This window comes from Lolium perenne, chromosome 3 (genome assembly GCF_019359855.2).
Source record: "Lolium perenne isolate Kyuss_39 chromosome 3, Kyuss_2.0, whole genome shotgun sequence".
NCBI classification, from domain to species: Eukaryota; Viridiplantae; Streptophyta; class Magnoliopsida; order Poales; family Poaceae; genus Lolium; species Lolium perenne.
In genome coordinates, this window is record NC_067246.2 from 242,623,985 (window position 1) to 242,696,073 (window position 72,089).

The 72,089-nt window shown below is 45.4% G+C and overlaps 2 protein-coding genes and 1 long non-coding RNA gene across 4 annotated transcripts; 2 read left to right on the forward strand and 1 right to left on the reverse strand.

Moving 5' to 3' along the window:
• The first annotated feature begins 30,467 nt into the window (after window positions 1-30,467).
• On the forward strand, window positions 30,468-32,645 carry LOC127343797 (uncharacterized). Its single transcript, XM_051369985.2, has one exon. The coding sequence runs from the start codon at window positions 30,598-30,600 to the stop codon at window positions 32,602-32,604; it is 2,007 nt and encodes a 668-aa protein (XP_051225945.1). The 5' UTR covers window positions 30,468-30,597; the 3' UTR covers window positions 32,605-32,645.
• Window positions 32,646-33,221: 576 nt separating this feature from the next.
• Window positions 33,222-42,067, forward strand: LOC139838558 (uncharacterized). Its single transcript, XR_011755864.1, has 4 exons — window positions 33,222-33,906; window positions 34,018-34,083; window positions 34,789-41,254; window positions 41,795-42,067. It is a non-coding gene; the product is annotated as an uncharacterized lncRNA (long non-coding RNA).
• Window positions 42,068-42,592: 525 nt separating this feature from the next.
• On the reverse strand, window positions 42,593-45,739 carry LOC127343799 (auxin-responsive protein IAA6). 2 transcript variants are annotated; one of them, XM_051369995.1, is made up of 7 exons: window positions 45,511-45,739; window positions 44,635-44,998; window positions 44,353-44,533; window positions 43,590-43,852; window positions 43,306-43,453; window positions 43,149-43,212; window positions 42,593-42,952 (listed from the first exon to the last, which is right to left on the reverse strand). In XM_051369995.1, the coding sequence occupies exons 2-7, from the start codon at window positions 44,945-44,947 to the stop codon at window positions 42,917-42,919; spliced, it is 1,005 nt and encodes a 334-aa protein (XP_051225955.1). In that variant the 5' UTR covers window positions 44,948-44,998; window positions 45,511-45,739; the 3' UTR covers window positions 42,593-42,916. The 2 variants fall into 2 exon arrangements, with proteins under 2 accessions (XP_051225955.1, XP_051225956.1); XM_051369996.2 differs by having other exon boundaries at window positions 44,635-45,007; window positions 45,511-45,728.
• Between the last annotated feature and the right edge of the window lie 26,350 nt (window positions 45,740-72,089).

Consider the following 72,089-nt stretch of genomic DNA (forward strand, 5'->3'; position numbering starts at 1 on the left):
CTCTACGCCGCCATGGTCGCCTCCGGTGTGATGTGTGAGTAGTCTACCCCTGGACTATGGGTCCATAGCAGTAGCTAGATGGTTGTCTTCTCCCCATTGTGCTATCATTGTCGGATCTTGTGAGCTGCCTAACATGATCAAGATCATCTATCTGTAATTCTATATGTTGCGTTTGTTGGGATCCGATGAATAGAGAATACTTGTTATGTTGATTATCAAAGTTATATCTACGTGTTATTTATGATCTTGCATGCTTTCCGTTACTAGTAGATGCTCTGGCCAAGTAGATGCTTGTAACTCCAAGAGGGAGTACTTATGCTCGATAGTGGGTTCATGCCTGCATTGACACCGGGACAAAGGATGTAAAGTTCTAAGGTTGTGTTGTGCTGTTGCCACTAGGGATAAAACATTGATGCTATGTCTAAGGATGTAGTTGTTGATTACATTACGCACCATACTTAATGCAATTGTCTGTTGCTTTGCAACTTAATACTGGAGGGGGTTCGGATGATAACCTGAAGGTGGACTTTTTAGGCATAGATGCAGTTGGATGGCGGTCTATGTACTTTGTCGTAATGCCCAATTAAATCTCACTATACTCATCATGATATATATGTGCATGGTCATGCTCTCTTTATTTGTCAATTGCCCAACTGTAATTTGTTCACCCAACATACTGTTTGTCTTATGGGAGAGACACCTCTAGTGAACTGTGGACCCCGGTCCAATTCTCTTTACTGAAATACAATCCCATTGCAATACTTGTTCTACTGTTTTCTGCAAACAATCATCTTCCACACAATACGGTTAATCCTTTGTTACAGCAAGCCGGTGAGATTGACAACCTCACTGTTTCGTTGGGGCAAAGTACTTTGGTTGTGTTGTGCAGGTTCCACGTTGGCGCCGGAATCCCTGGTGTTGCGCCGCACTACATCCCGCCGCCATCAACCTTCAACGTGCTTCTTGGCTCCTCCTGGTTCGATAAACCTTGGTTTCTTTCTGAGGGAAAACTTGCTGCTGTGCGCATCATACCTTCCTCTTGGGGTTCCCAACGAACGTGTGAGTTACACGCCATCAAGCATATTTTCCGGCGCCGTTGTCGGGAGATCAAGACACGCTGCAAGGGGAGTCTCCACTTCTCAATCTCTTTACTTTGTTTTTGTCTTGCTTAGTTTTATTTACTACTTTGTTTGCTGCACTAAATCAAAATACAAAAAAATTAGCTGCTAGTTTTACTTTACTTGCTATCTTGTTTGCTATATCAAAAACACAAAAAAAAAAAATTAGTTACTTGCATTTATTTTATCTAGTTTGCTTTATTTACTGTTGCTAAAATGGCCAACCCTGAAAATACTAAGTTGTGTGACTTCACAACCACAAATAATAATGATTTCTTATGCACACCTATTGCTCCACCTGCTACTACAGCAGAATTCTTTGAAATTAAACCTGCTTTCTTGAATCTTGTTATGCGAGAGCAATTTTCTGGTGTTAGTTCTGATGATGCTGCTGCCCATCTTAATAATTTTGTTGAACTATGTGAAATGCAAAAATATAAAGATGTAGATGGTGATATTATTAAACTAAAATTGTTCCCTTTCTCATTAAGAGGAAGAGCTAAAGATTGGTTGCTATCTCTGCCTAAGAATAGTATTGATTCATGGACTAAATGCAAGGATGCTTTTATTGGTAGATATTATCCCCCTGCTAAAATTATATCTTTGAGGAGTAGCATAATGAATTTTAAACAATTAGATACTGAACATGTTGCTCAAGCTTGGGAAAGAATGAAATCTTTGGTTAAAAATTGCCCAACCCATGGACTGACTACTTGGATGATCATCCAAACCTTCTATGCAGGACTAAATTTTTCTTCACGGAATTTATTGGATTCAGCTGCTGGAGGTACCTTTATGTCCATCACTCTTGGTGAAGCAACAAAGCTTCTTGATAATATGATGATCAACTACTCTGACTGGCACACAGAAAGAGCTCCACAAGGTAAGAAGGTAAATTCTCGTCAAGAAACCTCTTCCTTGAGTGATAAGATTGATGCTATTATGTCTATGCTTGTGAATGATAGGACTAATATTGATCCTAATAATGTTCCATTAGCTTCATTGGTTGCACAAGAAGAACATGTTGATGTAAACTTCATTAAAAATAATAATTTCAACAACAATGCTTACGGAACAATTCTAGTAACAACTATAGGCCATATCCTTATAATAATGGCAACGGCTATGGTAATTCTTATGGGAATTCTTACAACAATAATAGGAGTTCACCCTGGACTTGAAGCCATGCTTAAAGAATTTATTAGTACACAAACTGCTTTTAACAAATCTGTTGAAGAAAAGCTTGGGAAAATTGATATACTTGCTTATAAAGTCGATAGTCTTGTCACTGATGTTGATCTTTTGAAATCGAAAGTTTTGCCTAATGAAAATCATCATAATAAAATTGTTACTACAGCAAATGCCATCCAAGTTAGAATTAATGAGAATATAAGATTAATGGCTGAACTGCGTGCTAGGTGGGATAGAGAAGAAAATGAAAAACTAGCTAAAGAGAAGAATGTAGCTAAAGTTTGGACTATTACCACCACTAGTAATGCTAATGCTACACATGTTGCTGCACCTCCTACTAATAATAATAAAATAATTGGTGTTAGCAATGTTTCCACTTCTAATGCAAAGCGCGAGAAACTGCCTGAAAGCTGCTAAAATCATTAAATCGTCATGTGATAAAGCTGCTGAAATTTTTTCCAACATTGGGGATGATGATCCCATTGCTTTAGATTATAATGGTTTGAATTTTGATGATTGCCACATCTCTGAAGTTATAAAGTTCTTGCAAAAACTTGCTAAAAGTCCTAATGCTAGTGCTATAAATTTGGCTTTCACGCATCATATTACAAATGCTCTCATAAAAGCTAGAGAAGAGAAACTAGAGCTGAAGCCTCTATTCCTAAAAAGCTAGAGGATGGTTGGGAGCCCATCATTAAGATGAAGGTTAAAGATTTTGATTGTAATGCTTTATGTGATCTTGGTGCAAGTATTTCTGTTATGCCTAAGAAAATTTATAATATGCTTGACTTGCCACCGCTGAAAAATTGTTATTTGGATGTTAATCTTGCTGATCATTCTACAAAGAAACCTTTGGGTAAAGTTGATAATGTTCGTATTACCGTTAACAATAACCTTGTCCCCGTTGATTTTGTTGTCTTGGATATTGAATGCAATGCATCTTGTCCCATTATATTGGGAAGACCTTTTCTTCGAACTGTTGGTGCTATCATTGATATGAAGGAAGGTAATATAAAATATCAATTTCCTCTCAAGAAAGGTATGGAACACTTCCCTAGAAAGATAATGAAGTTACCTTTTGATTCTATTATGAGAACAAATTATGATGTTGACACTTCGTCTCTTGATAATACTTGATACACACTTTCTGCGCCTAGCTGAAAGGCGTTAAAGAAAAGCGCTTATGGGAGACAACCCATGTTTTTACCTACAGTACTTTGTTTTTATTTTGTGTCTTGGAAGTTGTTTACTACTGTAGCAACCTCTCCTTATCTTAGTTTTGTGTTTTGTTGTGCCAAGTTAAGCCGTTGATAGAAAAGTAAGTACTAGATTTGGATTACTGCACAGTTCCAGATTTCTTTGCTGTCACGAATCTGGGTCCACCTCCCTGTAGGTATCTCAGAAAATTAAGCCAATTTACATGCATGATCCTCAGATATGTACGCAACTTTCATTCAATTTGAGCATTTTCATCTGAGCAAGTCTGGTGCCATTTTAAAATTCGTCAATACGAACTGTTCTGTTTTGACAGATTCTGTCTTTTATTTCGCATTGCCTCTTTTGCTATGTTGGATGAATTTCTTTGATCCACTAATGTCCAGTAGCATTATGCAATGTCCAGAAGTGTTAAGAATGATTGTGTCACCTCTGAATATGTCAATTTATATTGTGCACTAACCCTCTAATGAGTTGTTTCGAGTTTGGTGTGGAGGAAGTTTTCAAGGATCAAGAGAGGAGTATGATGCAACATGATCAAGGAGAGTGAAAGCTCTAAGCTTGGGGATGCCCCGGTGGTTCACCCCTGCATATATTAAGAAGACTCAAGCGTCTAAGCTTGGGGATGCCCAAGGCATCCCCTTCTTCATCGACAACATTATCAGGTTCCTCCCCTGAAACTATATTTTTATTCCATCACATCTTATGTGCTTTTTCTTGGAGCGTCGGTTTGTTTTTGTTTTTTGTTTTGTTTGAATAAAATGGATCCTAGCATTCACTTTATGGGAGAGAGACACGCTCCGCTGTAGCATATGGACAAGTATGTCCTTGGTTTCTACTCATAGTATTCATGGCGAAGTTTCTCCTTCGTTAAATTGTTATATGGTTGGAATTGGAAAATGATACATGTAGTAATTGCTATAAATGTCTTGGGTAATGTGATACTTGGCAATTGTTGTGCTCATGATTAAACTCTTGCATCATATGCTTTGCACTCATTAATGAAGAAATACATAGAGCATGCTAAAATTTGGTTTGCATATTTGGTTTCTCTAAGGTCTAGATAATTTCTAGTATTGAGTTTGAACAACAAGGAAGACGGTGTAGAGTCTTATAATGTTTTCAATATGTCTTTTATGTGAGTTTTGCTGCACCGGTTCATCCTTGTGTTTGTTTCAAATAAGCCTTGCTAGCCTGAACCTTGTATCGAGAGGGAATACTTCTCATGCATCCAAAATACTTGAGCCAACCACTATGCCATTTGTGTCCACCATACCTACCTACTACATGGTATTTTCCGCCATTCCAAAGTAAATTGCTTGAGTGCTACCTTTAAAATTCCATCATTCACCTTTGCAATATATAGCTCATGGGACAAATAGCTTAAAAACTATTGTGGTATTGAATATGTAATTATGCACTTTATCTCTTATTAAGTTGCTTGTTGTGCGATAACCATGTTCACTGGGAACGCCATCAATTATTCATTGTTGAATTTCATGTGAGTTGCTATGCATGTCCGTCTTGTCTGAAGTAAGAGAGATCTACCACCTTATGGTTAAGCATGCATATGTTAGAGAAGAACATTGGGCCGCTAACTAAAGCCATGATCCATGGTGGAAGTTTCAGTTTTGGACATATATCCTCAATCTCAAATGAGAAAATTATTAATTGTTGTTACATGCTTATGCATAAAAGAGGAGTCCATTATCTGTTGTCTATGTTGTCCCGGTATGGATGTCTAAGTTGAAGAATAATCAATAGCGAGAAATCCAATGCGAGCTTTCTCCTTAGACCTTTGTACAGGCGGCATAGAGGTACCCCTTTGTGACACTTGGTTAAAACAGTGCATTGTGATGATCCGGTAGTCCAAGCTAATTAGGACAAGGTGCGGGCACTATTAGTACACTATGCATGAGGCTTGCAACTTATAAGATATAATTTACATGATGCATATGCTTTATTACTACCGTTGACAAAATTGTTTCATATTTTCAAAATCAAAGCTCTAGCACAAATATAGCAATCGATGCTTTTCCTCTATGGAGGACCATTCTTTTACTTTCAATGTTGATTCAGTTCACCTATTTCTCTCCACCTCAAGAAGCAAACACTTGTGTGAACTGTGCATTGATTCCTACATACTTGCTTATTGCACTTATTATATTACTCTATGTTGACAATATCCATGAGATATACATGTTACAAGTTGAAAGCAACCGCTGAAACTTAATCTTCTTTTGTGTTGCTTCAATACCTTTACTTTGAATTATTGCTTTATGAGTTAACTCTTATGCAAGACTTATTGATGCTTGTCTTGAAGTGCTATTCATGAAAAGTCTTTGCTTTATGATTCACTTGTTTACTCATGTCATATACATTGTTTTGATCGCTGCATTCACTACATATGCTTTACAAATAGTATGATCAAGATTATGATGGCATGTCACTCCAGAAATTATCTGTGTTATCGTTTTACCTGCTCGGGACGAGCAGAACTAAGCTTGGGGATGCTGATACGTCTCCGACGTATCGATAATTTCTTATGTTCCATGCCACATTATTGATGTTATCTACATGTTTTATGCACACTTTATGTCATATTCGTGCATTTTCTGGAACTAACCTATTAACAAGATGCCGAAGTGCCAGTTGCTGTTTTCTGCTGTTTTTGGTTTTAGAAATCCTAGTAAGGAAATATTCTCGGAATTGGACGAAATCAAAGCCCAGGGGCCTATTTTTCCACGAAGCTTCCAGAAGTCCGAAGACGAAACGAAGAGGGGCCACGAGGCAGCCAGAGCATAGGGCGGCGCGGCCCCTGCCCTGGCCGCGCGGCCCTATGGTCTGGGCCCCTCGCGCCGCCTCTTGACCTACCCTTCCGCCTACTTAAAGCCTCCGTGACGAAACCCCCAGTACCGAGAGCCACGATACGGCAAACCTTCCAGAGACGCCGCCAACGCCGATCCCATCTCGGGGGATCCAGGAGATCGCCTCCGGCACCCTGCCGGAGAGGGGAATCATCTCCCGGAGGACTCTACGCCGCCATGGTCGCCTCCGGTGTGATGTGTGAGTAGTCTACCCCTGGACTATGGGTCCATAGCAGTAGCTAGATGGTTGTCTTCTCCCCATTGTGCTATCATTGTCGGATCTTGTGAGCTGCCTAACATGATCAAGATCATCTATCTGTAATTCTATATGTTGCGTTTGTTGGGATCCGATGAATAGAGAATACTTGTTATGTTGATTATCAAAGTTATATCTACGTGTTATTTATGATCTTGCATGCTTTCCGTTACTAGTAGATGCTCTGGCCAAGTAGATGCTTGTAACTCCAAGAGGGAGTACTTATGCTCGATAGTGGGTTCATGCCTCGCATTGACACCTGGACAGTGTGAGAAAGTTCTAAGGTTGTGTTGTGCTGTTGCCACTAGGGATAAAACATTGATGCTATGTCTAAGGATGTAGTTGTTGATTACATTACGCACCATACTTAATGCAATTGTCTGTTGCTTTGCAACTTAATACTGGAGGGGGTTCGGATGATAACCTGAAGGTGGACTTTTTAGGCATAGATGCAGTTGGATGGCGGTCTATGTACTTTGTCGTAATGCCCAATTAAATCTCACTATACTCATCATGATATGTATGTGCATGGTCATGCTCTCTTTATTTGTCAATTGCCCAACTGTAATTTGTTCACCCAACATGCTGTTTGTCTTATGGGAGAGACACCTCTAGTGAACTGTGGACCCCGGTCCAATTCTCTTTACTGAAATACAATCTACTGCAATACTTGTTCTACTGTTTTCTGCAAACAATCATCTTCCACACAATACGGTTAATCCTTTGTTACAGCAAGCCGGTGAGATTGACAACCTCACTGTTTCGTTGGGGCAAAGTACTTTGGTTGTGTTGTGCAGGTTCCACGTTGGCGCCGGAATCCCTGGTGTTGCGCCGCACTACATCCCGCCGCCATCAACCTTCAACGTGCTTCTTGGCTCCTCCTGGTTCGATAAACCTTGGTTTCTTTCTGAGGGAAAACTTGCTGCTGTGCGCATCATACCTTCCTCTTGGGGTTCCCAACGAACGTGTGAGTTACACGCCATCAATCGCCTAAGAGAGAAAAGTGAGTTCAAGGAGTCTGTAAACTGGGGATTCAACCCAATTGAAATAGAAGCTATGAAAATCTACACAGACCCAATATACGGCAAGTTTGCTGAAGAGCTAAGGAAGTGTACTGCTTACAATGTTGAAGTTGTGGAAGAGAAGAGACTATACAGAGTGATTAGGGTGACTAACTATAGGACTGCAGAGTTCCCAAGATCAACATATATGGTTAGTGTTTCCCCTAATGAGGATGTGTACAAATGCTCGTGCTCAAAGATGGCTCGTGATGGAATACAATGCTGCCATGTCATGAGGGTAGTTACACATATTGGTTTGACTGAGCTTCCTGTCAGTTTCATCAACCCTAGATGGACTACTGCAGCTGGGATAGAGGTAGCACGATTGACGGAGAGAAGAAGCAATACAGCATCAGAGAACACACACTTGGCTGTTAGACACGCAATTGAAATGAGCAAAATATCACACATACTATCTACTGTCTGCACGGATGATAGGTCATACGACTTGTTTGCTGAAGGAGTTACTGAACTGAAGAAAGCTATATGCAAAGATGCAATTGAACGCCTCCAGACGAAAGAAAAGGTCACACGTAAGAGGAAAAAAGTTGATGACCCAGTTCAACAAGATACTGACAATGTGCGTCATGAAGAAAGAGAAGACAACAATCATGGACACAACAGTGAACAGATACACCCTGAAGAGAAAAATTCAAGTGACGAAGAGACAAATGAAGATGAGCATCGCCCTTACAAGGATCCACCACAGTCAGGAAATCCAGGGTTCAACCTAGGTGACAGACCTATGAATTTCCATGAGAAATCTGCTGCAAAACTAAAGAAAAAGGCTGCACCAAAATTGTGTGGACTTTGCAGGTTGCCTGGACACAAAAGACCAAAATGCCCAGACAGAGACAAGGTACTGTACTAACTTACAAAAAATATACACACACGTACAAGAAACTATTAAAAAAGTTATTACCATTTACTAAATTTATTCCATGTGCAAAAAATACACAGGTTGGCATGAATGTAGTAGGATGAAATTCCAAAAAAAGAAGGGAACCCATGACAAAGCAAAAAAAGGATGATGGAAAAGCGGGGTGGAACTATGCAATGAAAAAAGGAGTACAGTCATTTGTGTAATGGTCATGCTGTGTATGTCGTATGAACTTGTAAGAAATATTTTGGAGAATTATTTTTCCGTTTCATAAATTATGAAAACAAATCCTTGATAATTATCAACCCAGTCGTCTGTAAAAAAAATGTACTTATCAACGCCCTGACCAGTTATGTATCAACCCCCTACCAGTTATTTTATCAAATGTAACAACATGAATTTATCAACCCAATCGCCTACCAAAAGCTGTAAAAAAAATGAACTTATCAACACCCTCACAAAAAAACACCCCTCCCCCCGAAAAAACACCCCTGACCAGGTCGAATTCTTGAAAGTTATCAACCGCTCTCCCAAGTGTTTATCAAACTATGAGCACATTGTTTACCAGCCTAATCATAATTTCACGAAACAACAATTGTGATGAGTTATGAACCGCGAAAAAACACTAAATTAAGTTACAAAAAAATAAAATAGACAAATTACATGTTAGCTCGCAAAAAAATACCAACCTGCCCACCACCAAACACTAGATCACATATTTACCAACGGTTAATGTTCCAAATCACCAAGCCAAATATAAAAAAATGCTGATTAATTTGACTGCAATAAAAGAAGTAGCTTATTTATGCTGTAAGTGGTAGTTTATTTGAGTTGCATCGTGTAGTTCATACCTCACAGAGGGTTGCTTTCCAACAGGTACCTCCAGTTCTGCAACTTGTTGAGAGGATGGTTTAACCAATTCCATGTTAGAACCTTCCTGAGTTCTGGTATCTCATCATAAGTGATAGCAGGAACAACTCGGCCATTCCAAAGTTCAAGGAACTTAAGCATAAAATAACCACAATCAATGCTTCAAAAAAAAGATACAAAAAAAGATTTGTGAGCTATCATATACAAAAATAAAATGTCCAATAGAGTTGTAGACTAAACAAAAAAGGGATTTCTATTTTCGTGCCCTCGGGTCCTTAGTTGTACTCAGTTTTCCCCAGCTCCTTAGTTTTTCCTCAGTTTTCCCCAAGCCCTTGTCTGTAACCCGCAGAAAGAGCTCGGACGGAAGGAATCCCGTTTAGTTGACGTTGGTTGGTGCTGGCAAGTGGGCCGCTGTTGGTGCCCCGCAGTGGACACGTCTCCACTTATCCAGATCATCGTGGGACCCACAACTTGTCCACGTTAGCGCGCCGGACCCACAGCTTACCCAGGTGACCGTTGCAAAATGGGAGCCCGAGCCAGCCCCGCGCCCGTGCCCGTGCCATTGCTTCCCCTTTCTTTCTCCGCGCCCCATTGTTCTTCTTCTCCGCCAGCGGCAGCCCTTCTCCGGTAGGCGGGTGATGTCTAGTTTCTCTTCGACCTCCCGTTCTTCATGGCCGCAGTATGGACCCGTGCCTTTGACAAGATGCCCTGACTGCCCATGCCAGGAGCCTCTGAAGCGGTCGATCTGTAAGACGGACAAGAACGGCAACCGTGGACGTGAGTTCGTTGCATGCGAGAGCTTGCCATATAGAGAGGGGGATAAGGTTAGATCTCGCTCCAATTTCTCTGTTTTCTCTCGATTTTCTTGTTATTCCCTCGAATTTGGGATTTAGGGTTCACGTTGTTGTTTTCAGATCTTGAAGAAATGCAGGCATTTCGAGTGGATCGATGTGTACGTTCAGAGGCTTCGATTCTGCGAGGAATCAATTGGCGCTATTGGGGGCGCAATTTGGGAGGGGGACTTGCTTTGTAGAGAATGCGGCGGAGAGAGGAGCCGTTCCGATTATGCCTAATGCTCCCAATGCAGAACTGGTGGAAGTGAAGGGAGAAGCGAAGAAAATGAACAAGCGATTAAGGCAGCTGATCGAGTTGAAGAAGCAAGCTAATCTGATGGCTGGTTGTTTTTTTTGTTGTATAATTACGATCGGATTCTTATCATTGCTCACCAGGCGCTAGAAGTTGTTACAAGGGATACCTTGTTACAAATCCATTATTCAGTTACATGTACTTGTAGTTGTTTTCAAAGTTAGTGTGTGCATTCACCGAAATTACCAACTATATTCCCTAAAAGAAAAGGAAAGCTAAAGATAGTTGATAATTGTTAGAGGGGTGACAAATAATGCAATCACCGAAATCCGCAAATATGTATGCCTCTTGTTTATACCAAAATTATACCACTTTTAGGCCGTTTCAAAATACCAATACCATATCCCAAACTATATTCCCTAAAAGAAAAGGACAGCTAAAGATAGTTGATAATTGTTAGAGGGGTGACAAATAATGCAATCACCGAAATCCGCAAATATGTATGCCTCATGTTTATAACAAAATTATACCACTTTTAGGCCGTTTCAAAATAGGGTCCCTTCAAAATACCAATACAATATCCCAAACTATATTCCCTAAAAGAAAAGGACATCTAAAGATAGTTGATAATTGTTAGAGGGGTGACAAATAATGCAATCACCGAAATCCGCAAATATGTATGCCTCATGTTTATACCAAAATTATACCACTTTTAGGCCGTTTCAAAATACCAATACTATATCCCAAACTATATTCCCTAAAAGAAAAGGACAGCTAAAGATAGTTGATAATTGTTAGAGGGGTGACAAATAATGCAATCACCGAAATCCGCAAATATGTATGCCTCATGTTTATAACAAAATTATACCACTTTTAGGCCGTTTCAAAATACCAATACTATATCCCAAACTATATTCCCTAAAAGAAAAGGACAGCTAAAGATAGTTGATAATTGTTAGAGGGGTGACAAATAATGCAATCGCCGAAATCCGCAAATATGTATGCCTCATGTTTATACCAATACTATATCCCAAACTATATTAAGTGGCAAACTCGTTATTGCACATAAATAGAGGGGTGGGCATTCTCCACCGACAGAGAGAGAGAGGGGTGGCCACGAAGAGAGAGAGAGAGAGGTTGCCACGAAGAGACGGATAGGGGTATACTGCCCGTTAGATCAGTGGATCAACGGTTCGTGGAGTCGATCCGTGTGACAACGGCTCAACCAATCAGGATAAGTTTGGGCTTCTCAGAGCATTTGTGACAGTACTTGAGGGCAAAACTGAGTAGTACTAAGAATCCAAGGGCACATAAATAGTAAATAGACTAAGGGATTCAAACAAAAGAATTACAAAATGAAAAATGTGTGTTTTGTACAATATAATTCATATTGGGCTACATCAAATTATTTGCAATTCAAATATACATGAGTGTGACAATTATGGCATCATTTAGACAAACTATGTTTTGGGAAAGATGTTTTGCAAAGGGGTTTGGGTGGAAAACCATGCATCTTCATAGCTACACCAGTGATTCTGAGAAGTGGCAATTTGTGGTAAAACTTGATTTATATATGTTTGTTAAGGTTTTCTAGGTGGCAGGTTGCGTAGGAAGACTCCATGAGTAGTTGCCACTATGTTTTTATTTTTTGGATTTTTTTGCGCATGAAATGACTCAATTAGCTATGTTAATCTCATTTGTTGACTCTCTGTTGACCAGCTACTTGAGGGTAAAACTGAGTATATTGCACTTGCCGGTCTAAGTCCTCGAGGGGAAAAGCGAGTACGAGATAAAATTTACGTATAAGGCACGAGGTTATAACCGAGTACACCAAACGTCCCAGGGTTAGACTCGTGTAGCGGTGCACGCTGCAGCCGTGCATAGCGGACGCGTGTTGCGGTACACGCCACCTTCGTCTTTATAGAGCCCCTCTTTCTCTCCCTCGACGCACGTTCTCACTGGCTCACTGCAACCGCCTCTCCCGTCCCATCATCTTCTCCACAACCGAAGAAAAACCCCCGAAGAAAACCGCCGGCGATGGAGAAGAATGAGATGCCCATTGTCGGCACATCAGCCACCGCCCCCGTCCAGGCCCCTGTCGCTGCTTCCAACGTAGCAGCCGGCGCATCGGCCGCCGCCCCCGTCCAGTGCCCCCATCGCTGCTTCCAACGTAGCGGCCGGCGGATCGGCCGCCGCCCCGTCTGTGCCCTGTCGCTGCTTCCAACGTAGCAGCCGGCGGATCGGCCGCCGCCCCGTCCGTGCCCCCTGTCGCATGCTTCAACGTAGCAGCCGGCGCATCGGCCGCCGCCACCGTCCAGTCCCCCGTCGCTTGGGACCCGTACGAACCAGTGCAATACGACGCGCCGGAGAACCCCTACGACACCAGCATCGTCGACAACGAGTCGGAGGTAACCCTTTGTTCCCTTGTTCTTATCTCATTTCAATCATTTTGTGTTAGATCTAGCGTTATTACGGTTCGTCTGTTCCTAGTTCAATCCTTTTGTGTTAGATCTTGCGTTATTACTGTTCGTCTGTTCCTAGTTCGATCCTTTTGTGTTAGATCTTGCATTATTAGTGTTTGTGATTTGCTTTTGTTTAAGATTTGTGCCGATGATGATGAATATTTGGGCATAAATTGATTCACGGTTTGGTCAGTAAACAATTGGTGTGTACAAATTTGTTGTGCATGATCTTTGGTTTGCTGACTCAAATCCTGGATATAAGTGTGTCCAATGTAACTGAGGCTACCTCTTTTTTTCGAGCCCATATTATCATACATGATTTTTTGTTCACTCTCTGTTCCATCATCGTTGCAATTGACTCCGTGTTTTTTGCACGATCTTTGGTGCTACGTGACAGGTGCAGAGCAGCGACGTCGACAGCGACGACGAGTCCTTCCACACCAAGACTCGTCACGTCCTCATGAGGCTGCAGTCCGGCCATTACGATGGCCCCTTTGCTCGAGGCATTTACAAGTGCCCCTTCTGCAACAGGAAGCTCCGCGCCACCGACTTCAACTCCCTGGTGAACCATGCTGAATCCATTGGCAGATGTGGCGCTAGAGTTGGAAGGACCGTGAACGTGCATGTGTACATGGCCAAACACAAAGCACTTGGGATTCACCTGCGCAACCTCCAAGCGAGTCACACGCGCTACCTGGAGGCGTTGAACGTGCCTACTGCACTCTCTGTATGTGACTGCTCTATCTGTAGAGCAGCTTAAATTCATGTAAAATGTAGCTTATGTTGGATCTATTGGTACTACTTTTGGATCTGTCCTGAATATATCTATGCTATGTTGGTTGCTGTATGCAGCTTATCCTATATTTTCTCTCTGGATTTGTGCCCTAGATTTCCTACCTGATTGGGTAAAAACGAAGGCATAAAGAAATGAATGGCGTTAAAAAACAGAAGGACAAGCTGCTCTAGATTTGCTACCAATTTGGGCTATCAAATATGAATGAGATCGAGCGAGAGAGAGGAAAAAGGTACATTGAAAACTGCTAATCTGGGCGAAAGAGACAGAAACCACTCGTGCTCCCGTCCCGGACCCACACGGCTCCACACGCTACGGCCCCACAAACATGGTCTCGTCCTGTCCCACGCGGTCCCTTCCTACCAGCCCCACACGACGCGGTCCCACACGACGCGACCCCACAAACGACACGACCCCACTCGTCAGCACGGAACGGTCAACTTAACGGATTCCTTCCGTCCGAGCTCCTTCTGCGGGTTGAGACAAGGGCTTGGGGAAAACTGAGGAAAAACTAAGGAGCTGGGGAAAACTGAGTACAACTAAGGACCTGAGGGCACGAAAATAGAAATCCCAACAAAAAAAATAACACACACATGCTATTTCAAAAACCTATAATTTGTATTGATAAGTGAACAAGCATAAAGTAGATAAAGAAAAACATACTTGTTATTTTGCTTAGGAGCTTCAATGAAAACCAACTCATAGTCATCAATCTATTTTGATGAACTGGAGTAATTTATCCGATACATGCACTTGATAGCATCAACTAGATCGCTAGAATGAGTAATGAGTGATTCGTCATCAGGACCACGTGCAGAATCAAGAACTTCAAACCTTTTTTTCTCAAAATTCAAGAACAGTGAATACCAATGACCACAGGGCTTCTTTTCTGTTCCAAGATTCTGAAGCACAGCAAAAGACAACTAAAAAAACAAAAAGGAAGATGAAAGAAAGGAATAAGAATTAGGAAAAAGATCTAAAAGGAATAAATATAATGTTCACAAGTAACACAAAATCGAAAAAACATCAACACAAAAAGTTTACCAGATTTTGGTGGCTAAGTTTATACTTATCATCCATCCTGAAATGTTTCTGGAGTATTCTTGAATTAAATCTTCTTTCAAGCAAATAAACAGTTACTATCCATGGGAAGATGATCTTCTTCTTGGACGATCCAACTTTGAAGAACAGCAATTCCAATTTCGGCAACTGTCGTTGACAGTTCTACAGAAGGCATAACACTACTAGCCAAGTCACCAGTAGAAACCCACATAGGATCAATCATCAAGAACCTTGATCTGCGAAAAAAAAAGAATGGATGAACAAACTAAGTCGCTAAAAAATAATGAATTATCTGAAAAAACATCATTGCGTAAACATGAAAAAAATTACATACTCTTTTATTTTAGAGTGTTCAGAGTCGCTGTTGTGCTTTATAACTTGCTGATACAATAATTCTTGCTCATCAGTGCTAGTAACTCGGTTGTATGGAGGAAGCATAAATTTCGAAGGAAGAACAATCCTTTCCATGCGCAACTTGGTCCTTGGAGTTCTACTGGCAAGAGATGAATTACGAGCAGTGACGTAAAGCTGGAGTAATGTAAAGAAGCTCCAAATCATCTGAGAAATAAAAAAACAAAAAAGAAAAGGAATAAAAAAGAATTACAAGTAAAAACAAAAGTGTAAAAAACCAAAACAGTTCATATTCTATATGAAAAAAGAAGAAAATAAATATAACAGTAAGACATACCAGCTTCATTTTTACTGATTTCGGTGGCGATTACAGGATGCACTCCATCTACAAAAAGTCATCAAAACAATATTCTTGAAGGTCAGTTGCACCTCCGTCTTCATCGACAAAAAACATCGCCGCACATGTAGCCAAAAAAAAAGGGAGGAGGAAAAGCATATGCACTCACACCACAAAAAGTAGTCACTCACAGAGCCAAATTATTCAGAACAAAGGTAATCATCCATTACATAAAAACAGGGATAAATTACATAACGTTCATACAGGATATTGTTCCCCCATATAAAAATAAAATAAGAGTTAATACATGTAAAAGCTCAACAGGACCATCACTTCGCCACACCCAAATGATCCATAAAAAGCACGTTTTGTAAAATAACAATTAGTTCTTCTTCTTCCTCCCTCTCTTGTTCCTTGTAAACGTATTACGAATACGTGCATTAACTTCCCCTGATGGTACGCATTCTGCATATATAGATTACAAGTGGGAGATAATACGCAAAACAGACGTAGATGAATTGATGGAACAAGACATGCACAGAAACATGTAATAAGTAAAAAAGGTTGAGTAAAAAAACACAAAGAAAATGAATAAGAAAGTATAAACTGTAAAAAAACACAAGATAGAAAAGTGATCTAACCAGTAGGAGGGATAGATGACACATTTGCAGTTTCTGATTCTTTAACAATATCAGCAGAAATGGTAGAAACATGACCATCAGCATTTCCTAATGCCTCTGCGCAAAAAACAATGATATTGTGAGCAGCAGCGTGACAAACAAAACAAATGAAAAAAAGAAATCAAAAAGAGCACAACACAAAAAATCATATTACCAGCTGGAGAAGCGCTTTTTTCAGACGCAGATGTATTTACAACAGAAACATGATAAGCAGAAAGATCTATAGGGATGCCAGGAGTGAGACTGAGTTTGCCATCAGCAGCAACAAGTCTAGCTCTCTTAACAACAGTAACAATTTGTTTTGAAAAAAAAAGTTTCATACTTCGTCAAACGAACAAATAAGAATGAAAACTAATGAATACAAAACATAAAGCAATACAACGAAAAAGAGAGAGAGCAAATACCTTGTGGAGAAGTTGTTGCATTTTGTTCAGCATCACGAGCAACATCAACAGTTGTTCCAATAGAAGCAGATGCATGATGGTCAACATCGCCAACAGGATCAGCCATCTGATTTGTAACACTGGTACCAAAATCTGGAGGAGCAAAGCTAACTTCAAGTGGTTCCTCATGTGCAGATTCTTTTCCTGTTGGGACAATTTCACTTGTAGACTTAGAAGGGACAACCACATCAGAACCACCCTCTGCTGAAATCTGGCTACCAGTTGCAAAGCTAACTTCAACTGGATCCTCATGTGCAGATTCTTTTCCTGTTGGAACAGTTTCACTTGTAGACTTGGAAGGGACAACCACATCAGAACCACCCTCTGCTAAAATCTGGCTACCAGTTGCAAAGCTAACTTCAACTGGATCCTCATGTGCAGATTCTTTTCCTGTTGGAACAGTTTCACTTGTAGACTTGGAAGGGACAACAACATCCTTAAAAACAACCTCATCAGAACCACCCTCTGCTGAAATCTGACTACCAGTTTCAACTACAGTAGATGTTCCAGCAGCGTGAATTTTTGTTGAGCCTTCAAGGCGGTTTTTCAAAGTATACACTTTTGATTTAACTGCAACGTTATCAGCAACACCTGAAGAAGTACCTCTAGGAGGTCGTCGTGGTGAAGATCTTGTAGCAACCTGACTTTTAGAAACAGCTGGCCTGTAAAAAAAGCAAAAACTTAAAATTATTAGAAAAAACTCCAAAACAATGAAGTATAAAAACATACTATGTCATGCAAACAATCAGTGTTTGATAACTACCAGAAAAATGCATTGGTAAGTTCATGAGATAGTAATTGGTAAAATTACACAAAAAACAAAGGAGCAAAAAGAAAAAAACATGAATACATTTACAGGGGAAAATGTAAGAAAATGCAACGACAGAAATGTTGATAAGTACACATGAAATACATTGGTGAGTAACTTCAAACGGGGTCGATCAAAAATACCTTCTGCCTCTCACATTGGGCTTCTTCTTAGGAGCAGATGACGGTACATTCTGTACATGATTAACAGAACGATCCTCGCGTACAACACAACTACGTTTCGCTTCAGAAGCATCGAGAGCAGAGTTACTCCTTTTCAAATCATTCACAACGTCGTTGATTGTCTCACTGACAGCATCATAACCATCAGATAATCCTTTCCCATTGTCTTCATTCATTATAGCAACCTCAGGGCTAGAACTCAGAGCTTCGCCTGACTTCGTACCGACAGAAATGACAGCACCATCAACACTGTCATCTTTGGCACGAAAAAGATCAGCTTCATTTGTTTCAGATAAAACTTGCTTCCCATTATCTATATCTCGCTCATCAACAACACCATCAATATGCATAGCAGCAGTTTCTGCAAGATTTTCAAGACCCTGAAACACAATCCTATTATCTGCTGATGGAACAGTGATATCAGTTTCCATAAAACGTACTAGAGCATCAGCATCAGATGGTTCCGCAACAGCACCATCAATATCCATGGGTACACTGCTGGAAACCAGTTCAGGAGAAACACCGGGAACAACTATCGCAACATCAGAAAGAGTTGTCTGGCTTGGCACGGCTGCACATTCCGACAACACGATATCAGCATGCTCACCTCCATCCACATGACGTCTGCTTTGAATAACAAAGCGATCAGTGAGGGCTTCATCAACATAATCACTGTCATTGCCAGAATGATAACTCTCGCCGTCAGAAATATTGTCACTGAAGTTGGCAACAGGTACCTTATCAGTTTGACATGGCACTTTGGTAGCACAAGCTGCTTTTGCAGCAGACCTGGTAACACGAGTTTGCTCAACAACAGGGGCACCAGCTACAACATTAGTTTGCTCAATTACAGGTGATGAAACTGAATCAACAACATTCAATGGATCAACAATAATAGCCCCTTCAACATCTGTAGCATCAGCACTCTGGTTGCAAAGGACATCCCCTCCGACATCTGTAGCATCAACAATCTGGTTGCAAGGCACATACCCTCCAACATCTGTAGCATCAGCACTCTAGTTGCAAGGCACATTCTTCAGACGGCGTATTGGTGATTTCCCTACAATCTTAGCAGGACGATCATCAGTTGATTGCGCAATAGGAGAGGTTGTGTTTCCAGCACCTCCATCATCCAATGAATGAGAGGCAACCATTTGAGAACGTAGTGTCTTATCAAATTTTGCAGTATCCACAACTTCATCATCATCAACTTCAGTCAAACCTTGAACAAGCTTACTCATTAGACCAGTGAGACCAGAAGCAAACTCACCCATTAATCTAGCAACCTTGTCGTTACGCTACATCAAAAAACAACACAAAAAATGAAGGGGAAAAATCATTTAAAAGAAGAGAGATACTAAAAATGTAATGGTGCCATACAAAATTTAAAAACAAAAAACTGAATAAAAACCTTATCACTGTATCATACATTTTTCGGGCAGTTAGGTGCAGTATTGGTTTCAACCCATCTTTCAAAGCTAGCTGCCCCTCCAAATAAGTTGAAATTTATAGCAAGGTGTGGCTTCAACTGATATTAGTGACAAAACAAAAAAAAAATGCATCAGCTTGCACAAAATCGACCATAAGTTCATGTCATAAGATGAGAAACCCAAAAAGATTAACTAACCTCGAGATTCCCATAACCAGATCCATCCCTCTTCAAGTCAGCATCAAGCACAGTATCAAAATCTTTTTTTGACCATATATTAGCAACAAATCGACCATCTGGAAGGTCAAGGTTAAGAGAGCTAACATCCAAAGAGTCAACATACAGTAACTGAACATGGAACAGGCAGCCTCCAGAAGGCTTCCCAGTACAAAGCTCATCATGCAATCTATCGCACACAAACTGACAAAGGTTCATGTTCCTGACATTGCTAATGTTGTCCTACAAAAAAATAATATAAACACCGCATAAAAATGATTGTTCACATATATTAATAAAAACAAGCACATATATAAATAAAAAAATGCTAAAATTGAATGATTTTTAAAAAAACTAGAGGATAACACATATACCAGTATAGGATTGTAGGATAACGTTGCATAGAAAACAAAAATTTTCCTACCGCGAACACGCAATCCAAGCCAAGATGCAATCTAGAAGACGGTAGCAACGAGGGGGTATCGAGTCTCACCCTTGAAGAGATTCCAAAGCCTACAAGAGGAGGCTCTTGTTGCTGCGGTAGACGTTCACTTGCCGCTTGCAAAAGCGCGTAGAAGATCTTGATCACGATCGGTTCCGGCGCCACGAACAGGCAGCACCTCCGTACTCGGTCACACGTTCGGTTGTTGATGAAGACGACGTCCACCTCCCGTTCCAGCGGGCAGCGGAAGTAGTAGCTCCTCTTGAATCCGACAGCACGACGGCGTGGTGTCGGTGGTGGTGGAGAAGTCCGGCGGAGCTTCGCTAAAGCTACGCGGGAGTTATGGAGGAGAGGGGGCGGCTGGGGTTTGGGAGGGGGTGGCCGGCCACTTCAAGGGGGGCGGCCAGCTTGTGGTCTTGGGGTGGCCGGCCCCCTCCCTTGGCCCCTCATTATATAGGTGGATCCCCAAGAGTTGGTCTCCAAGTCTTCGAATAAGACCCGAACCAAAAACCTTCCATATGGAGGGGAAACCTAGCCAAGCTAGGACTCCCACTAGAGGTGGGGGTTCCACCTCCCATATGGGGGGGTGGCCGGCCCCCTAAGGGGGAGTCCACTTGGGACTCCTCCCCCACTAGGGTTGGCCGGCCATGGAGGTGGAGTCCCATGTGGACTCCACCTTCCTTGGTGGTTTCTTCCGGACTTTTCTAGAACCTTCTAGAACCTTCCATAGAACCTTCCGCGACATTTTAATTCACATAAAATGATATCCTATGTATGAATCTTATTCTCCGGACCATTCCGGAACTCCTCGTGATGTCCGGGATCTCATCCGGGACTCCGAACAAATATTCGAACTCCATTCCATATTCAAGTACTATCATTTCAACATCCAACTTTAAGTGTGTCACCCTACGGTTCGTGAACTATGCAGACATGGTTGAGTACTCACTCCGACCAATAACCAATAGCGGGATCTGGAGATCCATAATGGCTCCCACATATTCAACGATGACTTTAGTGATCGAATGAACCATTCACATACAATACCAATTCCCTTTGTCACGCGATATTTTACTTGTCCGAGGTTTGATCTTCGGTATCACTCTATACCTTGTTCAACCTCGTCTCCTGACAAGTACTCTTTACTCGTACCGTGGTATGTGGTCTCTTATGAACTCATTCATATGCTTGCAAGACATTAGACGACATTCCACCGAGAGGGCCCAGAGTATATCTATCCGTCATCGGGATGGACAAATCCCACTGTTGATCCATATGCCTCAACTCATACTTTCCGGATACTTAATCCCACCTTTATAGCTACCCATTTACGCAGTGGTGTTTGGTGTAATCAAAGTACCTTTCCGGTATAAGTGATTTACATGATCTCATGGTCATAAGGACTAGGTAACTATGTATCGAAAGCTTATAGCAAATAACTTAATGACGAGATCTTATGCTACGCTTAAATGGGTGTGTCCATTACATCATTCATATAATGATATAACCTTGTTATTAATAACATCCAATGTTCATGATTATGAAACTAATCATCCATTAATCAACAAGCTAGTTTAAGAGGCATACTAGGGACTTCTTGTTGTCTACATATCACACATGTACTATTGTTTCGGTTAATACAATTATAGCATGATATATAAACATTTATCATAAACATAAAGATATAAATAATAACCACTTTATTATTGCCTCTAGGGCATATCTCCTTCAGTCTCCCACTTGCACTAGAGTCAATAATCTAGATTACATTGTAATATACCTAACACCCATGGCATTCTGGTGTTGGTCATGCTTTGCCCTAGGGAGAGCTTTAGTCAACGGATCTGCTACATTCAGATCAGCGTGTACTTTGCAAATCTTTACTTCTCCATCTTCGATGTACTCGCGAATCAAGTGGTAACGCAGCTTGATATGCTTCAGCCTCTTGTGTGACCTTGGCTCTTGTGCATTGGCGATGGCACCCATGTTATCACAGTAAATGATTAATGGGTCCAATGCACTAGGAACCACACCGAGCTCTACAATGAACCTCTTCATCCATACCGCTTCTGATGAAGCCTCTGAAGCCGCTATGTACTCTGATTCTGTTGAAGACTTCACCACCGTGCACTGCTTCGAGCTTGCCCAGCTTACTGCAGCACCATTCAATATAAACACGTACCCAGATTGTGACTTAGAGTCATCAGGATCAGTGTTCCAACTTGCATCGGTGTAACCACTTACAACGAGCTCTTGGTCACCTCCATAACAAAGAAACATATCCTTAGTCCTTTTTAAATACTTCAGGATATTCTTGACCACTGTCCAGTGTTCCATTCCTGGATCACTTTGATATCTGCTAGTCAAACTAACAGCATGTGCTATATCCGGTCTAGTACATAGCATGGCATACATGATAGATCCTACTGCCGAGTCATAGGGGATTTTACTCATCCTTTCTCTTTCTTCTGCCGTAGCCGGTCCTTGAGTCTTACTCAAGACCTTGCCTGGTAACATAGGTAAGAACCCTTTCTTACTTTCGTCCATTCTAAACTTCTTTAGAATCTTGTCCAGATATGTACTCTGTGATAGCCCTATTAGGCGTCTTGATCTATCTCTATAAATCTTGATGCCTAATATATACGATGCTTCACCAAGGTCTTTCATTGAAAAACTATTATTCAAATAACCTTTAACACTGCTTAATAGTTCTATATCATTCCCGATTAATAATATGTCATCTACATATAATATCAGGAATGCTACAGAGCTCCCACTCACTTTCTTGTAAATACAGGCCTCTCCATGACACTGTATAAACCCGAAGTCTTTGATCACCTTATCAAAGCGTCGGTTCCAACTTCTTGATGCTTGCTTCAGTCCATAGATTGAACGCTGAAATTTGCATACTTTGTCAGCATTTTTAGGATCGACAAAACCTTTGGGTTGTACCATATACAACTCTTCCTCAATGTCTCCATTAAGGAACGCCGTTTTAACATCCATCTGCCAAATCTCATAATCGAAAAATGCAGCTATTGCTAACAAAATCCTTACAGATTTTAGCTTCGCTACAGGTGAGAAAGTCTCATCGTAGTCAACTCCTTGAATTTGTCGGAAACCCTTTGCGACAAGTCGAGCTTTATAGACATTAATATTACCATCAGCATCTGTTTTTCTCTTGAAGATCCATTTATTTTCGACAGCCTTTCGGCTATCCGGTAAGTCTACCAAAGTCCATACTTTGTTGTCATACATGGATCCCATTTCGGATTTCATGGCTTCTTGCCATTTGTTGGAATCTGGACTCATCATCGCTTCTTCATACGTCGCAGGGTCCTCATCATTGTTATCCACAATCATGACATTTAGACAAGGATCATACCAATCAGGAGTGGTACGTTCCCTTGTCGATCTGCGAGGTTCAGTAGTTTCCTCGTTCGAAGTTTCATGATCATTATCATTTGCTTCCTCTGTTGCCGGTGTAGGCGGTACAGGTACAACTTCCCAGATCGCGCTACTCTGATCAACGAGTATAGATTCATCAATCTCATCGAGTTCTACTTTTCTTCCAGTCACTTCTTTAGTGAGAAATTCTTTCTCAAGAAAAGTTCCGTTCTTAGCAACAAAGATTTTGTCTTCGGATCTGTGATAGAAAGTGTACCCTATAGTTTCCTTAGGGTATCCTATGAAGACGCATTTCTCCGCTTTGGGTTCTAGCTTGTCCGGTTGTAACTTCTTTACATAGGCTTCGCAACCCCAAACTTTCAGGAACGACAGCTTAGGTTTCTTATTAAACCATAATTCATACGGTGTCGTTTCTACGGATTTTGATGGTGCTCTATTTAAAGTGAATGCGGCTGTCTCTAATGCATAACTCCAAAATGATAATGGCAAATCAGTAAGAGACATCATAGAACGAACCATATCTAAGAGAGTTCGATTACAACGTTCGGACACACCGTTTCGTTGTGGTGTTCCCGGCGGTGTCAATTGTGAAAGTATTCCGCATTTCTTTAAATGCATGCCAAACTCATAACTCAGATATTCACCTCCACGATCAGATCGTAGAAATTTAATCTTCTTGTTACGTTGATTTTCTACTTCACTTTGAAATTCCTTAAACTTCTCGAAAGTTTCGGATTTATGTTTCATGAAATAGATATACCCATATCTACTCAGATCATCTGTGAAGGTTAGAACATAACGATAACCACCGCGTGGTGCTACGCTCATTGGTCCACACACATCGGTATGTATGATTTCCAATAAGTCGGTGGCTCGCTCCATCATACCGAGAAAATGGAGTCTTAGTCATTTTACCCATTAGACATGCTTCGCATCTATCAAGTGACTCAAAGTCAAGTGATTCAAGTAATCCATCGGTATGGAGTTTCTTCATGCGTTTCACTCCAATATGACCAAGGCAGCAGTGCCACATATAAGTAGAATTATCATTCAATTTAATTCGCTTAGCATCAATGTTATGTATATGCGTATCACTACTATCGAGATCTAACAGAAATAAGCCATTCTTTTGTGGTGCTCGACCATAAAAGATATTATTCATAAAAATAGAACAACCATTATTCTCAGACTTGAATGAATAACCGTCTTGCATTAAACAAGATCCAGATATAATGTTCATGCTCAACGCAGGTACATAATAACAATTATTTAGGCTTAAAACTAATCCCGAAGGTAGATGTAGAGGAAGTGTGCCGACTGCGATCACATTGACCTTGGATCCGTTTCCAACGCGCATCGTCACTTCATCTTTCAGCAGTTGTCGTTTATTCTTTAGTTCCTGTTTCGAGTTACAAATATGAGCAACCGAACCAGTATCAAATACCCAGGTACTAGAACGAGAACCAGTGAAATGAACATCTATAACATGTATATCAGATATACCTTCTTTCTTCTTCTTGACAAGGCCGCTCTTCAGATCAGCCAGATACTTGGAGCAATTACGCTTCCAGTGTCCCTTCTCCTTGCAGTAATAGCACTCAGCATCAGGCTTAGGGCCGTTCTTAGGTTTCACAGGAGGTGTGGCAGCTTTCTTGCCACCCTTCTTGAATTTTCCCTTAGACTTGCCCTGTTTCTTGAAACTGGTGGTCTTGTTGACCATCAACACTTGGTGCTCTTTCTTGATCTCAATTTCAGCAGCTTTTAGCATGCCAAAGAGTTCAGGTAACTCCTTGTTCATGTTCTGCATATTGTAGTTCATCACGAAGTTCTTGTAACTTGGTGGCAGTGATTGAAGGACACGATTAATCCCCAGTCTGTTAGGAATCACTATTCCCAAGTCATTGAGTTTCTTCGCATGCACCGTCATGGCGAGCATGTGCTCACTAACGGAGCTGCCTTCTTCCATCATGCAGCTGAAGAAATGTTTCGATGCTTCATAGCATTCCACGGCCGCATGAGTCTCAAAAATAGCTTTCAGCTCTTTCATCAACTCATGAGGATCGTGGTGCTCAAAACGTTTTTGAAGATCGGATTCCAGGCGCACGGGATGGCACACCGAACTTGAGAGTACCGAGTTTTCCGAGTCTCGTAAACAGCTTTTACTTCATCGGTTTCAGTTTCTGCAGGAGGGTCACCTAGCGGTGCATCAAGCACATATTGCAGATTTCCGCCAGAGAGGAAGATCCTCACATGACGGAACCAGTCGGTGAAGTTGCTACCGTTGCTCTTAGGTTTCTCTTTCTCTAGGAACTGATTAAAATTGATTGGGGACGTCATCTCTACAACATATATTTGTAAAAGTTTAGACTAAGTTTATGACAAATTGAGTTCAAATTTTAATTCAATATAATTAAAAATCTAAGTGAACTCCCACTCAAAACAATATCCCTCGCATTGTCTTAGTGATCACACGAACCAAATCCACCGCACCTAAACCCGATCATCACGAGAAAAGGTGTGATTTCAATGGCGAACACTCAAAGTGTTCATCATATCAACCATATGATTCATGCTCTACCTTTCGGTATCACGTGTTCCGAGACCATGTCTGTACATGCTAGGCTCGTCAAGGCCACCTTAGTATCCGCATGTGCAAAACTGTCTTGCACCCGTTGTATGTACTTATTGAATCTATCACACCCGATCATCACGAGATGCTTCGAAACGACAAGACTTGATAACGGTGCTACTAAGGATGAACACTTTATTATCTTGAGATTTTAGTGAGGGATCATCTTATAATGCTACCGTCGCGATCTAAGCAAAATAAGATGCATAAAAGGATTAACATCACATGCAGTTCATATGTGATATGATATGGCCCTTTTGTCTTTGCGCCTTTGATCTTCATCTCCAAAGCACGGACATGATCTCCATCATCTTCGGGCATGATCTCCATCATCGTCGGCGTAGCGTCAAGGTCAATGGCGCCGTCTTCATGATTGTCCTCCATGTAGCAACTATTACAACTACTTTGAAATACTACTCAACATGAAATTTAAAGACAACCATAAGGCTCCTGCCGGTTGCCACAATACAATAATGATCATCTCATACATATTCATCATCACATTATGGCCATATCACATCACCAAACCCTGCAAAAACAAGTTAGACGTCTCTAATTTGGTTTGCATATTTTACGTGGTTTAGGGTTTTCGAGAGAGATCTAATCTACCTACGAACATGAACCACAACGTTGATACTAATGTTTTCAATAGAAGAGTAAATTGAATCTTCACTATAGTAGGAGAGACAGACACCCGCAAAGCCTCTTATGCAATACAAGTTGCATGTCGAACGAGGAACAAGTCTCATGAACGCGGTCATGTAAAGTTAGTCCGAGCCGCTTCATCCCACTATGCCACAAAGATGCAAAGTACTCAAACTAAATATAACAAGAGCATCAACGCCCACAAAACCATTGTGTTCTACTCGTGCAACCATCTATGCATAGACACGGCTCTGATACCACTGTAGGATAACGTTGCATAGAAAACAAAAATTTTCCTACCGCGAACACGCAATCCAAGCCAAGATGCAATCTAGAAGACGGTAGCAACGAGGGGGTATCGAGTCTCACCCTTGAAGAGATTCCAAAGCCTACAAGAGGAGGCTCTTGTTGCTGCGGTAGACATTCACTTGCCGCTTGCAAAAGCGCGTAGAAGATCTTGATCACGATCGGTTCCGGCGCCACGAACGGGCAGCACCTCCGTACTCGGTCACACGTTCGGTTGTTGATGAAGACGACGTCCACCTCCTGTTCCAGCGGGCAGCGGAAGTAGTAGCTCCTCTTGAATCCGACAGCACGACGGCGTGGTGTCGGTGGTGGTGGAGAAGTCCGGCGGAGCTTCGCTAAAGCTACGCGGGAGTTATGGAGGAGAGGGGGCGGCTAGGGTTTGGGAGGGGGTGGCCGACCACTTCAAGGGGGGCGGCCAGCTTGTGGTCTTGGGGTGGCCGGCCCCCTCCCTTGGCCCCTCATTATATAGGTGGATCCCCAAGAGTTGGTCTCCAAGTCTTCGAATAAGACCCGAACCAAAAACCTTCCATATGGAGGGGAAACCTAGCCAAGCTAGGACTCCCACTAGAGGTGGGGGTTCCACCTCCCATATGGGGGGGGGGGTGGCCGGCCCCCTAAGGGGGAGTCCACTTGGGACTCCTCCCCCACTAGGGTTGGCCGGCCATGGAGGTGGAGTCCCATGTGGACTCCACCTTCCTTGGTGGTTTCTTCCGGACTTTTCTAGAACCTTCTAGAACCTTCCATAGAACCTTCCGCGACATTTTAATTCACATAAAATGACATCCTATATATGAATCTTATTCTCCGGACCATTCCGGAACTCCTCGTGATGTCCGGGATCTCATCCGGGACTCCGAACAAATATTCGAACTCCATTCCATATTCAAGTACTATCATTTCAACATCCAACTTTAAGTGTGTCACCCTACGGTTCGTGAACGATGCAGACATGGTTGAGTACTCACTCCGACCAATAACCAATAGCGGGATCTGGAGATCCATAATGGCTCCCACATATTTAACGATGACTTTAGTGATCGAATGAACCATTCACATACAATACCAATTCCCTTTGTCACGCGATATTTTACTTGTTCGAGGTTTGATCTTCGGTATCACTCTATACCTTGTTCAACCTCGTCTCCTGACAAGTACTCTTTACTCGTACCGTGGTATGTGGTCTCTTATGAACTCATTCATATGCTTGCAAGACATTAGACGACATTCCACCGAGAGGGCCCAGAGTATATCTATCCGTCATCGGGATGGACAAATCCCACTGTTGATCCATATGCCTCAACTCATACTTTCCGGATACTTAATCCCACCTTTATAGCCACCCATTTACGCAGTGGTGTTTGGTGTAATCAAAGTACCTTTCCGGTATAAGTGATTTACATGATCTCATGGTCATAAGGACTAGGTAACTATGTATCGAAAGCTTATAGCAAATAACTTAATGACGAGATCTTATGCTACGCTTAAATGGGTGTGTCCATTACATCATTCATATAATGATATAACCTTGTTATTAATAACATCCAATGTTCATGATTATGAAACTAATCATCCATTAATCAACAAGCTAGTTTAAGAGGCATACTAGGGACTTCTTGTTGTCTACATATCACACATGTACTAATGTTTCGGTTAATACAATTATAGCATGATATATAAACATTTATCATAAACATAAAGATATAAATAATAACCACTTTATTATTGCCTCTAGGGCATATCTCCTTCAAGGATAACATCTGTTGCTGACTTTGTTAGACGTTGTTGGTGCAAGCAAAGTACAGACAAGGTACATCATCCAAACTTGCTTGAAAATGTCATCATACTGATTCATCTGTGACAGCATTGTGAACACACCAGTAATCTTCGGCGTGCTGCTATGGCCAGGAAATAACAAAGGACCTAGACAAGCCTCTATGACAGAATCCATTGCATACACGACAGGAATATCCCCCCGCGGAAGACCGAGTGTGCGGTAAATGGAATCAGCATTGAGAGGGATTCTACCACGCCCTTGAATGACAAACTCTCGAGAATGACTATCATACAAAGGAGCAAGCCAGCTTATCAAAGGGTTGTGAAGAACATGGCACTTGATGTCAAGCATTGAACCAAGATCCATATCCTCAATCGATTGCTTCTGATCAGAACTTAGATGTTCATATAACCTGACAACAGGAAAAGGAGAGGCCCGATTCCTAGCACGCTCACTAGCATTGGGCATTTTGCGAACACCTAGCTGATCACCACCTTGTTTCTTACTGCCCGCCATGGAAACAACAACGCTGCAATACAAAAACAGATGCCATGATAATGAGAAAAACTCTTAGTGACATCAAATGATAACAAGTCGAAAAATCAAAAATAACAATGCCTTGGTTAATATATCAAGCCCAACCAAATATCACCACTGTAAAAAAGGTAGAAATCAGCAGCAGCAACAAAACAAAAAACATATGCAGGAGTACAAAAATGAGTTCATCATTCCCTTAACATAGAAAAAAAGAGGTGGGTAACTTCAGAACGTATGTGTTGGTTAAACGTTGAGATACTTGTTGATGAAAAGTGAATAAGTGAGTTGATAAAACAAACACCATAACAGAAATTTGTGAACCCCTAGAAAACAAGTCCCATGATCTCTGCTTTCTCCTGCTACAATTACCCTAGAAATTGTGGACGAAAAGCAGTGCAACGGGCCAAAAATCATAACTACAATGAACATGGAAACAGTGACAACGCAATTTACAGCCGATCCCATAACAGAGATTTGTGAAACGAGGGACGGAGCAGGAAGCTAGGCGGAGAACAAAATCAACCCAAAAAACAAACCCTCGCCGGAACAATCCCTCGCCGGACAAAACAAAATCCCATCAGAAAATAATCCACGGTGGAACAATCCCTCGCCGCACAAACAAACCGGCCGGCGAGACCCAGATAAAACAGAGATTTGTGAACCGAGAGACGGATCAGGAACCTAGGCGGAGAAACAAAATCCACCCAAAAAACAGACCCTCGCCAGACAAACAAAAATCCCATCAGAATAACCCACGGTGGAAACAATCCCTCGCCGGACAAACAAACCGGCCGGCGAGACCCAGATCTCCCCACTAGATCCAGTTCGAATACTAACCTTACAGCGCCGAAATCGACTGGCCCTTGCTAGTGAACTGAGAGCAGGAGAAATCTAGGTCGCGCACTAGCCACAGGGAATCGGACCCTCGCCCTCCGCCGTCGCCGTCGCCCTCTCCGTCCGGGCTGAATGGGAGGAGAACATGGGAGAGAGGAGAACGGGCGGAAGGAGGGGAACACGAAAACGATTCGAAATAATTCGAAAACGACGGGCCGAAAAGGGAAAGTCAATCGGTTACCAGAAATAGAAAAAAGGCGTGACAGGCGTGACGCGACGAAAAGGGAATTGACTTCGCGCTGCCGCGCGAGCGCTCCGCGCCGACAGGAATCGATCGCTCGAGCGAGCAATTGCCAAGGAGGGGATTCCCTATGTAATCAATCTTTCTTTTCTATCTAATCGGATGGCAGAATCATCTGCTTTAAAACTCAAAAAAAAAAAAGATGCCGAACTTCCGTTGAAATCGTGGAGGTGCTCGCAAAGTCGCAATGTGAAATTTACTCAATGGCCCCAAACTGATAAAGAGTATCCAGTTGTACAAATTGTGAACTGCAAGGGGGCTCGCACGAAAACTACCCCTTTCTCATCTCAATTCTCAACGCGTCATCCTCTCCGAAGCATTTCGTCGAACGAGTGCCGCCCGCGCGCCGCCCAAAACCCCTCACCCCAGCTCCGACCCCCAAAACCCTACGCTCCCCGCCGCCGCCGCCGCGCCATGCTCCACTCCGGCCTCTCCAAATCCCAGCCCCTACCGCTCCTCGCGGGGGCGTCCTCGCCTCGCCGCGCCCTCCTCGCCGGTCTCCTCCGCGCCGGGTACTTCTCGAAGTCCGCTACCTCCTCACCCGTGCTTCGTCCGACTACCACCACCGGCAGCCGTGCGGGCCCCAGGGCTGCGGCTGCCGCCGGAGATCCTTCGCGCTTCGGGCTGAGACCTAGGGTTTCGTTCTCCACTGCACCAGATGGGAATTCCGATTCGGTCGGCCGCGAGAGGCCGCTTCCTTGGCTCGCCGCCGCAAATGTCGGCAGCAGCGGCGGCGTCCCCACTGCAAGGACTAGCGCCGGCCGCTCCTCCTCGTGGGAGACCTCCGCTGATAAGTTCTTCTCTAAGGGCGACCAAGGTGCGCGGGTAGAGACATTGGAAGATAGTGTTCCGTACAAGGAGAGGGGAATTGGATTGGAGGAGAATGAGCCAATTGACAATCCCAAATGGGGAAGGATCAAGGACAAGTTTCGGCGTGACGTGTCAAGGGATGGAGGGTCTCGTGGCCGTGGTGAGAGGTTTGGTGGTGAAAGATATGAAGGGTCTTTTGGCCGTGATGAGAGGTTTAGTGAGGAAAGGGATGGGGGGTCTGGTGGCCGTGGTGAGAGTGGAGAAAGGGATGGAGGATTTCGTGGCCGTAGTGAGAAGTTTAGTGGAGAAAGGGATGGAGGGTATCGTGGCCGCGGTGAGAGGTTTAGTGGAGAAAGGGATGGAGGGTATCGTGGCCGCGGTGAGAGGTTTAGTGGAGAAAGGGATGGAGGGTTTCGTGGCCGCGGTGAGAGGTTTAGTGGAGAAAGGGATGGAGGGTTTCGTGGCCGTGGTGAGAGGTTCAGTGGGGAAAGGGGTGGAGGGTCTCGTGGCCGTAGTGAGAGGTTTAGTGGGGAAAGGTTCGACAAGCCGGATATGAGGCGGTGGAACAAGCAAGAGGATTGGGGCAGGAAGACGTGGAAGGAGGCAGGGGAGTCGACAGTGCCGACGATGGTTGGGGAGGGAGTTTACGGCGTTGGGCCGGTACTTGCAGCTCTCACGGCCGGGAGGAGGGAGTTTTATGCATTGTACACACAGGAAGGGATGGATTTGAGCAGGAGCAACAAGAAGAAGAAGGACAAGAAAGCGATTGAGAAGGTGCTGCTAATGGCAGAGACTATGGGACTTAAAGTTGTCGAGGCGTCAAAGCATGACCTCAACATGGTGGTGGATAATCGACCACATCAAGGTCTGGTGCTCGATGCATCACCCTTGGAAATGGTGAATACTAAGGAGTTGGATCGAGTTAGGGTGGATGGTGGAAAGGCACCAGTTTGGATAGCTTTGGATGAGGTTATGGATCCTCAGAATTTGGGAGCCATAATTAGGTCAGCCTACTTCTTTGGTGCGGAGGGTGTTGTGTTGTGCGCTAAGAACTCTGCTCCATTAAGTGGAGTAGTGAGCAAAGCTAGTGCAGGCTCGCTTGAGTTGATCGAGCTGCTTTCCTGCAGGAACATGATGCAGTTTCTGTCTTCATCAGCTGAAAATGGGTGGCGAGTTCTTGGTGGTACCGTTGCTCCTAAAGCTATACCTCTCTCTGAAGTTACCACAGGGGAACCAACAATTCTTGTGTTGGGCAGTGAAGGCACTGGTCTGAGGCCCCTGGTTGAGCGATCCTGCACACATTTGGTCAAAATTGCTGGTAATGGTGCTGGATTTGTTGTAGGAGAAGGATCAGATGGTAATGGTGATGGATTTGTTGCAGGAGAAGAAACAGATGGTAATGGTGATGGAGTTGCTGTAGGAGAAGAAATAGATGCCACAGATGCAGATATAGGGGAAGAAGGTGATAATTATACAGGCAATCAAGATATGAAGTCATTCCTTGCGGTAGAGAGCTTAAATGTTAGTGTTGCAGCAGGAGTTTTGCTTTATCATCTGGCTGGAAAGAATGTCCCCCCTGTAAGTGAGAAGCCTAGCACCTCTCTTGTGTAAGGATGTTCCATGTTTCATGAATACTACAATTATTGACGTTCTCCTTTACCACCATTAATGGTGGACTTAATTTTCTGTTGCATGCTTTGCATTTTTCTGGTCCAACTAACTATTTCTCACATAGGTAGGTTTGAGGACAACTGGTTTGAGAAATACTTATCTATTTCAACAGGCTGAGTCAGATTCTATGCTGCGGTAACTATCATACCTTAGGGGCAAGGTGTGGCTCGCCACTCCAGTGTGTCTTAACAAGTGTGGCTTGCCACTCCAGTATGTCTTAACAAGTGTGGCAGGATTTGTCAAAAGCTATATCTATGGCACATGGGTCATATGGATGAAAAAGTGTGGCAAGATATAGTAGCTAGAAACCAAACGCACAGCTAAAAACTCTGCCGTGCCTAAAGTTAGGTGTGGCATCTTGTGTTTGAGAACGAAAGCAGAATATCATGCTAGTCTACTACTACTAGCATGTTTGTGACATATCTATAGGTTCACATCTCCTCAAATACGTTCATGCACTGGTTTGGCTTCGTTTTTCTGGAGTGACCCATTCTAGTAACAGTATTCTTCTGGTAAACGTTAGATGCATTCTTTATGTGGCTCCAGACATTGTACAAGTGGGCTGTCCATTCTTACAAGTTACAACACATGAAAGTGTAGTGATGCATGGCAACTACAATATTTTCTTCTCAAAGGAAGAACATAGCTGAACTGTTAAATGTCGGTTACTGGTTGATTTAGATCATAAAGAGATTATTCTTATTGCCCCCGTTCCTCAGAATAATGCGTAGAATTTTTGGTCAAAGTCAAACATTGTAAAGATTGGCCAAGTTCATAGAAAAAAACTATTAACCTCTGCAGTGTCGAATCAATATCATTGTATATATAATGAAATCTATTTTCATATTATATCTACATAGTGTTATACTCCCTCCATTCCATAATTCTTGTCGTGATTGTAGTTCAAACTTGAACTAAAACCATGAAAAGAATTATGGAACGGAGAGAGTAGTTGTCAATAGTTTTTCCTACAAGCTTGGTCAAATTTTACATAGTTCGACTTTTCAAAAAATATTACACTCCTTGTTTTGAGGAATGGAGGTAGTATAATATTTCTGAACTGATCATACCTGACTAGAGAGAAAAGGAGGACAAGAACAAGATGACAGTACAAGAAGCAAAAATCTAATATTTTATCCAAAACAGGGCAGTCCATTACAAATAATATATGGGAATATTCTACATGTTGGTGCATGTGAATAAAGGGGGCATCTGTTTCTGCCTTGTGTCGGGCAAAAGCAGGTAAGGATTGAAAGCTTTTATAAGTAGTATGGTTCAAGAAACTATATCAAGTGTTGTTTGCTTCACTGCACCCTGATCCTGTTTTTCGGACTGGTGTCATGTCACAATCAGGTTGGATCAATCAGGAGCTTGAGACAACGAGGGGTGCTGGCCTTTGATGTGGTTTTGAACTGCGAGGTTTGTCAGTCTTTTAGTTTTTCTCGGCCTTTCCTTTTAGCATTATTTGTTCTCCATTTTCTTTCAAAGGGATAATATGTTTCAGTTGTACTTGGACCCGGCACAAGACCTGGAACCATTGCACCCTTTTTTTTTTACTTTGAAAGGTGTTTTGCTGATTTATTTGCTCTTTGAATAGCTAGTACCTGCAATTTTGAATTAAGATATTAGGTGAATTCATGCTAGGCGCCTTCATTCTACCCTTCGAACTGATCCAGATGGATTTTTACTTGTGCGTCCATTCCATACCTTTTGATAGAGTACATATTCTCTGGTTATCTCTGAGTTGAGTGCTTTAATTATGCTAAGGGCCCATGAAAGATCTGCGAAGTTATCTTCAGTTTTTTCATAATACTTCCCTTATTAAAAAATATAGTATTGATTTTTTCCAAAGACCAATTTTGTAAAGTTTGACCAAGTTTATTTGGTAGTGTAGATGTTGATATTTTACAAAGTTTGACTTAGGATAAAATCTGTATGCACTATATTTTGGAATGGAGGGAATATATAACAGGCTTTATCTATGCCACGGGTATTCAGCAATATCAATCATTCATTCTTTACTTTCTTGAAACCAATACATGAATGATGAAGCTCAAATGTGCAATTCTTAGTTGCTCAAACCAAACTTTAGTGACATCTTAGTTCACCACTCTGTAATTACAGTTGACAAGCACAAGCATGGCATGCCTGGTTGTCTTCTTCCTTGATAGAAAAACTGGCAGTGACCACACCTTTAGGTGAGGACTGAGAGGTACTGTATCACAAGAGTACGACTTTTTGTTGGTGTTTTGGCTCATAGGTCTAGATGCACCCATTATGAAAATTTTATTTAAATGCATTTCAAAATGTCAAAAAGTTCTGGAAAACATTCCCGGGTGTGCATCCAAAAATTCTATTCTGTGCTCCAAAATAGCTTTTCTCAAGAGATTTTTTTTTTTGGAATTTTTAGACATTTTAAAATATGAAATGGGTGCATCTACACCTATGAGCCAAAGTGGATTTTTGGTGTTATTTTGGAAGGACTGGGCATTTACTGTTTGTTACAGCTGAAATTTATGGACTAAAGAAAACTGAGATGAAACACAATAGTCAGCAGAACCACAGGGATTCAGCTTGACCATGTACCAACTGCTGTTTTCTCTTGTTCAAAATGTGGTTAGTATTCTTTGTGCTGTCTAAAGTTTAAACTTTCAGCTCCATCTCGATTTCAACAGTACTATAGGTTAGGAAGTAAAGCAGAATATCATGTCGACAAGTCTAACACTAGTCGAGACTAGTCACGACTAGTCTGTGAGTCGGTACCCCAGCGACAAGTTGCGACTCAGTGACTCGTAATCCTTGACCCTGATCCTATTTTCTGGACTAGGTGTCACAATCAGGTTGGATCAACCAGGGGTTGAGACTAGGAGGGGTGTTGGCAGAAAAACAAAGCCAATCCTTTTATATAATGGCATCATTTTTTCATTTTTTCTACTACTCCGTCCATTAATTGATGTCGAAAGGTTGATCTAAATTTGAATGTATCTATGTAGTAAAGAGTGTCTAGACACATTCGAATTTAGACAAAACTTTCGCATCAAAAAGTGGACAGAGGTAGTAGAATACTAGCATGCTTGCGACAGGACTATAGGAGGGGTGGTGCCACATCTCTTACCTTTTCATTTTTTTCTCGACTTTTCCTTTTATATAATGGCATTACTTTTTCACCATTTACTTTTAGAGGTCTTCTGCTGATCTATTTGTTTTTTTAATAGCTGGTATCTACAGTTTGATGTAAGATATTGGGTGATTTCATGGTAGCCGCCTTCATTGTAACCATCGAGCCGCTCCAGATGGATTTTACTTGTGCATATTTCCATGGCTTTTGACAGAGTACATATTCTCTGGTTATTTCAGTTTACATGTGGAACTGTGAACCCATCCACTTGAACTTGTGGTTAGTTGGTGTTGATACAGAAGGTGTATCGATACAGTAGAGCAACCCATCCTGAGCAGCTAAACAAACTCTTTTGATGCATGGGCCCCTTGTGGGCTGAAGGTGCGTCTATGGGATGTTTTCACATGTCTTGTGAGTATTGGACTGTAGCATTAGGAATTAGTGCACACCTTACAAGACATGTCATATGCCCATGGGTTCCCAACATGTGAAACTACTGTTGTCCTCAGTTACATGTACGCCCTGACACTTCTCTTGTCTGTCATTGGCAGATCGATCTAGGTAAACTTTTTTCGAGAATACGCCTTGGAAGGTGTATTAATCATATAGAAAGAAAGAGCCAGAAGGCCCGTACAGCGCCACAAGTGGCAGGTTCATGCTGTGAACAGAGGGTGACAGCTCCCCAAACCAAAGCCTACTCTCCTAATTGCCACCACAAAGGTACCAGCTCTAGAAAGCCAGACTGTCAGTACAGAAAATCCTAGCTAGCCGCCACCGCTCAAACTCCTCATTGATCATCGTCTTTGATGGTCGACAAAGCCGGACAGGTCCTATTGAACACCACGTCATTCCGGTGCAGCCAATTGCACCAGCAGACCAGAATGATAGCTGTCCAAAGATCCCTCTGGTCTAGCAAGTCTGTGTCCGCCAATGGTTGCCAATCCTGCTTCCCCCAGCATGTGAGCGTCAAAGCTCACACCTCACGTGTAACCACACATCCCACCAGCAGGTGCTGAATCGTCTCGGGCTCCTGGTCGCATAGAGGGCAGGCGGCCGGGTATGGTAGCCCCCTACACTGCAACCTGCCAGCAGTCCATGTCAGCAGTAGTAAAGCAGCTGTTCCTCGAAACAAGCCACTCAGAGAACTTGCAACTGTACGGCGCCCTGGGGCGCCAGATTTGGGATGCTGTCGGCGCCCTTGTAGTTCCGGCGAAGAAGGCATTGTATGCCGATCTCGCCGAGAAAGCCCCATCGTTCTGTTAGATAGATATTTGTATATTTTAGTTTCCCTAGTAGCTAGGGGTTCTCTTAACATGGTATCAGAGCAAATTAGGGCTCCGCACCGCAACTCGTGTGTGCAAATTTACCTACAACTTTTCTGGTCATCCTTGCACGCTGCTACCGTCCCCGACCGTCCCTTTCCCGGCCTCTCCTGTTGGCGGCCACCGCCGGTCCCTTGTCAGCCGCCGGCCGTCCTCTCCCTGGTCCGCCTTCGGCCGCCCTCTCCAAGCCTGTTGTCGGCCGCCCTCTCCAAGCCCGCCGCTGGTCGCTCTCTCCCCAGCCCGCCACCTGCCATCCTCTACCCGATGGTTTGTCCCCACCTTCACTAGGCCGACGCCTGCACGTCTCGCGTTGGGAACTCTAGATTGATTCGATCTGGTCGTGGTTGACCCGATCGTCTCTTAAAAAAAGAGGAATAAAAGATGTTTGCATCATCGGGCTATGTTGCGATTCCTTGTTGCGCAGTGATCTTTGATGGCGCGAACTACTCTGATTTCGCTGCCTTTATGCCCATTCATATGTGTGGTCTTCATCTCTGGGGTGTGCTATTCGGCGAGGTCTCATGTCCGTCGTGCCCCGTTGCTCCTACGGCTCATACTCCACCGACTCCATCAACCTTTGTCACTGATGCTATTCAGACTGACGAGGATGCCGCCAAGAGTGCGGATGATGCGGCCATTGGCGCGTTTGATAGGAAGGTCCACGAGTAGTCAGACGCTCTTGAGATCTACTGGCTGGATCACCCTGTGGATGGACGATCATGCTCGTGTTGTGGCTGTTCTCACCTCCGTTCTCACCTCCAGTGTTCTACCGCAGTTTGCTTCTGAGTTTATGGGCCTTATTACAGTCGCTGACATGTGGGCTCACCTTCATCAGCGGATAATCATCAGCAGGGTGACTCTACTATTGATCAGTTCTACACTCAGAGTGCTGCTATCTGGCGCCAGCTCGACTCTCTTTGCACTGCTATTTGTGGTACCTACCCGTGTTGTCAGACTGTGTGCTCTGATGTGGAGTTTCAGCATGTCTACGAGTTCTTGTCTCAGCTCCGCAAGGAGTTTGAGCCCCATCGTGCTTACCTGCTTGCTCGTGGTTGTGTTCCCATTTCGGAGGTGCTGTGGAGACTCGCCTACGTGGCGTTGGGTTGCTGGATGTTCCTTCTGTGCTTGCTACCTGTGGCCCTTCGTCACTGCCTGCTCCATCGACTCCTTCATGCCGCCACTTTTACCCAGTCCTCAGGGTCAGGGCTAGAGTCATGGCTAGGGCGGCCAGGGACGTGGCCCTCGTCCCTGCCCTCACTGCCTACTGTGACCTGGATGGTCATATTGAGTCTCGCTGCTACACGAAGGAGCGTGATCTACATCAGCAGAGGTCGTCTGCTTCTCCAAGGACGCGTGCTCCTTGCTCATCAGGATCTTCTCCAGCTGGCTTCATCGAGCAGGACATTGTGCGGCTGCTTGCCGCTTCAGGTTCTCCCTCAACATGTACTACTTGCTGGTTACGTGACAATTCTTCTAGCTGCGCGACCACCATCTTCTACACAATCAGGCACATCCCCATGGTTTCTGGATTCTAGAGCTTCTTTTCATATGAGTATGTGACTTCTGATTCTTCTATTCCGTCATCTCTTTGACTTATGGCACTCTTTCTACTCCCTTTTCAGTTCCTGATATTTCTCATATTCCTCCTCTTACCACGAACCTGTTTTCTGCGAGCCAACTTACTGACTCTGCTTGTCGCGTCATTTTTTGATGTCGATTCTTGTTCATCGTGGTCTTCTGGGGCATGTCTTAGGAGATACTTCTTTACCGTGTCAGGGATGTAGGTGCGTCTATATCCGACCTTTTAATTTAGTTCATTCCGATGTTCGCGGACCGGCTTAGGGGGGCCATCGATATTATATCATTTTTATAGATGATTTTTTTCGTTACACTTGTTGTATTTCATATCTTCTCGCAGTGAGGTGCTCTCCATTTATAAGCGTTTTGCAGCCATGGTTCTTACTCAGTTCTCTACATATATTCGTGTGTTTTGTGCTGACTGTGGAGAGTATATCTCCAAGCACTTGCGTGGTGTTCTTGCTCAGCAGGGCACTCTCTCTCAGTTCTCATGTCCCAGTACGCATGCTCAGAATGGTGTGGCTGAACGTCAACATCGCCATCTTCTTGAGACTGCTTGTGCGATGATGATTGCTTCTTCTCCTCTAACGCATTTTTGGTCTCTACCTCGGCCTATCTTATTAACATTCAGTCTTCTGCCGCTCTTCAGGACGTCATTCCTCTTGAGAGACTGGTCGCTCTCCTGGCTATTATGAGCTCCGTCTTTTTGGTTGCGTTTGCTATGTTCTTCTTGCTCCTCGTGAACGCACTAAACTCACCGCCCAGTCCGCCGTTGAGTGTGTTTTTCTTGGATATAGTGATGAGCACAAGGGCTATCGTTGTTGGGATCCGGTGACTTGTCGGATGCGCATTTCTCAGGATGTGACTTTTGACGAGTCTTGTCCTTTCTATCCGCGTTCGACCTCATCGACCTCTATTGTGGAGGATCTATCTTTTCTTGTTTTTCCTGATTCTCCTCCCTTGGTCCCTCATGTTTCCTCTCCCCTTCCCCGTCTCCTTTGATGCACGTGTCTCCTCAGACGGCCACGTGTCCTCCGGTGCCCCCGTCTCCTCCGACGCCTCCTTCGTCTTCACCCTCCTCACCGGGATCTCCTGCTGTTGCTCCTTCTCATCCTACTTTTCCTTTTCACTATACTCGTCGTCCACGTGTTGTCACCGAGTTATCTGATGCACCCTCTACTTCTGGTGCACCATTCCAGCCGACATATTCTCTTCGTACTCGGCCTCGTCCTTTCTCCGATTTCTACAATCCTGCTAGCTATAGTGTATTGGTCGTCCCGGAACCGACTTTATTGTAGGCTGTTGTTCATCCTGTACATATTTTTTGCTATGGCTGAGGAGATTGCTTCGCTTGAGCGCGCTGGTACGTGGGAGCTCGTCCTATCACCTATAAGTGGTTCTATAAGGTTAAGATGTGTTGTGATGGTACTCCTAAGTGTTACAAAGCTCGATTTGTTGCTCGGAGTTTTCAGTAGGAGCATGGTCGTGACTATGATGAGACTTTTGCCCCTGTAGCTACATGACCACTGTTTGAACTCTTCTTGTTGTGGCTCTGTTCTCCATTGGTCCATGTCTCGTCTTGATGTTAGGAATGCCTTTTTTAATGGTGAGTTGCGTCAGGAGGTTTATATGCAACCACCACCTAGGTATTCGGTCATAGTTGGCATGGTATGTCGTCTTCGTCATTTTCTCTATGGCCTTAAGCAAGCCCTTCATGCATGGTTTGAGCGTTTTGCTTCTGTGGTCATGGCCGCTGGCTTCTCTCACTACACATGATCCTGCGTTGTTTGTTCTCCTCGTGGTCGCACTCTTCTTCTTTTGTATCTTGATGACATGATCATCACTAGTAACAATCCTGAGTATATCGCCTTTGTCAAGGCACGTCTCAGTGAGCAATTTCTTATATCGGATCTTGGTTCGCTTTGGTACTTTCTTAGGATTGAGGTTTCGTTCATATCTGATAATTTCTTTATATCCCAAGAACGGTATATTCAGGATCTTCTTAATCGTGCCGCTCTTACTGATAAGCGTACTGTTGAGACTCCCATGGAGCTCAATATTTCTCTCCGTGCTTCTAATGGTGATCCCATCTTTGACCCGACTCGTTATCGACATCTTGTTGGGAGTCTCGCCTACCAGCTGTTACTTGCTCAAATATTTCTTATCCTGTTCATAGTTCTGCTTCCACTTCGGTCCACTATAGTCACCTTCTTCGTGTTCTACACTATCTACGTGGAACGATATCTCTTTGTCTTTTCTTTCCTTGTTCCAGCTCCAATCCTACTCCGATGCTACGTGGGCGATTGATTTTTCGGATCACCGGTCTCTTTCTGTCTACTATGTTTTTTTGGTGGTTCTCTCGTTGCCTAGAACGCAAAGAAGCAGAGAGTGGTTTCCCGTTCGAGTGCAGAGGTTGAGTTGCGAGTAATGATTCTTTTGACTGCAGAGGTGAATTGGCACGGTGGTTACTTGCAGATTTTGGTGTCTCCGATATGACACTCACTCCTCACGATGCGGGGTCAGCAGCTGGACGTTGGCAAGCACATGCCACAGGTTGGGTGCTTGAAATAAGGTTGGCTTTGTCATTCTGGATTATCTTAACACCTTTCCTGGATTTAGGTAAATTATAATTAAACAACTAGTAGTATGAGTAGTGGACTAGAAAATTCATACTTGGGTGCTTGAAATAAGGTTGGCTTTGTCATTCTGGATTATCTTAACACTTGTGTGTCTTTCATCAACACCAAAAGGGCCGTGCTTGCAAAAGTGGTACCATTTTATAGTCCATATTGGTAAAATATACAGTTATACACTGCATGTGGCAACGCATGGGTGCACGACACAATGGGGATAAAGATGTCTGTAAGGGTATCACAGAAGAGCTAAGATTCTTCAAATCCACCCCACCTATGCTACTTTTTCTACTGTCCAGAATTTAGGGATGGTCCAGTGACATAGACCTTTCTTTTGTCTGCAATATCAAGGTTCGTAAGCATCAAGTTGGATATTCCTCTTTATAAGAAAAGTCTCTCTCCTAGTTTCCCTCAGCTTTTTTTGGTGCATATGCTTAATATATATAGATATTGATCCAAATACACATACATCCATGCAGGTGCTACTTGTTTATCGAATCAATTGGAGATACCTCTCATAGTAGCTGTTCCAATAGCAACATCCTGCACTGGAGGCGCAACAAGTTTACACGAACTATTCTGCAATCTCATTTCAGGTATGCCTCATAACAATCAATCACAAATGTCTTATTGGTGTCTATTCTAACATCTGAGTTACATGCCCTTATCTTGCTACTGTATTGCATATAATTAACTCAGTTTTATTTCGTCAATTTTGCCTCACATTTTGCAATTGCTAAAATCCGCTTTACAAGTCATGCAGAAGTGATAGGCATAGGCACTATACTCGCTTTGTACACATTGTCAAATTGAAGCCAGTGTGCAGTTTCATCCACATAGAACCAATGTCACCTGTTTTTAATCTTGACTTGTCAAGGGCCTTGTGATACGATCACCAGGGCACATAGAGATAATTTCCTAGTTTGGCAACTGGTGCTATCGGATGGGTTGTTGAATCACTAACACATCTAGAATTTAAATAGTACGTACTATTCATTCATATCATCGTAGGAAAATAAAAAGATTAAAAGGGTGCCCCTCTGGTGCGCAGTCACGATCCTGCCACTATTGGCACAGTGGGGCAATTACCCAGGAAGTATGAAGGCATCAACACATGTTTTACTTTCGGCAGTTTTATGGTTTGGTCAAACTTTTCTTATGGTGCTCCTGACAAAAAACTAGGAATGGGTGAGGTCGGAAAGATAATAACAAATTAACAACTCAGTTAATATCACTAGCTGGCGTGATCCTATCAGAACAGTCTAGGTGCTGAGCTCTGGCCTGAACAGATTGTATGTCAGATTATGTCAAGGTAGAATACAAATTTTCAGACAAAGAGTCACTTCACAGGTATGAGCCGTCGAGCTCTCTCCTGTAAACCCAAATTCATGTAACTGAATCAAGAACTCTAGAGTTAAAAATTACAAAGTAGCCTAATTTACAAAATAGGCAGGATATCTCCATGCATCTATTGTATTCTAATTGATCTCACTAGATTCGTCTCTACAAGCAAAAAAGTGGGCAGCAAATAGTAATCCCCCAAAGGATAATGATCCGGCTTCAGTGGCAACATTTCAAATGGTTGAAAAGCTGACACCGTTTCAGCAATTTGCTGCTCTCTGGGGAACAGCTCCAATCTGAAAAAAAAGAAAAAGCAAACAGAGACAGAAAATGAAAGTTAAGTTGTGGTTCAGTTTGGGCAATTCAAACATATACCTGATATGGGCACACTTAATAGAATAGTGTAGGAGTAGTTGATTTCATCCAAGAGCTTTTTTTTTTTCTACAAATCAACAAAGATTTGAGAGCAAATTGTAGTGGCGTTGTACTTACCAGGTCATGTGAAAGCTCCGAGCTCTTCAAAACCCTCAGCCTTTTAGCAGTTGAGACAAACACACTGCAGTAGTTATATGTACAGTAAGTAGTTTAGATTGTGTGGAGGATCTTAACACATGATTTGGGAAGCTATATGATGGAACGAGCAACTTACTTCCAAGGGACATCCCCAACTAACATCCTGTCTCCTTCATTGTCCTCGTAAACTAGAGTATATTCACCAGAACCATCCAGCAATTGTGAAAATATTTTTTCGTCTGCCCCTTGCTGCGCACGTTCAGCATTGGATGCATCCCTTTGTGCTGCAACATGGTAGCACATACATTATAATGAAAACGAGGATATGAACTTGATCTTGTTTGAGCGTACGAATTGACGGTTGGAAATTAGATAGAATCATAGAAGTACTTATTTTGTTGGTGTATTGTTAATTCTTACCTTGAATAAAACCATGGAAGAGATCTTTTACAGCCACCGAAAGTCTCTCATAGCTGTCACATGCTGCAAGATCTACTTTCCTTCCAATGGGGATCCCGTCCATGTTGATCTTTACGAGAGGGCTTTTGTTGCAGTTAAGTGTCGCCTTCGCATCAACTTCACCATTTTGAGGCTTAGAAGGCTGTCTGGATGAACTACTGCTGGCAAGGTTTCTCCTGAATGGTCGGATTGGAGGCCAACCGACCACCGGAGCTGCAGCCCCTCTGCATCAGATTAGAGCACGGTGAGTTATTCTGTGAAGGGGCAGATAAATAAATGCATGCTAGTATTGTTGAACTAAATATCTGAATATATGGCGAGGGCCTAAACAACAGTCATGATTCACACTAATATTCACCTTTTTCTTTTTGTACCACACTTACTCCAAAAATATATTATAGTACTACAATGTTTATAATCCAAATATAAGCATCACAAAGTTGAAACCGTAAAGATCAGAAAAAAGACAAACATCTTTAAGAAAAAAACTAATATAAAGTAAAGTGGACTTGTGAGAAGGGAAACTTTGATCCTTAGAGACTCGTGCTGACTAACTAAAAACAAGTAAACTTATGCCATCGGGTGAATTTCAGAAGACGGCAATGCTTTTTTTTAAAGCGCCATGGGAAGGAAATTGGACCATTGCAATTTCTTGAAATCTCTAATGATCAATGGAAGAAAAATCCTTAAATGAACTACAAATGATGACAGGGCTATCATTTACCTCCCCCGCGCCTGTGGTCTGTTGCCGCTGTTGCGTGCAGGCGTAGCAGAAGGAGGGGCATGAGATGGTGGTGGGGGACAGCACCCTTTCTTCCTCTCACTCACAGCTGCCGTATTTTCCTCCGCTGCTAGTTCCTTCCCACATGCTGCTCTTCCCTGCTGCTTCTGTTCCTTATTACAACCTTAAAACGGCAGAACAAAAGACTATTTTTTAGTTCGCTGGTTCGATCTGTTAACATGTCCCAAGACCAAGAACACGAGAACTGAAAAGCTGCTTTGTTACCTTGTGGTTTGGCCTCAACTGTGTCTAAGAATCCTCTCTTTGCTCCGGTGGTTGTCGTAGGGAGGTGCCCAAGGGAGAGAGCTGGGCTCTCCTGATGTATCATGTTCTTGCTTGAGGTAGCTGCTTTCTCCTCCTCTACGAGGCCAGGAAGACCAAGCTTCAGCTCCAGTTTCTTGTCCTCGTCGCCCCCGAAGCCCGTGTTCCTTGGTCTGCTTGGCACAGCTGGTGCTCCTCTCATATTCCATTGCTTCTCGTCAGGGATGAGATCTAGGAGCCGAGGCATGGCTTCTCTCTTGATGGAGCCTTCCTCCATAGGACTCGTTGCAGGTGAGCTAATCAAGGGCTTCAAGAGAGACTCCAAATACTACAGCAACTAGAATAGTATTAGCAAAACAACTGATGGCAATGAGAGTCTTTTAACTCCTTGGGAAAGTTGAGTTCTACACTCAACTTAGCCTAGCAAAAGTGCCAAAAACCAAGGCGAAGTGTAGGTTGAGGTCAAAGCGAACATGCGAGAAGGGAAAGCATGGTAAAAGTGGATACTTGAGATCAAATCAAATCATTTCAAGCTAGACATCCAGACACCCTGGACGTTTGAAGTCCCTGAAGCATGCTGAAACGGAAGCAGCTCGTGGCCAAAAACAGAAGGAGGACAGGCGTGCAGCCGACCATTGGAGCAAATATTCAGCGCAGTCAAGTCACAAATCATGTCATCGTCTGGCTCATGCGTGTCAGCAGTCGTATCAGCTCGTGCTAAAACCATTTCAGGCAAGAAAAGAAGCAGCCCGCAACGTCTTAAATTGGCAAGCGACAGAAACATCTGTACTACTCCAACGAAGAGCAAAAGCTACGGCGGCTAACACATGAAGAACTCACCGGCGGCCAGGAGACGAGAAGAATTGCAGGGCGCAGCAAGCCTTTGGCCTTTGGGCGAGGATGAACTGATGAGCTCCAGAAGCAGGACCGGGAAGAGAAATGGCCGGCCAAGTGGAGGCTTGCAGCTCGCGAAACGGAATGGCACCTTGGCTCTGGTTACCGACCAAGCGTGGGTGCCTCGAGCTCCTCGCACGCCGTTCCTTCCTGCTTTATAGGGCGGGCTTTCTTCCTCCCTCCTTTTGTCCCCCTACACCAGAGCTGGCTCTCCTTTTTATCCTGTGCCTTTTCCCTCCGCCGCTCCGTTTATCTGGACCGGACGACCGGAGAGGGCAGCGCGCGTCGGCGGCATAGGTGTATGGCTGTGGCAATTCAGCATGTGACGCATTAGGAGATTCCGTTCGCCAAAGAGGCCATGGGTCCATGACCTGGTCACGGGTGCGTGTATCGTTCGTTGGCAAGATGGATGATGATGGTGCGGTGGGCGAGGCAAGGCAGGCGTGCGTCGTCCAGGACACGAACGCCGGCACGCACGCACGCTGATCCGGGCAAGTGGAGGTGATGCGACGGGCGTCTCGCCTACATCTGTGTGGTGCTCCTCGTCACAGCGAGCAAACAAGGTAAGGTTGTGGCGTATGAAATGGTTCCACTTCCGTTCATGTTCACACCGACCGGCCCCGGCGGCCGACCGCTGGGGGGACCGTTGTGGATGAGGAGGATGGCAGCCACTTGGGAAGCCATGGCCCTTTGGCGTCCTAGTTAACTCTTTTCCGTTCATGTTTGGCAGGAACTGTTCGCCGTAATTTGTGAGATCATCTTAGTTGACAACTAAATCTGTGCTTCTCGGCTTATACTGTTGGCTCTTTACGGGCGCATGCGTGCGCGCCCGTGCAAGTACGAAAATGGAGGGGCAAGATAATGTTTACTTACTGTGCTAACCAGTTGACGATCGAGTTTTCAATTGGTTGAGTGTCCATCAGCCCTGCAAGTTGGCCAGGAATTCAGGATGCTAGCTAGCAGTTGGAAGCACTTTGACCCGGGCATCTGGGCATTTTGTTTTCTTCTTCTCTTCCCATTTGCACACAATTTATATAACTCCAATACTCTGAGTAAAATAATACGAGTTCCTTGTAGCTTTTTTTTTTTTTTTTGCGGGGAGTTCCTTGTAGCTGCATGACCGAGTTTTGACAAGGGCATATGATTGATTGAAGCGACAATAATACTTCCAACATGGCTGACCAAACAGCCTTATTTCCTCTGGAAAAATCCAAAGTTTGTTTAGCCTTCACTGAACTGTTTGATGGGTTCCTCTGCCGCGCCCTTTGCATATCATCCAGATGGTAGGGTCTGCGTGCATGCAGTGCCTGCGGCAGCATGTGTACTTTTCTTGCCCATCATCTCCAAGATGGACGAAAGTATCTTTAGCCAAAAAAAAAAAAAAAAAAAAAACAGAGCAGCCTTATCTCAATTCTCAAGGAAGGTCAAAAGTTTACAACGGATCATTAGCTCCCTAAGCAATGTTATATGTGATCTAATCATTTTTACGGCCTAATCTCTTGCCAGCTAGCTCCTCTAAAGTTTTACCAGGTCTGTTATGTGATCTAATCATTTTTACAGTCTAATCGTTTGCCAGCTAGCTCCTCCAAAGTTTTACGAAGTCCCTTTGTGATCTAATCATTTTTACGGCTTAATCGCTTGCCAGCTAGATCCTCTAAAGTTTTACGAAGTCCCTTTGTGATCTAATCATTTTTACAGTCTAAGCGTTTGCCAGCTAGCTGCTCTAAAGTTTTACGAAGTCATGCTCTCTTTTTTCTTGCGGAAAGACACGGATCTATTGTAAAGCTTCACCAGAAGTGACAAACCACCCACAAATATTAAAAATTACATCAAAGTCAATGTTATATGTGATCTAATCCTTAAGCCCCGCAACAGAAGTCGTCGCTCTTGAGCCTTTAAATTGTTTGCTACTGGCACCGAATCTCGTCTGTCTTGCATGCACGGGGCCATGGGGGTAAACCCTAACCTCACTTCCTCAAGGAAACAACATATCTTCGTCGTATCTTCGTCGACTTTGTCCCGATGGACGAACTTGGGGCCAGAAGACCAGCTCGAAGATGAAGCGCCGACAAGCCTCCCAAAATCCACCCCCGCAAAGAAGAAAATCGTAGCCTAAACTACTGCTGGGCCAAGCCACTTGGACTCCCCTCTCACCAACCAGCCACTAGAGCGGTAGGCGGAGGGGAGGCGAATCCATTGCCTAACTGGCAGAGCATCGAGGGGATGAGGATTTTTCCCTAGCTGCAGTAGACGTGAGAGGGGAAGGAAGATTTTTTTTTCCGGCAAAAGATTATCACGCATTGCTTGATTGAGACCATGTAAATGTGCTAACCATGCCTACCGGATCACTGCAACAAAAATGGCTACCAGCCCCTAGCCGTATATAATCTTCACTGCATCTTCCTCCTCAGCAGATCGATGTCTGCACTGTATTCTCTAGAGACTATTACAGTGTAACAAATCAAGACGTTTTGGCAATCACTGGCATATGCTCTTAGTTTTTTAAAATAAGTTTTGAACGCATTTCATTAAAAAATTCTGATAATAAAATGTCCCGCTGAAAGTATATTTCCGCAATAGCACCATACATTTTTAGATAAATAAACAATGACACCAAATTGAGCTGAACAAAGATGCACACACACACGTCTTCACTGAAAGCACAATAGCTTGATATTTTATACACTCGCGAAGGTGCGACCATAGGTACCACGTCACCACACACTTTTACCTCATGAAAAAATATACGGTGCGATTTGTGATGCTAGAAAGAAGATCGATCAAGTTACGAACACGTCGCATGCCGAGTGTATCTTAATTCGCGTATGCATGGCGCGCCGCAGCCGAGAGGGCCGGCCGTTGTCGTTTCCATCCTGGGTCATGGCCGTGATGTAATCATGTAATGCACACATACACACGCATGGTCCAACGGTTTCAGGAGCGTCATCGGGCACAACATGGGTTGCAACGCAACTCAAAGACGACGATGGAGCTCTGCAGAGTGCAGGGCGGCAGGCAGGCTAGCCGGCGACGGCCAGGGGCCTAATTGATGGGCATGGGACAAACTCGAGATCGGCTGGGTAGGTCCGCGGAGCTAGGGCCGACGCTCCCTCGCAGTCGCATCGGCCTCCGGCCGCTCAGGCCAGCAGTCGTGCATGCATGCAGCGGCACACTGCCGCCGGTGATGCCTGGCGCCGGCCAGTCGTCCTGGCCGTGCATGGCGCCGGCTCGCCATGCTGCTCGGCTGATTTACTGGGGCGGCGCGCACGTACGTTTGGTCCATCGATCATCGTCGTCCGTGCGAGTTTTGGAACTTGGTTGGTGTGGGTCTCTGCCCGATGGCTGCCTCAGTAGTCAGTGGCAGCAGGCAGAGCTCTCCCCGATGGCTGCCTCGGTTGCAGGAGTCAGAGCTGAAGAAAAGTTTGATGATTGCATATTTGTATCCCCAGCCGTACGACAGCATCGCGCTGAACGATTGATTGAACGCCATAGCGCGACCACTTCGGTCCCGATACGCCCGCGTCCTAGGCCCGTTTGGTAGCCTAGACCGATATTGTGCGTTCCAGACGGGCCACTTCGCAGTTGGTAGCATGTGAAGCATTTTTTGCATCAGATATGAAAAATAACCTGCATTGTTTGGTTGCCTGCATAAACGCTTTTCTGCTCTAGTGGTGCAATACACACCTTGTTTGGTTGCAGACATGAGCATGTTGTGGCAACCCTTTCCATTTGAGTGTTGAGGATACCCAGTGGTGCTAACTAAATAACAACACATTCAGCAACAATCAGTTCATGAAAAATTAATACACATCAACTAGTTACCGTATTGCGCGATGCATCACGAGCAGGATTTTTTTTCTCGGCCGGAATTTCCGAAATCTCGGCGGAAACCGGATATACCGCTACCCACCGAGAAAAGTTGATACCGGCCAAAAAAAATTCAGCTACATTTGAATATAACTTACTGTATTGAGTGAAATAGGCAACGTATGTTACAGTTATAAAAAAACCAAGTGTGGCGTGGTGGTTTGGTGTTGTCTAAGCTTCGTGAGGTCGCAAGTTTGAGTATTCAAACACGCGGAATTGTCTATTTTTATCCAGTTAACTTGAGTTTTGCGCAAGAATTAACAATACTAGGCATAGATGTGATTCGAACTCGCAACCTATTGCTTGAGGACGGAAACGTCCTACCGCTGCGTTGCATGGGACGCACGGTAAATTAATGCTAAAAATTTAATTGTTTGACGCCAAAAAAATTTGAATTCAAAATTTGTTTGAAAAATCTCGTACGAGAAAAACCCGAGATTTCCGAGATTTCGCGGTAACCGTATTTTCCGGTGCCCGCCGGTAAAAATTTGTTACCGAGAAAAAAACCCTTGATCACGAGTAATGCATCACAGGTTCCTCACACGAGAATTACTATATACCACCTCGATCAAATTCATCATTACATACCTGGAATCGGGTCCAAGCAAGTCCTAGCTAATGGGGAGATACGAGAGCACCTCCCAAAATTAGCAGATCGTAAAGAAGGAAGCAGAAGCACTAAGCAGGAAACTGCTTCGTAGCCAGGTCCTAAGCTAGGTCGCCCTCTCCGATGGTTGCAGCTGACGGTACTTGGCGTACTCTTTTTCGTTGTCTGCAATGGAGTTGATTGCCCTGATCATCAAGTTAGGTTGGTACAACTGCGCCTTGCAGATAAACCGGGGCGTGAAGATCGTCTTCATCTGAGCATAGTTTGTGGTCGAGGTGTTGACATACTCACGATGCTTCGGGTAGCGCTGCAATCTAGAAGGAACAAGTGTTAGTGCGGATGACAATGACATACTGTCAGATCAAAGAAGGAACTCAATGAAGCTTACTACCTTCATGTACTCATCCAGCGTCTCTTCATCAGCAAGATAGAAGCATCAACCATCTTCGCTCCATTGGAGAGTGCGATCGGATTTAATCTTTCTTATGACGCTTCACTTGGTCCTCCACTTTCTGATGTGGTCGTATACCTGAAGAGTGATCACATGTATGCCAGCGAATGCAAGAACATCAACAACTACCTTCTTTATATGTGACTCTTTGAATCCTAAGTTAAAACAAACGTCTCTATGGACAAGTTCAACCAAGCGGTTCATCACAAACTCTGACATCTTAGGTTGTCAAACCATAGCAGGTTTATTTGCAAACAGATAACGATTAGCATTGGTAGATGGAGTAGAAAGATCAGGGGATCCCAATTGTATGATCGCCTACATGACAAATAGCAGAAGAACGTAGCTAAGCATTAGCACATCAATGAACTACCACATCCACATCCTTAAGCATTAGCACATAATGAACTACCACATCCTTATAGCATTAGCACATCAATGAACTACCGTATACTTAAGCATTAGCACATCAATGAATTACCAGAAAAAAGAGCGCCCTTACGCTCAGAGGAGCCACACGTAGCACCGAGGTCGAGGAAGTATGAGAACCTGGCGAAGAAGCATGTAGCGACAACCATCCCCATGGAAGAGTCGGATGCAACCTGGACAACTGACAACCGTCCCCGTGGTAGAGTCAGGTCCAACCACGACCGGCACGGAAGGAATGGCCTACAATGGATATATTCTATCAGATCCCCCTTTGTATTCAAAAGTTCTAGATCTAAGGTTTGCAGAAGTTTACAACAACCGGAGTGATCGGCGCAGATGAAGAAGACGACCAGCCGTGACCGAATGGGGGGGGATTTGGATTTGGCGGTGAGAGAGCCGCCCGTATATACGGTGGCGAAATTTGGAGGGCGGTGACCGAATTCATCCCGTCGATTTTTCGCCGTTCTGCGCAAGCTCGCGCCATCTCCCCTCGGTGGCTCCGCGGGAACGCGTTGTTGTCGCTTTTTGCGGAGACGAGGGTGCCTCGCTGGAAACGACCCATTCGGCCATTCCTCCTAGGCTGGCCCCAAGCTGCTTTAAGAAGTGCGCGATGCAACAACGCGGAGGAGCCCAGAAAATTAAACGGGCCCAAAACTACGCCCCACACGCGAGCAAAGAAAAATCTAAGCTACCAAACACGACCCTAGTCATCACGGTATAGGGCGGAGAGTTATATTAACAGCAAATCATGGACATGAAGTACCGGAGGGTCCAGAACCATCAAGAGTTCAACACAAAACCTAGGTTCAGCACTCAGCAGTATCCCAAAGCTAGTTTCTCTCCACCAAAAATTATATATCCAAGTATCCAAAAATCATGAAGTAAATCACACGCGTTACGGAAATTTGTGAACTTCGCACAAATCACAAGATTATATAGTTTATCTTTTGGAACTAAGTATGTAACCCCATTATTATGTGAATTATGTATAGATCACAAATGTTGTCATATTTAAGCTTTGAACTTTACACATATTTATTACATGTACGTAGTCTCTATGTGCATGCTTTTTTTGTATTTTTTTTTTTGAAACATGGAAATACGATTTCTTGGCTCCCTCAAAAAGGTGTTCTTTGGGGTACTATGGAACCCGTTCCAAAAATGCACTTGGTGGAGGGTGAAAAACGGAGCCAAGTTTCTTTTATAGTCGTATATAAGCTTAATTGTATTGGAGGTGTGAGATTTTTTTTCTTACAAGTGAAATCAGTAACTTCGCCTCCAAGCCTAGCCATCTCTCTCCCTCCCTGTATGCCTTCTCCCTTCCCTCAACCTCTCATGTTGTTGTCGATGAATGCCACATTCAAAAGCCCCGCAACATTGGAACCCCTCATGGTGACACGACCACTAATATCATGAAGACAACAGGAAAAAGATCATTCATTCTGCAAACTGATCTTGGCTCTGGTGGTTAGATCCCTTGTGGTGGAACCAGCCCACCCAGGTTCAAGTCCTAGACTTGGTATGGGTGTTTGTATTTACCTGGATTTATTCCAGGTTTTAACCGGCAGCTCAGTCTCTCGGGGGTGCTCATAGGGGTAGGGTGTGCGTGCATGCGTTCATAGGGGTGTTTGTGACCGTCTGCATAGGGGTAGGGTGTGCGTGCATGCGTTCATAGGGGTGTTTGTGACCGTCTGCGTTGTACTGTGTTATCAAAAAAAAAAGATCGTTCATTCTCATCGTGGGGGCCTCCTTTGATGGGTAGATGGCTGTAGGCATGGTGTGGAGGTTGACTATTTTCACCTACTTATTCATGCAGTTAGCAGCCATTACCATGGAGTTGATGGACTTTTTTTTTGAACCATGCCGGAGTGTTGCATGTGTTATATTAGATAGGAAATAAAGCCACAAAATGGCTGAAGTTTACAGAAAACTGGTCAAGGCCAGTATGAGTAGGGAGATGTTACAACGACCTAGAAACCAGAAAAATAGTACAGGCAAAGCAGCAGAATTTATGCCCCATCCAGGCTGAAACGACCCTCACTAGCTATCGCCCATTGCTTTGCCTCAGTCTTGATGTGATCCATGAGGGTGTTTATCGATTTTAAAAACCTTCTCAAACACTATTATTTCTTTCTCTCCAAACTATGTCAGGTGATCAACATGACGAGCGAGTACAGCTTCTTCCTCTTCTTACATGTGAGTGCATCTCTTGCTTGCTGCCACCAAACTTGCAAAGAAATGTCAGTGCTAGGAGTACTGTGTTGTAACTGAGCCCACTAAAGCAGGTTGCTCCAAATAATATTCACGACCGAACATCTAATAAAAAGGTGTTGGGCGTTTTCCTCCGCGAAGTTGCAGAACATGCATTTCTCGTTATGGGAAAGCCCACGCTTCGCCAAACGATCAGTAGTCCATCCCCCCCCCCCCCCCGGAGAAACAGCCATGCCACAAGTTTGCAACAAAGTGGAGCCCAAGATTTCCAAATTGCAGAGGCAGGGTTCCCATCCCACCTTGGTTTTGTAATGAGCTTTGTAAACCGATTTAGTGGAGAAGGTACCATTTGCCTCCCACGACCAATTCCATCAGTCCTCCTCATCCGGATCAAGATGCATATAGTTACATTCTTCTCAAATAGCCAACACATGCATGAAAACATTGATTGTGATTGGCTTCTTTAGGTTTTCCATGTGGAGTTGATGGACATAGACACAAGTTTTTTTTAAAGGGAAAGATACAAGGTGGGAGGGGGGCCTTGGCATATTGGTTTAAGCAGAGTGGTGATACCGCTGGAATTTATGTGGGTACCATGACTCTGAACCCGGGCTATGCGGGTATCAAAGCTCGTTCATTCTCTAGACACAACATATGCACATATTTTGGTTTGATGGAGCAATATCGGTTCTAGACTAGTGGCTTGACCATGGCGGTGGTAAATTTCTCGTCACTCACTTAAAAATTCTACAGACGCTAAACTTGCACAAGGTATCCTATCTAATACTACCCGAAGCTGGCAAAAGTTGGTGATACGATGAGCAAAAATTACCCGGGAGATAGGTAAGCATTTGCAAAAAGTACTATATAAATCGATAATAGATCGACACAAAATGTTAGACAGGTAAAAGTATTGATGATCGACGCAAAATGTTAGACCTCTCACATCGTTGTGCCACTCCTATGTGTATTATCAAGCGTAGGCATTGGAACGTTAACGGAGGAACAAAAATAGGATGATAGCGTCAACAGCCCAATCAGCGGACCCGCCAGTTCCTCCCCAGCCTCCTCAATCACCTCCTCTATCGTCATCTCACGCGCCACGGCCTTGCCCCGATTCGCACGCGCACGATCTGCAATCCTCTTCTCTTCTCGAGCCCTCTTCTCTTCTCGAACCGCCTTGGCCGATGCCTGCCTCTTCGTCTCATGTACGGCGGTCGGCGGCGCGCGCTCCTCACTCTCTTCTTCCTCCTCGACACTCTCTTCCTGGGCCACCTCTCCCTCGGCGCCGTGGACGACGTTGCTTATGTCCACGCCGTCTATGTAAGGTATGAAGAGTAGCCCGAGGGCGCCGTCCGGGTGATCTTGGAGCCCGTCGACTATCTCCTGCTTGTCTTTCAGGCTGTCTTTGTCGAGTTTCTCTTTGTCTTGCAGTAGCGGGGGCTGGCCGGGCAGCCTCGGCGACCGGAACTCCCACAGCTCCAGGTCGACACGGCGCTTCTTCGCCACCGCCACATCCAGACCGTTGGCCTCCACGAAGGCGTGCCACCCGGTGATGAGGCGGTAACCGCCGTTGGAGCCGAGGTACTTGAGCCTGATCCCGTACTCCCTGCCGCGGCCGTCGAAGGTGCGGACGCGCAGCCCGGTCCCGCATTGGTTGACCAAGTACGTCTCCTTCTCGTTGCCGGCGTAGATGCCGGTGATGGCGTGGTCCTCGACGCACTCGCGCTTGCACGAGAAGAGCAGCCGGTTCTGGTTCTTGATCACGTCGCTGTCAGAGAGGGCCTTCGCGCAGACGAACCGCGGCAGGGCCGTGGCGCCGAGCGTCTCCAGCAGGCGGCCGAGCTCCTCGCTGGGGCGCAGCGTCCTGTCGTCCGGCGCGATGGGCTGCCACGCCGGCAGCCGCGGCCCGTTGCTCTTGCCTTTGTTCCTGTTCGTTTTCTTCTTCGCCCGTGCCGCCCCAGCCGCCGAGGTCTCAGCCTCCTCCATGTACTCGTCGTACGCGCCGAAATCACGCCACGGCGCTGCCGCGCCTCCGCTCCGTATCCCGTCGTGCATGAGTTTCTTCTTCTTAGCCTGCCGCGGCGGCGGCCGAGACGTGATGACGTCGATCGCCTTGGAATTGGACGGTTTGGGCCGACCGGACGCAGCGCATGCCGTAACCGTGTCGTACTCGTACTCGTGGGTTCTGGCTGGAATCCCGTACGCTCTGCTGGTGCCATCGCTCCCGGTGTCCGCCGCCCGCCTCTTCTTCGGCGGAAGAACGAACGAACCGTCGTCGGCGTCGCTGTGGTAGTCGCTGCTAGAATCGCTCGTCGCCCTCTTCTTCGGCGGCAAGAGGAACTTCACGACGCGGCCACCGACTGGCTGCTTGCCAGACACGATGTCGTTGCTGCGTCCGGCGATGCTCCGCTCCGGCTCTACTGCCACCGCCTTCGCGCTGCCACAGCCGTTAGGCTCCGTCGAGATTGGTTTCGATTGCATGGCACCGTAGCACGAGCCGACAGCGGGCTCCTGTCGGAAGCACGGGTTGCTTGGGGATGGCGTCATTGGAGAGGCGAGATTTGGAAATACCTAGATGTCTCGTCTCGTCTCGTCTCGTCTCGTAAGCAAAAGTATATAAGGGCTGAAATAAGAAGAGATTGATCGGGGTTTCAACTCCGCGTCCGCTTCAGATACGATCCCGGCCATCTCTTGGTGTCTCCGGCAAGGGAATAGTCTCGGGAGTCCGCGTGCGGTACGAACTGAATTATAGTCGGTTTCCTGGTGGCAGTTTGGCACGCGGCGATGGACCGGTCTGAGCAGCTGAGGCCCATACACTTCCAGAGCCCGGGCCGGGGCCTCACTCAACGGGCTTGTGCCAGCCCAAATACAACTTATCTATTCTCTCCAACTCTTCTGGGGTACGACTGCGTGGAGGCCGACCTTCCCAAAGGAAGTCGGGCCTGCAAACGCCCGACGCGTGGCAAAGCATATACGCGTACGTCTCCGTACTTCCTTCCTCCCGCGCGTCAACTCTCTGCGGCCGCGCAGCCTGCGAAGCGAGCCGCGTACGTCCCCGCACGTACTCGCGCGCGTAGGTCGTCCGTGCTTCGCGGTTCCACACGTACTCGCCCCGCGCTACCTCCATGCAATTGATTACTACTTCCGTGCATGTTGCTAGTATTTCCGACACAACACGAGTACAGTTACGTATAACAGACGAGTACAGTTGCGTACAACACACGAGTACAGTTGCGTATAACACACGAGTACAATTAAACACATAGACGAGTACAATCTGATACGCACGACACCAAAGAGTATGATGCACACGAAGAGGTAAATACACGCACAACACACGAAAATCTGATTGAACACACGAGCGAAGTACAAGATAATCTGATCATTTGAGCAGGTACAAACGCGCATACGAGCAGGTACAGTCGTGAACACAAGCAAGTACATGTACAGACGTACAGTGCACACACGAGCAGGTACAGTCGCGCGTAAGTACAGGTACAGTCCCGCACACGAGCGAGTACAGTTAGCGAGTAAAGAGAAAAATTGCACCAAAAATACTAAAAATAGACGTACTTATCAGTTGAAACACGAGTACACTTAGATACACACCACAGGTACAATCATAATATCATTGGAAATACGAAAAAAAGTATCTCCAAACCTATCAACATGAGATCTAGTTTTGAACATCTCGACGCGAGGATCTCAAAAGTGAAAACGGTTCGTAATTTGGACTTACGGTTCTCAAGATATTTCATTTTGAAAAAAACGAATCTAGAATAAAAGGGAAAAACTGACACAGCCCAGTCTTCTCTCTCCTTCCCATCCCCACCTTGCTTCCCCTTGCGACACCTGGCGAGCAGGGAGACCACTTCCCAGGGATTTTCTAGCACCACAGCGCGCCACTTGTCGCGTGTGGAGCGAGTTGCATTCCCTTCGCGAAGGTCGACCTTTTTTTAACGATTTCGACTCTTCAGTGTCTGAAATTCAGAATCTTGCAGAGGTAGACAGTTGGCACTCAGTACCGTGACTGTCATCCGTCTAAAATAACTTGCATTTTATGAGTAATTCTGATCGGATTATTAGTGTGATAAGTCTGTAAACATCCAGTTGGCACTAGTTCATGAATTTGGAATACAGTACATACCCCATCTCTGTGTCTTACTGTCTTTATACATTGGGTTGGTATGGCCCCAGAAAAACATGCAATCACCAGCATTACTAACTGTTACATATCGATGCAAACCATGCAATCATCATTCATTTGGATGAAATTCATAAAAACCTAAGGCTAAATAACGCACAGATTCAGAGTTGGCAGTCACCCCTGTTGAGTGGATTCAGTTTGAGACTAAGCGGGGCATGGTTGCAAGGGATAGCGATGGGGATATGGTAGTGGCCGCGGCCGGTGTTGTTCCATTAGATCTTGTTCGATAAAGGGAATATATTAATATCAGCACGCAACATCCTAATGGCAGTACGGATGCACACAGCTAAAAAAAAACTAACTAACAAAAGTCTCGCTATAGTATACTAGGCTTAGCAACAGCAATACAACCACCACCAAGACAACAGCTGAAATACAGAATCTTCAAAAACGACGCCTCCTAGAAGGAAACGGTGCACCAGCGCCGTTGTCGCCCGACAAAAAATCTTAGGTTTCCACCCTGAAGATAGAATCCGCTCTCAAAACAATACCTCCAACAAGATCATTTCCAGGCACAACAGGCCAGACCTTTGGTTTTCACCCTGAAAGGTAGGGCTCTGAACTTAACATGTGATGCCACCCCCATTTCCATACGACTGCTGCGGAGCCCGGAACACCAAGCAGGTCCCTCAACAACGCGGAGACTTGAACCTCCCTCAGCTAGTCCTTCGCTCCGGCCTTCATGTTATTCCCTTCATCTGACTGCATCATAGACGAAAATATCTCTTGATGCCAACACAAACCAGAGCTTCGTGCCGCTCCCTCCAGAACTAATCGGCCGGAATAAAAGCATGGATGTGCATAACCGAATACCACCGATCCAGCAACTCCAGGCAAAAAAAAGCACTATTACATTCATCGGCGGCGACCGGAACTCAACACTCCTTCTAGATCGAGAAGAGTAAACCTCAGGAAAGTCTTCATCTTCGCCCAAGAGAGACCCTAGGACCGCCGCCTTTATTCAGGTCGGGTCCCCACGCCGGCGACCATCCCAGGATGGTCATAGTTGCCGCCGGAGACACCAAGTGCAGATCGCGTTGTCCGGAGACACCACACACACGCCATGGGCACCACCGCAGTCGAACGCCAGCCCTCCACCGGCGACATCAGCAGTCTCCGGCTTCCACGCCTCTCCACCTTGCCGCTGGGACGCAGTGACAGATCGAAAGAGCCACCACCACTATCCACAGGCCGACCATCTTAGGCAAAGAAGAGGTCCGCCTCCACCGTCGAACTCAAGGTTGCTACCCCGGCAACCTCTGGATGCTCTACACTCTGAAACAGTTGCAGTGATGCATGCGATCGAGACGGCGAACCGACCGGGAAGTGGCAGAGTTATTTTGGCAACGGACTGCCTTTTGTACTGCATAAGGATGACATCAAATGAATATGACCTCGCTCAACTGGGATCTCTTTTCAAAGATGCAAAATTTCTACTACGTGTCTGCGTGTACTTCTTTCATCGAGTGTAGCATTATCCATGTACCACGTGTGTGTAACAAACCAGCGCATGTTCTAGCTGCTTTCGGTATGTTTAGGGTGCAAACCAACCAGTAGGAGTGGTTTGAGCATGTCCCTGTTGATGTAAGCAGGGCTTTGTACGAAGATTTTGCCTTTCAAGTTTAGTGGAATGCCATCGTTCCAAGTCAACAACAAAAAATTCGGAACAATCTTAGGTCGATTCAACCATCCGCAGTATACCAAACTCAAATTGGAGCAGTGAAGAATCAGTGCTTCCAGGCAAACTTTATGTCCTACTAGTAGGTTGCAAGGAACATGTTTTTTATTGAAACACTGAGGAAGAGAGTCCCCATCTGAATATATTACTGCTACTTTAGAAGAGCAACATATAGTTCCTCTATCCCAAAATAGGATTTCTATAATATTTAGATAAAGTCAAAATTCTAAAGTTTGACCAACTATATAGAAAAAAGTGTCAACATTTATAATCCCAAAGTAATATTTTTAAAATCATCATGAAATATATTTTCATATTATATGCATTTAAAATTTCAAATGTTGATAATTTTCTGCACAAAGTTGCTCAAACTTTAAAAAGTTTGATTTTGACCAAAAACTATAGGCATCCTAACTTGGGAAGGAGGGAGTACATAGATTTTTAGGAGCGGCGGGAGGAGAGGAAGTCAGGCCACCGGTCGGCGTGTTCCTTTGACCGGATCCTTACACCGGTTAGACCTTAAGTTGAGATCATCTACATTTGATATCATAGTATAGGTAGAATGATTCTGATGTCTGAAAACCTTTGGGTTTCTCGACTCCCAAATTTCTAGAGAATTATCGACTGATGGGAAAATATCTCGAGGAAGGTGGAGTTGGGTCGTCGTATTGTAAAGAACATGTCGCACGATACAAATCAGTGATAGTATGATATTGTCGTTGCTTAATTATTTTAGATAAGGTTAAGTCCACTTTAAGGTGGAATAGGCTTAAGGAAGCCTTACGGAAACAGAAGAGGATGTGATTATTTCCTCTTTGTAGAAGATGTAAAATGTATTTTCTGGATTAGATGGTTCCCGCTAGTCCTATGCCAATTGCCGAGGTGGACAAGATGCAGGCGGCAGTACTGTCCAGCACTAGTATCTGCCTGTACCCCCACCACTTATTTTTTTTTTTGAAACGGAGGCAAAAGCTTTGCCTCATCCATTAATTAAGCAGAAAGTGCACAGTTTTTAGGAGAAAATCGGGCGAAAACCATACAACAAGACACCACGGGGTCAAGCCCCCACTCGCCACGCCACAAGGGCAAGCCAACTCAAACCCACTACCGATACAAGAGACGACACACTCGCAAAGATCAGCTTGTCATCCAACCAAGTCGAAGAGAAGACGCCATGCCTACTATGGGAGGAGCAGACACGGGACACTCCAACATAGCTGAAGAAGACGAACCGCTCAGAGAACTGCGCCAAAACGACCTTGTCGCCCTCGCGACACAAAGTCGATGTCCTCAACACTGTCAGGATGACGAACATTCGGAGCCGCCGCTCCGACATACCGGCCGTCTGCTGCGCCCTGCGCGTCCACCAAGACCACCACCTTCCGGGGCCGCCGCCCCGACATACCACCGCTCGCTCTCGAGCTGCAACGCCGCACAAACCGTCCACCCGCAACCCAAGCTGCACAGGGCAAATGGCCGCAGACCACGGCCATCACACCAACTCATCCGGGGCCGCCGCCCCGACATAACGTCCGACCGTCCCCACTAGGACGCATCCGACCGAGCCGACTGCCCTGCCGCCCACACGGCCAGGGTCGCCACCCAAGTCGTGGCAAGCCGCATCCCCGCACCATAGAGATGCTGCCGCACCGCCTTCCGGGGCCGCCGCCCCGGCTCACAGCCACCTACCCGAGGCCGCCGCCTCGACATCCTCCAACCCATCCGGCGTGGCAACATAGCACGACAAGCAAAACCACCACCGCCGAGAGAAGGTCAGGCGCTCCAAGACGACGCCTCCAAGAAGGGAAGCGACGAGACCGTCGCCGTCGCCCGCACCGGCCGAGGCCAGAGCTTGGGTTTTCACCCGGAGAACATGAAGCCTTGAATGCAGGAGAGTTAGGAGCCCCACAACGATGCCTTCAAAAAGGGGAACGGCGCCCCGGGGCGTCGTCATCGCCGGCACCGACCGAGTCGGGCAGGGCTTTCACCCGGAGCACCATCCTGCCTAGGCGTCCTTCACCGGCAGGGCAAACAAAGCATGCCGGCCAGCAAGCCAGCGCCGATGCCCACCATCCCGCCGCCATGCCCTTGAATCTCAAGGCCACCAGCTCCCAGCCACCGCTCGCCAGATCTGGACGCAAGGACCAGACTGCCGCGTCCCCGCCACCCCGCAGCGCGCCGACCACTGGGAGGACGCCGCCGCGCACCGGGGACGCCGCCCCAACCATCCATGGCGGCCAGCAAGCTGCCGCCGCAGATCCGCCGCTCAAGCCAACCCGCGCCGTCACGGGAGGGAAACGACCAGAGCCGCTGCTTCCCCTGCACCGCCGCAACCCCACATCACCGCACGACGCCCAGCCCTCGCTGCGCCTCGCCCTGCAGCCACCACCGGAGTCCAGGGCCGCCGCCCTGGCTTACCGCGCCGCTTCCGCGCTTGAAGACGACGACGGAGGTCGTCGATGCTGTGGCTCCCCCCACCACCTTCTCTGAGGTGAGGGCCCGCCGCCACCGCGGCAACAGCCGGCGGCAGCGGCGGCGAGGAGGGGGCGGCGTGGGGAGTGTCCCCTGGCGGCGCGGATGGGAGCCCTCGGGTCGCCCACCCCCAGGCAGAGCGACGCGAGGGGATTTTTTTTTTTTACCACCCCCACCACTTATCAATGCCGCTGCCTTTGTAGTTTTGTACTTCAGTGTTACCTGAACATGGCATTAGGTGTGATAGTCTTTCTGTTTCAGGAAGCAAGTAGTGGAGTAGTAGGTTTAGTAGGGTCATGGTCACGCGAAGAGAAAAAGGGGCACCTCATTTCAATAGACGGCTAGTAATATGGCCCTACATTGTAGAAGTCCGTTTTAGAGCTTGACCTACATAGACCTCTCTTCATCAAAGGCTCAGATCATTCCATACCCATCGTAAACTAAATTATGAAGAGGTATGAAGTAATCTCAGCCTTCGATGTGTTTCAGTTTGGAGAGAAGGGGTTGTATTGGCGAAAACATCTTTTCAGAAATTCAAAGCGAATATTTTAAAATTCCAATAAAAATGTCTTACGTAAGATCTGACAAAATCTGATAGTCTTGGGGGATTTGGAATTTTGCAATGTCCATGTTGAGATGTCATGTTTTGTCATTTTTGTGCTGCCAAAAGAATAAAGTATTTCAATTTGAGATTTTACACCTTCATAGAATACATCATTGTCCACATCTAAGATTTTTTACTATTTTATTGTAGCTTTTTTGTACTAATAAGTCCACAGATGTATTGATAATCATCCATATTAGTACAAAGAACCCAAATGGTAATAAAAAATTAAAAAGGTCTTTAGACCACCTGACAATAAACCTAGCTCGAGCGGAAGGTTCGCCGCCTTACTTGCCCCTCCATTATCGGAGCATCGCAAAGCTTGCCACTGTCTCGAAATTTCTATTTTGAAACTACGAAATGCTTTTTTGAATTTTACGAAAAAATAACTCCACGTAGCCCGAGCTCCAAAACGAGCCCACTCCATTGCATTGGTACTACACGTTGGAGTTATGGCTAGTGGTCTGGTTGCCGAGTAAAATACCGCGGTTACCAGCCTCGTAACCGGAGTTCTCTGCCCCTTTCGGTAAATGAGCTTATCCTGCAACGAACCCCAAGTCATTTGAATTTTGTTTAAATTTGAGATGGTTGATTAGTACAACTTAAACCGTATGTGTTCTCCCTCGTTGTAACTCTCAAACATTTGTTTCCTCCTACTCCTTTAAACATTTTATTTAAAGTATTTTTTTTTTACGAAAACACAAAAGCCTTACATTTTGATGCATTGATAGATAAAAAAGGTTTGTAGGTACAATGTTCAAAGTAGGACCAACGTCACGCCATGCAACTCAACCCAAAAGACCTAATCTAGGGAAGGAGTTGGCGAAGCCCCCGGGCGCCCGCGTCCGCCCATTGTCGCGCCTCGGTCTTGATGTCACTAACCAAGGAGGCCACCCAAGGAGGCGCGTTGTCGAAGACCGCACCGTTCATGTGCTTTCAAATCCACCACGCCGTGAGCATGATGAGTGACGATGTTCCTTTGCGCAATTGGCGTGGAGTGGTCTGCACTACCAGCGACCACCACTCTGCGAATTCACCCTCAACCGTAGGTAATTCAAAACTTGTCTGCTGATGGTAATTCTGGTTTACCGGAAATCCCGGCCCTCTACCAGAACTTTTTTTCTTACCTGTTCCCAAACCAAAACCTTGGTTCTGGGCTCGTGGTACTGGTTCTATGTTTTCGCCCGCTGCTCAAAGGTGATCGAGGTTCTGACTTCTGTTTTTTCCTTTGACAAAAAGATTCTGACTTCTGTTTACTAGGCAACGAGAGGAGAGATCGATCGTCTTTCACAGCATGCAGAGCTGTTAGCAGGAAAATCGAGGTCCACCCCTGGACCAGGCTCAAACCGGGTAGACGTGGCGCGGGCTGCACAGTTGGGAACTTGGGATGGTCCACGTCCCGGCGCCGGCGGCGCCCCACCACGCCGGGGTTCGATTGGGGGCTGGCTGGTAGTCCGCTTTATGCGTTTGGTTCGTGACAAAATGAGGGATGGGATGGGATGGTCCTAATTTTGTATGTGTTTGGTTGTAAATCAAGAGGGATGGTACCATCCACCTAATAGAATATTCCCCAAAGATGCTGACCCAAGTGATCCCTCTAAATTGGCCGGACCTCCTCATCCATGTTTTTCCAATTTGTGGACCGCTCCTAATCTCTCTCCCTCCCCGCTAATAATTCCTCGTCGGCCAAAGCCACGACGAGCCGCCGCCAGGTGCCTCACGCGCGAGCACCTCACCTTGCTCGCCCGACCACGCCTCGTGGCTCGCCCAAGCAAGTGCCCCTCCCTGCACGCAACGACGCGAGGATTTAGAGCTGCCGGAAACCTTGCCGGCGACTAGCCCGAGCTGACGGCGGCGGCGCACCACAGTACCTCGCCACAGAGCACGAGGGAGGACGGGGAGAGATCCGGAAGGATCGGAGGATAACCATGATGTTGATGGAGTTGTCGGGTAGGCCGGAAGGGGCGTGGCATCCACGGAATTGAACGCGGCGAGCGGCGGCCGGAGTGGAGGAAGACGACTGCCATGGCGACAAATGGTGGCGTCTCGGCTCGATTCAGTTCAATGGAAGAAAGAAGAAGACACAGCGGAGATCTAGCTTGGGCCATCTGGACAATGGGGAGGCTGTGGCGGCGTCACGACATGACAACAACGACGCCGGCCACAGCGGATCTCCTATTAACGTGTTAACAAACTCCTATTAAATATGCTAAGATAAAACACTTCTCATCCCATCCCTCAATCCTTCGAACCAAACAAAAACAAGGATCATCCAATCCCATCCACAAAAATCTGGACCATCCATCCCATCCACAATTGTCCATGAACCAAACACTATTTATCTGGACATGGTGGACTCCTCAACCCGGTCCTCTCCCCCTCCGGCGACCCCATCGCCATTATTGCGCTCATCAAGCAAGCCATGTTCTCCAAATACAGCTCCATGTGCCCAGCGGTTTAATGGAATCCGTCCCGCGTAGTATTTCTGCTGTTCAATGCTTGCAGAAACTCGGATGGACCGGCCGGCCAGTACGTAACGGGCGTGGACCGTCGTGAGAAACGTGAAATTAACCCGCCCCTGCACGGTCCTTTTGAGTTCCGATGGTGGTTCATGTCGCGCCCCGAGATCGATCTACCCAGCGCGCGATTTCCTTTCCATGGTGGGGGAGTGGGATGGTGGCGTGGCAGGAAGCTGTGCTGTAAAGCGGGTGGTGGCAACTGGCCACGGATGCTCGCTCGCCTGCTCAACTGAAAAGTCTGATCGGCGGTAGCGGACAGCGGCCGTCAGGAGGTCACGAGCTCACAAGGTGGCTCCAGTTCGCAAACCAGGAGCTTGATTAATCAATCATTCTGGGATAAGGTAAACGATCAAGCTTGATGATTTCCCTACCGAGAGCAGAAGTTAGCAACACTGACCTAGTGTGAAGATGCTAACGTGCCTTGCCAACGCATGCAATTTGTCACCACATCGTTGCCCGTAGCATCCCACTAAAACGAAACTCCACGTGCAACGCACCTGCTGCTACCATATCCTCGACATCACCATGGAAATACTCGGACAACGGGTACGCGCCAATCACCGTACGAAACCTTCAGGAAAAGCTGGTGCACGCCACGGTGGCAGCTTTCTTGAGCACCGAGACGTTGCGTAGATCTGAGTGGATATGTAGTTACGAAAAGCATAGACAACCCAGAAAACAAAACATAAAAGAAAAACTGGGCAAATTATCACATCTTGTTTTTCTCCGTCCCACCGTTCCGAGCTGGAGTAGCGATCGATGCGGCGCTGGTCGTTGCGTGGCTGTGCGGCGCTCCGCCGGGCTCCGCTCTGCCGTGGAATCAGCTGTCGCCTGTCGGCAAACCCCACGTGCGGGCCCTTCTGGCCGTATCCTCCGGTTAGCTCTGTTTAGGATTTGTATAGAAATTGTGTAGAATATAGATTTATGGATTTTTTTTACATTAGTTGTTTGCTTTATAGGAACTTTCTATAGAAAATAATCCTATAAAAATCTTGTACTGCAAATCCTATGGAAAAAACATTTCTTTGCCACAATCAAAGAGAACTTATTTTTATAGAATTCAACTAGGCATGACATTCCTAATCCTATATATGTTATAATTCTATGATTTTCCTATCCTATGAATCGAAGAGTCCTGACTGTGCCATTAGCCAGGGCTTGTCTCCTATCGATAGCCTTGAAATTACAGCTCTTTAATTTCTGGAAAAAAATCATGTATTAGAAAAATAAGTTTAAAAATAAGTTTGAATACATCTAATATTTATTCATTTTCTCAAACTTTATTTTGCAATCGCTATAGACGGTTTATAGATCTCTACCATGTAGTTTATGATATTGTACACCTACTATGATAGCATTCCTTTCTTTTTGCGTGGGACGAACGCACTAGCATCCACATGTTACATTCTAGATTCCCCATTTTAGTTTCACGTAGACTGATTATCTTATAATTAGATACCTCTATCTGGTTCTATTAGGTTCTATTACAGGATCATATTTACACTTTAAAGACAACACGAGCTTGCTAGATATTTAGGGAAAATATGAAGAATGGTATACACAAACCAGTTACAATATACCTAGGGAAATTGATTGAATTTTCGGAGCAAACACTACACCAAGTTTGCTACTAGATATTTATGGATGCAAACTATTTTTACATAAATTTTCCTACTGAATTCAGAATAAAATATATTATTGTTTTGCAATGATATATATTTTCTGTAAACACGTAATTGTAAAGATAATTATTTGATATGTATGCCAACCTTTAAATATGGAGATAAATATATAATATACATATATATATTCATACATATCATTCTTATGTAATTATGAGTGCAAATAAGACATATATAGGGACACGATAAGTTATGACAAAATAAAATAGTTTGTTATAAATTTGCGAGAGTCTCTTTTAACTCTCAAGTCAGATTTCACGGCATAAAAGAGCACATATCTATAGGACCGCACATGTGCCTCTACGCGCGGCCAAAAACTTGAGTCTGATTGAACATATGTGTCTTCTGCAACATGTCCGTCACATAGCTTACTATCATAGTGGTTTTTCCTCCCACCCAATTAAGATAGGTGACCATAGTTTTGTAATAAAAACCAACAATGTCCCTATAAAAATATTTAAACATTTTTCTCTATTTAAGAAGTTTTTCGAACTCAAGATGTATAAACTGATAAAAACAAAAAAATAATACAAACCACCAATAGATAAGAATGCATTGATGACTTATAATTCAAATAATTACTTATTCATTTTGTTAACTTCTTTTTAAATTTAAATTCAAATTCATACCCAACTCACAAACATGCCAAAAGATGGGTTCCCGTATACGAGTTATAAATGCTAAAAAAAATTATCGAACCCCTACGAGTTCATGCATTAAAATAGACCTTTTTTCTTGTAAGTGCAACTCGCAGATCCCATAAAAGTGGTCAAACTCGTAAATAACCAACTTTTATGGTATCGGTCGAAAAATATGCACATCTAAGATCTCGTAAACTAGCCTGACCTGTAATTTTTTTTACATGGCAGATGGCACTGAGAACATGCGCCGAGAACTTCAAATCCTCCGCTTCGGAGGCAAAATCCCGAGTGACCTGTAAACCGGTCTAAGTTTTTAGTTGGGAAGTTCAGCTCCCGAGCGTGTCCTTCAGCCGCCGTCGGAGTGTGGCGAAACTTCGGCCATGAAGACGCCGTTCAACGCGATTGGCCCAACTAACCCCCTTTCGATGAGCTCTGCTCGCTTTTCCCCATCCTCTCCACGCATCATAGTAGTCATTTTGACTCTCCACTGCAGCTCAAGGGACTGCTCCCAAACTAAGTTTAATGTGCAAGTAATGTGACAAGCACGACTAAGTTTGATGGCAACACATTGCCTTCCGTTGTGCCATTGTTGAATCACAGGCCAATGCAGAGTTGAAGAAGCGCAAAAGGCCCAATACATTGGGTCAGAAGGCAGGCATAGGGAGTGGCCACAAACTAAGTGTAGTGTGCAAGGAATATGGCACACACAACTAAGTTTGAGGGCAGCATTTTGCCTTCTATTGTGCCATTGTTGAATCATTGGCCAATGCAGAACTGAAGAAGCAGAAATATGCAAAGCAATGTACCATAGGCCTCATAATATGAGGACATATGGAGGAGATGTTTGATCAGAACCAATGGCATGATCATGTTCAGTCATGTCATAGGTTTTGATCAATCATCTCCTCATACTATGATCCCTGGTTATAATCACCGGCCTAGTTCAATCACAAACAATACAAGTACCAGTTCAAATAGAATACATTACGAGTGGTGCTTAGGGTACATTACAAATGTAGGTCAGTGTACATTACAAATGCTACTTAGGGTACATTACAAATTCTATTTAGCTCAACCATTAGCAGAATCTCCTACACTACATCTACAACACATTCATCACTCATCACAAAATCAACGGGACCAGTTTTGATCTGTTTACCTCCGTCCATCGCGTTGCTTGCCACCGAAGATGTCGATGATGTTGAACGTGCCATCGAGATCAGCTCCTTGACGCCTCTAATTCCCACAGTCGGCGCCGGTATCGACTTGTCAATGCCTACGGATTATAGACTAGGGTTTTCGTAAGAAGTAGAGGGCAAGTAGATCTCGAGGGTTCAGCCGGAAAAGTACTCGACTGCTAGAAAACTAGGGTTGTGTTGACAATGAAATCGATCCCCTCTTCCTCCCTCGACTCCCCCTTATATAGGAGACGGAGCCGAGGGTTTCGTGATGTACAAGTTACAAAGACCGGGAGACTCTTTGAGTTCAACCCGTAATAGTTACAAGTCATTATTCCTAATACAACTCTATCTTTCCAAGCTATCTCTTAACTGGGCTTCCGGGCTTCATAAACTTCGGGTCGTGAGCCTTCAGTAAACCCCGGGTACCATCTTCGGCAGGTCCATTGGGGATGCCTATGTCACTGATCCTTGATTGCAAAATTCACTTGGAGCAGATCTTATATGTCATACTCTAGCTTTCTCTTTTCAGGCTCCAACGCCTTTCTTTCTTCCTCCCATTCCTGTTTCTTAGCCCTCATAACTTGTCCTTGAGTTCTCTGCAGATTCTTGAGCAGGGAAACCTCGTTCTTCAAGTCGTCTATCTCCTCTTGCGTTTGAATAAACTAGCGCGACTCAGCTTAATCTTTGACACAACAATCACAACATGCAAAACCCTAGCACAAAAGCCCTTGCATATTTGCATGCACAGTAAAATCTGATAGTTTGACCAATCTCAGTCTGATCTACAAAGAATCTACCGCGATTGCAGATTGCACTAGAAGATCTAAGCAAATCGCAACCGAGATCACCAAGAAATCGACATGAACATCAAGCAATCACGACGAACATCAAGCAATCATATATCTGAACCCAATCCTGCTGAAAACCCTAGTAGATCTAATCTGCATTTCGTTGCAAATGCTCAAGTATGGATAGTTCTCGTACAACGAAGACGATGGAAAGAGGAAGAGGACCTTACCAGCATTGTTTCGGTCGAGGATGCGCCCGAGTTCGCGCCCGAACTCGAGATGCCGGTGAAGAGAGCGGTGCAGGTTCCGGCCGATGTTGCAGTGCTTCTCACCGTCGTCTCCTCCTCTGGTCCCGCTGCTCTTCCTTGCGATGGTGCGGTGGATTTGTCGGCAGTACATGAACCGCCTTGGTGATGTGATAGTTTGGGGGGTGAGAGAAGACACGGGTGAGACGAAGTAGAGGGGGGCAGTGATGCTAGTTATGGCGTGTGTTCCTAAAGGGACGCGATGTTTCCGTCTTCCTTCCCCACGCGTGCAACCTTCTCGCGACAACGGGCCAGGCTCCACAGAAACTGCCATTTCAGGCGTTCCTCCAGGGCTATCCTGAAAGTGCTTTAAAACCCGGTTCGTGCAACAATGCGGTGGTTTTCAGACAACCAAACAGTCCGTTTTTCTTCTCAACCTATGCAACGCGCCCATAATTTTCTTATGGAGATTATTACAACGCTGGCACCCTAGTGCAGCGGCCGTGTGGATAGCCAATCTGCGGCGTGCATCCTCCAAAACCCTAGAAAACATGGAGAACGCGTGAGAGTGGGCACGGGAGCACAAGATCTGGAGGATGTGATGTGGTTCTGGGCAGGGCCACCTCTTCCCGGAGCGCGGTGTAGCACGACGCAAGGCGGCGTCTCACCGTCCGCCACACACGTACGGCCGAGCAGGGAAGGACGAGAAAGAGATGGGAAAAGACGAAAATGCCCTTACTGGCATGAGAAACCACGGGGAGAACCACCACGCGGTACTGTTTGCTTGAACAGTACCCAAACACCCACGTACCCACAGTCCTTGACCTTCGGGCCCGCGAGAAGCAGGCCCATAAATCAGCGACAGAGCGGGTTTACCACAAAGGGTAATGGACGGCTCTGGAAACCAACAGTTCGGACCACGTGAGCAGTGGAACGATGTCCATCAGACGGTTCAGAGTGATTGATCCGAAAAACTGACGACCAACGTTTCGCAACATCACTTGATCCAACTGTTAGGATTCATATGGCCTGGATAGAGCTTCTCCCACGCTAGAATGTTCTATAGAGATGCCAGAACCAATCTCGGGCAAAGGCTTCTACGCAACTTGCATCAAACATGTCGTGGATTTATGTTGAGCGCCAGAGGCGGAGGGGCATAAGGGCATCTCCAACGCGGCGACCCAAACCGCGCCCGCGCGTCCGGATGGCTCGAACCAGACAAATCCGCGGCCCATCGCGACCACGCATCGCAAATGCGGATGGTCGCGGGTGTCCGGGACGACCCAAACCCGGCCCAAATCTGGGCCAGGTTTGCGTGGCCGCGGATGGCACTCGGCGTCCTCGCGTGTCCGCCTGGTCCGCGTGGCTGGCCCACCTATCGGTGCCCCGGTCCTATTAAATGTGGACTGGGGAGGGGGACTGTCCCTATCCATTCCCCACTTTCCACTCCGGCCGCACGCACGAGCTCGACCTTCCGCGCCGCCATGGCCCCGAAGCGCGAGTTCGAGCCATCCGCCAACGACCACGAGGCCGGAAGCAGCCGGCGAACAGTGCCGGTGGCGTTCGAGATGGGGCCGCTGGCTACTCCCATCCGTGACCGGATCTACATCACCGTAGCGGTGGCGCAAATGTTCTGGGATGCCGACGCCCCAATGCCGTGGGGCGACGTGTACCTCCCCCGCGTCTGGCACCTGAGCCCAGATCGGGTTCCGGTGCCGCCGATCCCGGGCTCTGGCCGCGCCTGCATCGCCGAGATCCGGAGGCGCCGCGCGCAGCTGCCGGCGGACCTCCGGGAGCACCCTACCTATGGCGACAACTGGGACTTGTGGTTCGAGGTGGAGGATGATGCGCGCCGCGCGCACGTGCTTCACGTTAGCTATGGCGTGGCCTCGCGCGCAGCCGCACACGGCTGCTAGGCGGGCTGGCCGCCGCCCCGGCGGCCTCTACATCAACGAGCCTGCGGCGGTGCCACAATCCCAGCCCCAGCCCCAACCCTAGGAGGAGGATGACCCGAGCTGCAGGCGACACTAGCGGCGTCGCGCGAGCTCAATGATCTTGAAGAGCTGGCCAAATGGCCGCACCTCGCCGAGACGCTGCGCGCCTCGCGCTGGAGGAGATGACCAGGAAGGCCTAGGAGGGCGCCTAGGCGGAGGCGTGGGCCTTCCTCGCCATGGCGCGCCTACAGGAGGAGGACACGCGCCAGGCCGCGCTCCGAGCGGAGGAGGAGCGCCAGGCCGCCGTCCGGCAGGAGGCGGAGCTGCAGGCCGCAGCGGCGGAGCAGCGGCGGAAGGAGGCCGCGCGGCTGGCACGCCTGCGTAGGCCGGCGAGCCCTCCGGACCCGCACTCCGTATAGGAAAGGGCGCAATGGCCTCATCGACGACAACGACGACGAGTACTACTAGGAGTAGGCCAGTAGGGTGGCGCACCGGCGGCCACCGTGTCCCAAAACCTAGGGTTTCCTCTTTTTTTATAGTTTAAAGCCTATATAGGACTTTCTTTTGAAATAGGGCTAAGTTTAATGAAGTCTAGTTTAATTTTTTTGGTTGTTTTCTTTTTTATGTTTATTTTCTTTATTTTCTAATATTTGCGATGCGTCCGGGCGTTAGGCGTACCGTGCGACCCAAACGAACACGCGGACGGCAGCCGCTGTTCGGGTGTCCACGCGACCACCCAAACAGCCTAAAACATACGGTCCGTTTGGATCGCCGCGTTGCAGATGCCCTAACGGCCATATCAGAGCATCTCCAGCCGCGTCCCCCAAAGCGTCCCCCAAACCGCGCCGGATTGAGCGTTTGGGGGACGTGTTTCGTTCGTGCCGTCTTTGGGGGACGTCGCTCCCCGGTCGCGTCCCCCAAACAAAAATTCGGAAATTTTAAACTTAACGAGATTCGACTAAGATTCGTCCAAACTTACATAGATTCGAACGAAATTTGACTAAAT

Bases quoted from the DNA above. Each gene is read 5' to 3' on its own strand.
- LOC127343799 (XM_051369995.1), bottom strand. From the start codon at position 44,947: ATGGAGGAAGGCTCCATCAAGAGAGAAGCCATGCCTCGGCTCCTAGAT. The intron at 44,534-44,634 runs GTAACAAAGCAG...TGCCGTTTTAAG, and splicing joins AGTTGAGGCCAAACCACAAG to GTTGTAATAAGGAACAGAAG. The intron at 43,454-43,589 runs GTAAGAATTAAC...ACCATGTTGCAG, and splicing joins CTTCCATGGTTTTATTCAAG to CACAAAGGGATGCATCCAAT.
- LOC127343797 (XM_051369985.2), top strand. From the start codon at position 30,598: ATGCTCCACTCCGGCCTCTCCAAATCCCAGCCCCTACCGCTCCTCGCG.